The following is a 60,948-nucleotide window of genomic DNA, read 5'->3' as shown; positions in this document are numbered from 1 at the left end:
CAACTGCAAACCTACCAAGACATAGCTGTCCACAAAAGCCCAATAGAACAAGCAAAGAAAGCTTTGTTAGGAGAAGCAGCCAAGAAGCTCATGGTAACTCTGGAGGAGCTGGATCCACAGCATAGGTAGTAGAACCTGACAACTATTAGTTGTGCAGTATTCAAATCATGCCTTTATGAGTAAAGTAACAAAAAGAAAGCCATTTTTGAAAGAAAGTCACATGATGAAGCCTTGTGTCACCTCAATCGATGTTAATGTAAATGTACTTGTTTTGCATTTTGCATTTTTAACATTAGAAAATATTAAATTCAGTACTTTTAGGCTGTGAGATTTAATAGATCCCTAAAAAAAATCTGGATTGTCCAAATTGCTGCAACTCTTTTTTCCCCTTCCTGTTTAAAGGCACTTTCCTATTTCTTCAGCACAAGCGGGCGGCTACACAGCTGGTGGCAAGAGTCTGTAAAATAATCCATGAGATCCAACCTGTACTACCTGTATCGACCTTAAGTGGCAGATAAAATAAATTTTCCTTCACAGGACTCCCACTTTAAAATACTTATTGTGGAGCTCCATTCCATCTAATCACTTGGCAAAAGAGTCCAGCATCTAAATAAAGAATGATTAAATAATAAAAAAAAAACATCCCTGGACCAACGTGTTGCTCTCACCTTTGTAGATGAAATTACCCGAAAAGCTGTTACAAATCAATATAATCAATGCAATCAGCTAACTGACACAGGCAATCTCCTGCCAGTAAGTAAAAATACCCCCAGTGGAGATCTTTCAATATCTAGTGCCATAATTACCCCCAAGGGCGACGTTAAGGTGTAGCATTTTGTACACTTAATTAAATTAGCGAGCTCTGTGGACAGGGTGGATGGCTGGCCTCATGGACGACGGATAGATCTACCCTGGTGCCAGTAATTAAGGCAATACCTTTCTTGATTACGCCAATCCCCCTTAATTAACTCATTATGCATTTTAACCCAAACACTCCCGTGAATTAATGGGCGCACAGGAAGCTTCTGGACGGTAAGAACGCCCTGATCACAAGCAGAAGTCATAACTCATCCACTCAACGGGGAAAACGTAATGTCCATATTTTACTCTTTCAGCTGCAGCCAAGACCAATTTGGACTCGAGTGACAGCAGAAGTTCTGACTCTGGGCACATAAAGCCTTAAAGAAATAAGATCCCTGGCAAGTAACAACAGAAACTTACTAGATGACTTTACAAGGTTTTACCGGAATCATAAAATAATTCTTTGTATTTAGTCGGGCTTGTTTTGGCCTCATTTTATAGACACAACCTCATGGCTTCCAAACATATGAGCAAAATGATTTAGAGATTCAGACGCACTGCAGACGAGGAGCAGGTTTGCGCTGACCCATAATGCTTTGCTAATTAAATAATTCACTAATTGATTCATTGCCAAATCAATAAAGCCTGCAGATGGTTTATAGTGTGAGACCTGTTTGTGCCTGGGGACTTAGGTGAGGTTGCAAATGAAACAGATGCAGTTTTCTCTAAAAACAGAAAGGTGCAAACCTTTACCTCTGTCTTCTGAATGAATGGGAGATGTCCATAGAGGTTTGAAATAATATTGAGTTGACTTATACCCACTTTGATTCATTCAGCCCCTTAGAAAATGATGACTATCAATTTGAAAGGTGAGTCCAGAGTGGGAATGTGGGTGCTTGCCCACTCTTAAACACAACCGTGTCCTGAACCCATTCTTCTGGAAGTCTACGCTTTGTTGGTGGGTTTCTGGATAAAAAAAAATCAAATAGGATTTTTATTATTTCCAGCATAACGACTTCATATAGCGTCTGGGCACTAAAGCATTCAGAAAGTGTGGTGGCTGTGTTGTATTTATGACAAGTCACATTTGCAAACCTGACTTTGGAAAGGTAGGAATTATTAGGAAATGTAATTGAAGCAAAGGTAAAGTGTAAGATCTCATTTATCTGAGAGGAAGTAAAGGTTATAAATCCAGCTGCATGAACAGTTTAATATGTGTTTTCAAGCATGTCACCAGCACACAGATAAACAGAAAACACTGCTTTGATGAAAGCACTGTCAGATGAAAGCAGTATTGGAGAGCAGAAAGTGAAATTTAAGCGTATTGGGCAAACTTTGCTATTAAACCAGTCAAAGTTTCATTACATCTAGGGTAGTTCACTCTTTATGACACTATTTTGTTGGAAATAATTGTTTAAATTAATAAAACAAAAACAACAAACCAACTTCTACATTCCACCTAGGGCTGCACAGTTGGTAGCGCTGTTGTCTTGCAAGTAGGTCCTGGGTTTGACTACTGGCTGGGGGTCTTTCTGCATGGAGTTTGCATGTTCTCCCTGTGCATGTGTGGGTTCTCTCTGGGTACTCCAGCTTCCTCCCAATGTCCAAAAACATGACTGTAAGGTTTATTGATCTCTCTAAATTGTCCTTAGGTGTGAATGAGTGTGCATGGTTGTTTTTCCTGTGTGTGTCTGTGTTTCCCTGCGATCCACTCCTGACCTGTACATGGTGTACCCCGCCTCCCACCTATAGACTGCTGGAGAGAGGCACCAGCTTCCCCGTGACCCACTATGGAAGCAGAAGAAAATGACTGACAGACTAACATTCCACCTATGGCACCAGAAACATCGGGAGAGTGTGCAGAGCAGTAATCAAAGCAAAAGGTGGCTACTTTGAAGAACCTAGAATATAAGACATATTTTCAGTTGTTTCACACTTTTTTGTTCAGTATATAATTCCACATGTGTTAATTCATAGTTTTGAATCCTTCAGTGCGAAGCTACAATATTCATAGTCATGAAAATAAAGAAAACTCTTTGAATGAGAAGGTGTGTCCAAACTTTTGGTCTGTACTGTAGATCTTGGCATTCTTCATGTTGTTACACTCATTCACTGACCTAACCACAGTATTTGTCCGCAACACCACTTCTTGACAGCAGGGGTCTCCACTGGTTTGTGTTTATTACAGTAAAAGCAGAGGAAATAGTGGATTGCACAGAGCAAAGTACAGGAAGCCATTTTATTTCACAATTATTAAAAAGTGTACAGAATATAGAATGCTACATATTTACCATGTATACACTCAATACAGTGCAGAAAATACAAGGCAATATATTATTTTACCCATTTTCAATAGTCATAAGGAACCCTTAACAATAACTGACTCTCATTGATGCACTTTGTCCTACCAGCAGTTTTAAAGTAGGTTTAAATATCCAAAAACACTAAACTTTGCTTCAAAACAGAATGTATTTACACAGTGAGTCAAATCTACCAACAGTTACCTGTACAAATCAAATATCAAGGCCAATTTAATCTTTTCATGGTCAAAATATAACTGTGTTACAGTCACAGAAGCAATAAATTAAACATTAATGCCCAAAATGTTGGTTTTCCAGAGAACTGTACAGGTACCACAGTAGTCCTCAAATATGGACCTACTGAGACACAAGCGTACCCTGAGATAACTAAAGTGTGAAACTCACATGTCAGGAAACCAAAACTCAACTCAAGCAATGCTGGAATGCAAAATACTAAACAGATTAAAAACACTACAATAGACATAAAAACGATACAATAAAAACAAAAGTGTAATCCTGCAACAGCATAAACTGCACCACCTTTATTCAACTTACTATCTATACAGGTTTGTCTCTGGGATTTCTTGAGACAAAGCCACCTTCAACTCTTATTATAGGTGACTATAGTGATGCCTGACTTCGGTCTAGTCATCAGATTAATTGCCATTTGCGATCCAAGACGATGAATCTTGACATGTGAAAAAGGTATGCATAGATGAATAATAATCGTGAATTTGTAAAGAAGTACAGTGGTGGTAACTCCAGCTAAAACTAAGATTGTGATTATGAACAGAGAAAAAGCTAACTGGAGATAACAGCTTACATTTACCAAAGCTTTTGCATCTCAACATTTTCTTACTATAATACTATTATTATTATTATTAACTATAATTATGTCCACGCATGATAGCTTTTTTTTTTTATATCAACAGATTGTTACAAACATCAAAAAGAGTGATTTTCTCTGCTCCACAAAGTTAGAGCTCTACAGCAATCGTGCCATAGCTGTGACTAAGGAAAGGAAAAACTTTGGGCCATCAGTTAGTTCAATCAGTTGGTTGCATTTTTGTATATGGTAATCCATTCGCTGCATTACTGTGTTCAAACATTACAATAAACTGCTCACTGCCTGGTCAAGAGTGAAAGCAGCTGTGGGCCAGGAAGAAGACAAAATTAAATACAAATGCAAACAGCTGCAGCTGTAACATAAAAAAAATGAATTGATGTTCTTAAAAATAAACATATTTACTAAAATTACAGCCATTGGCTACTTGTCCCAAAGTGGCACAAGCATTGGGAAAAAGAGGATTGACAGCATGGCTGGCACTCTTCAAGGTATAAATAACTACAATCAAATCCATCAGCATTTACTCAAAGTTTTACTCTTTACTTTGTTACATTATGAAGGTTTGGATTGATTTTATTTAAAATAGAGAAAGTCAACAAGATATAACATGGGGAATGATTTGGTGATCTCTGACAAATCCAGCCAGACCATCTTCCTTTTTTCCTAGACATAGTGGGGAATGAAAATAAAAGACTGAACTCCTTTAGCAACTATTAAGAGGGAAAAAGAAGAAGTTTCCTAATACAAATGACAAGGTAATGCATTGCACTTCAGGGTGTGAAACAACTTAAGGCATAATATTTAATTTTCATTTAAAAGGATTAAGCAACTTTTGTTATTTGCAAGTTAGATTGCAAGCAAAAAAATAAAAGGTGATATTTCAAGCACCGAGCAGAAATCAGACCATGCTGGACTGAGTGTTTGGGCTGCGGTTCTGCAGGTCCTGTACCTGACCCAGAACCCAGCTGATGTTTGGGCGCTCCTCGGGATTCGAAACCATTATGGAGCTCAGCAGCATCTGGAGACCCTCTGAATGACTGAGCCAAAAAAGACAGATAAAAGATTAGTAGTTTAATTCACACCCCGAAGAGCAAACACTGAGCTATTACAGGTCCTTCTCATAATATTAGCATATTGTGATAAAGTTCGTTATTTTCCATAATGTAATGATGAAAATTTAACATTCATATATTTTAGATTCATTGCACACTAACTGAAATATTTCAGGTCTTTTATTGTCTTAATACGGATGATTTTGGCATACAGCTCATGGAAACCCAAAATTCCTATCTCACAAAATTAGCATATCATTAAAAGGGTCTCTAAACGAGTTATGAACCTAATCATCTGAATCAACGAGTTAACTCTAAACACCTGCAAAAGATTCCTGAGGCCTTTAAAACTCCCAGCCTGGTTCATCACTCAAAACCCCAATCATGGGTAAGACTGCCGACCTGACTGCTGTCCAGAAAGCCACTATTGACACCCTCAAGCAAGAGGGTAAGACACAGAAAGACGTTTCTGAACGAATAGGCTGTTCCCAGAGTGCTGTATCAAGGCACCTCAGTGGGAAGTCTGTGGGAAGGAAAAAGTGTGGCAGAAAACGCTGCACAACGAGAAGAGGTGACCGGACCCTGAGGAAGATTGTGGAGAAGGGCCGATTCCAGACCTTGGGGGACCTGCGGAAGCAGTGGACTGAGTCTGGAGTAGAAACATCCAGAGCCACCGTGCACAGACGTGTGCAGGAAATGGGCTACAGGTGCCGCATTCCCCAGGTCAAGCCACTTTTGAACCAGAAACAGCGGCAGAAGCGCCTGACCTGGGCTACAGAGAGGCAGCACTGGACTGTTGCTCAGTGGTCCAAAGTACTTTTTTCGGATGAAAGCAAATTCTGCATGTCATTCGGAAATCAAGGTGCCAGAGTCTGGAGGAAGACTGGGGAGAAGGAAATGCCAAAATGCCAGAAGTCCAGTGTCAAGTACCCACAGTCAGTGATGGTCTGGGGTGCCGTGTCAGCTGCTGGTGTTGGTCCACTGTGTTTTATCAAGGGCAGGGTCAATGCAGCTAGCTATCAGGAGATTTTGGAGCACTTCATGCTTCCATTCACTGAAAAGCTTTATGGAGATGAAGATTTCATTTTTCAGCACGACCTGGCACCTGCTCACAGTGCCAAAACCACTGGTAAATGGTTTACTGACCATGGTATCACTGTGCTCAATTGGCCTGCCAACTCTCCTGACCTGAACCCCATAGAGAATCTGTGGGATATTGTGAAAAGAACATTGAGAGACTCAAGACCCAACACTCTGGATGAGCTAAATGCCGCTATCGAAGCATCCTGGGCCTCCATAAGACCTCAGCAGTGCCACAGGCTGATTGCCTCCATGCCACGCCGCATTGAAGCAGTCATTTCTGCCAAAGGATTCCCGACCAAGTATTGAGTGCATAACTGTACATGATTATTTGAAGGTTGACGTTTTTTGTATTAAAAACACTTTTCTTTTATTGGTCGGATGAAATATGCTAATTTTGTGAGATAGGAATTTTGGGTTTTCATGAGCTGTATGCCAAAATCATCCGTATTAAGACAATAAAAGACCTGAAATATTTCAGTTAGTGTGCAATGAATCTAAAATATATGAATGTTAAATTTTCATCATTACATTATAGAAAATAATGAACTTTATCACAATATGCTAATATTTTGAGAAGGACCAGTACTTTAAATCACCATCATAAAGAACAGGATTGTTGTATAAAATGTTAGTTATTTCACAAAACTAAAAACACAGGAAATCTGAATAGAAGATGTCTTAGTAAGCAACATAACAACCTACAGGGGTTGGACAATGAAACTGAAACACCTGGTTTTAGACAATAATAATTTATTAGTATGGTGTAGGGCCTCCTTTTGCAGCCAATACAGCATCAATTCGTCTTGGGAATGACATATACAAGTCCTGCACAGTGGTCAGAGGGATTTTAAGCTATTCTTCTTGCAGGATAGTGTCCAGGTCACTACGTGATACTGGTGAAGGAAAACGTTTCCTGACTCGCTCCTCCAAAACACCCCAAAGTGGCTCAATAATATTTAGATCTGGTGACTGTGCAGGCCATGGGAGATGTTCAACTTCACTTTCATGTTCATCAAACCAATCTTTCACCAGTCTTGCTGTGTGTATTGGTGCATTGTCATCCTGATACACGGCACCGCCTTCAGGATACAATGTTTGAACCATTGGATGCACATGGTCCTCAAGAATGGTTCGGTAGTCCTTGGCAGTGACGCGCCCATCTAGCACAAGTATTGGGCCAAGGGAATGCCATGATATGGCAGCCCAAACCATCACTGATCCACCCCCATGCTTCACTCTGGGCATGCAACAGTCTTGGTGGTACGCTTCTTTGGGTCTTCTCCACACCGTAACTCTCCCAGATGTGGGGAAAATAGTAAAGGTGGACTCATCAGAGAACAATACATGTTTCACATTGTCCACAGCCCAAGATTTGCGCTCCTTGCACCATTGAAACCGACGTTTGGCATTGGCATGAGTGACCAAAGGTTTGGCTATAGCAGCCCGGCCGTGTATATTGACCCTGTGGAGCTCCCGACGGACAGTTCTGGTGGAAACAGGAGAGTTGAGGTGCACATTTAATTCTGCCGTGATTTGGGCAGCCGTGGTTTTATGTTTTTTGGATACAATCCGGGTTAGCACCCGAACATCCCTTTCAGACAGCTTCCTCTTGCGTCCACAGTTAATCCTGTTGGATGTGGTTCGTCCTTCTTGGTGGTATGCTGACATTACCCTGGATACCGTGGCTCTTGATACATCACAAAGACTTGCTGTCTTGGTCACAGATGCGCCAGCAAGACGTGCACCAACAATTTGTCCTCTTTTGAACTCTGGTATGTCACCTATAATGTTGTGTACATTTCAATATTTTGAGCAAAACTGTGCTCTTACCCTGCTAATTGAACCTTCACACTCTGCTCTTACTGGTGCAATGTGCAATAAATGAAGACTGGCTACCATGCTGGTCCAATTTAGCAATGAAACCTCCCACACTAAAATGACAAGTGTTTCAGTTTCATTGTCCAACACATGTATATGGACGTGACAAAAAACAGGCCACATTTTAAGTTCGCACTTGACTGTGGAGCAAAATAAATTGTGTTAAAAAAAACTTGGTAATTTACAGCTCATAAACTTAAAATTTGTTGTAATTGCTCAAGATTGTCCCCTCATTCTGCAAAACATTTTCTTTTTACAACCCCTGACAAATCAGGAAGAAACGGGTTGTTGCAGTTTCAGCACTGACCTGCAGGTCGGTGGGATGGTCACTGGATTCTGGACAGCCAAAGCAACGCTGTCCCCCTTCTGAAATATCAGATCATATGGGCCCTCCAACATCATCATGCAGTACAGCACGCAGCCCAGCGACTGGAGGTTTATGAAAATACAATACAAAAAAATACAAAAAACAAGGGACTTACTGGATAAAGCATTTTAACTGTTGTTTCAAGCTTCATTGAGACAAAATAGAAAATAAACTGGCCAACATGCTCAAGACAGGAGAAAGACCGCCCTGAGGTTTTACCCAAATATCAGTGCGCTCATCTATAATGCAGTGACTCTCTACATTAAAGAGCTCAGGAGCCCTGTAGGAAATGGTGCATCGTTGAGCTGCCCAGTCCTGTACAGTCATGGCTTCTCTGGATCCTCTGACCTGTTAAATAAATTAATAAAAAACCCTTAGTATAAAAGACCCGACAGGGTGAGTAATGCATAAAACTGAAACATGAACATTCAGAGCAAAACTAAAAACTAAATACAATCTTTTGCACCATTTCTGAACATCTAAGTTATGAATTTAGAGTGAAATGTTTTTACTCTCATTCAAAACGATAAAGATGCTGAATTAACAGATAAAAACAATGCTGCTGGTTCTGAAACCAAATGTATATATTAAGTAATTACTACTAAAATGAGACAAGCGCTAGGCAATAAGATAAAAGGTAAGACGAAAAAGAATTAATTCTTGTCCATAAAACAGAAGAAAAAAATATTTATATTTAACTTTGAAGCCATACGGTGTCAGTCTGCTGGTCACATGTTTATAAGAGCAACAGCTGAGTTACTGTTAGGATTTATTTATTATAAGGAATTTTTAACAGCATCAACAAGGCCAATCTGCCATCTAGTGGTGAAAAAACAGAACCATTTATTTAATAACATCAGTTTATAAGTATTCACTTGCATCTAAAAACTCGATGGCAACTACAGCACATTATTATGTTGTAATCCTTTTAGAGAGAGCGTTCTGACTAAGGCCCGATCTGTGTCACTGTCTGTAAAATGAAACTTTGGTATTTTACAGACGGCCATGACTATATTTTAGTAGAACTTCTTTTACCTCTGCACTCTTACCTCAATTCTTGCACAGTTCATTGAGCCCAAATCCATCAGAACTGGTCTATCACCCTCATCCAGGAGCACATTTGTGGGTTTCAGGTCCCTGTCAGATCACAGCACATTGCAAAACATTTTATTTAAGGATCAAATCAAATGAAACTAAATGATGAACAACAACCAGAATTCTTTTTTATACACTAGTCACTGGAAGATAAACTCAGTAGGAGGAGTAATGTTATGTTTTGACAAGAAACCTGCATTTTTGCATATGGGTGATTGTTTTTGTGACACTTGCTAGCTCAAACATTATAACAGAGCAGTCATCAAATATTCTTCAGACAATGTTTGTCAATATTCAAAAAGTATTTAAACATTTCTGTGCTGAGACTTAATTACTCCTCTGGTGCTTCTGTGGGATGGGCGGGCTGATGAGGCCAGGATTGATCGATTAACTGATCATTTTAATCTGCTTATATATCTTAACTTCTGCAGACATGATATCAGGCAGGCATGCATGTTAACATAAAATGAATAACTGCAGCAAGATCAGTCAGAAAAATAAAAACCTTCTTCACTGTGCAAACATCTCTCTTTCATATTTAACTATTTCTTAGGCCAAACAAATAAATTCTTTCCGATTTCTGACACCTTTACCAATCTGCATGTCTCTAAAGGAAACCCTTGTAATGGTACCTTTTATGGCACAAAGGCACACTTGCTCTTTGTGTTTTGGTACATAGATGCATTTAATTTCACATCAGAAGTCAATAAATATGGATTGCAAGTCTCTCAGAGTTGGGTGGCATTACCTGTGGGCATAACCTTTGTCATGAATAGCCTTCAAACCAGAGCAGATTCCACTGAAGATTTTTAAAATCTGGTTTTCAGGCATTATGCTCCCTTTGTCTCTTAGTTTCTCCAAAACAGACCACAGGGTTCCTTTCTATTCAAAAACACAAAACCATATCAGAACATGATTATATTCTGACAAGTTTCCTTCATTGTCCAAATTATAACACCAACTCACTCTAATGTAAGGCAGAATTAGCCAGGCTTCTGTCTTTCCTCTGCTGTCAACGAAGGCGTATGCAACCAGGCTCAAGATATTGTGATGATTAAACATCTGATGCATTTCCACCTCTGTCTGAGCCTCCTGCCGAGCTTGGCGATCATGACATAAGATCCTTTTCAGAGCGTAGAATCGCCCATCCTTTGCCCCTTCAACCAAATCAACATAGCTGAACCCACTGAAGAGACAGAAAGAAAGCAAGTTAGGGGTAGCATAGCACTCAAGGGTAATAAAGTGAATATTTTATGCCAGTATTTGTTTAAAACACCCTTAAAGGCTGCAATATTATAGACAAAGCCTGTATTTTCTGGGATTTTAAGTTGAATTTATTAGAAAAAAGAGTTACAACAGTCAGCAATAAAGTTGCACATCAATTGATGAAACCTTGCGAAACAAACATGTCAACTCACCCTTCATCCAATTTCTGGACAAAGTAGTATTTTTTATTATCAATGGTGATGGCGCCACGGGAGCATATACACAGGGCCTGTCCCATGCCGACTGGTACATTGTTTAGCCAAAAGCTTTAAAAGAACATACGAGAAAGCACAAATGATTAGAAACACATGCATGTCAATGTAGAACCTTAGTCATCCAGGTCATGGTAATGGGAATGGCATGAACAGAGGGCAACTGGTTCTACTTTCATTGTTGACCTCTCATCCAACATGTTTCATCAGTTCTAACTGAGTGGCAGTTCTTTATTGATCTATTGGTTGCTGGTCGGATAGTCAGACTTTGAAATGCATTTGTGACATGTAATTAATTGGCCTAATCATGATCAGTGTTTGACAGGTGATATTTAGGCCATATATCCATCGGTGGCTATGTCCAGAGGTCATCGGTCGAGTGGTGGGGCATACCCCGGACAGGTAGCCAGTTCATCGCATATGCCATCTCCTATTTTATTATGCAAGTGTATGTGTGGGGTTTTTTTGCCAGGCAAATTTGGTTATTCTTCCGTGAATTTACCAATTATGGCTGAAACAATTAATCAGATGAATGGTGATTAATCGTCAACTAAATAAGGAATCATTAACTGGAATATACAGACACTAAAACATGCCATTTGCTGAAAGAACGACCCACTCAGAGCAGTAATTAGGCCAAGATTGTACAAAAAATATATACATTTTGCATTTAAGACGAACGACCTTTTTGTCTGTACATATGCTCGATCCAGAACTCCTCAAGTAGCATAGCTTTAGCTTCAACTGGTTCAAATTCTGTAAAAAAGGATCTCCTATTAAGCACCTTTTGCTATCCGTTTAATCAAAAAAATAGTCGACAGAATATTCAATTAGCAAAATAATTGTTAGTTGCAGCCCTATTACCAATCACATCATTCTTGAATGTGTATCTTCTTATCCTTAAAAAGTCAATTGTCTTTGTGATGAGGTGGAACAGTTGAGTCTGACACGAAGAGCTGATTCTGTTAAGCAATTGTTAAGCAGGGGTTAAGTTTTTCATAGTATATGTATTCACTAGGCTGCATAAAACAGCAACCTCTGGGTCTTACAGATTCTGAAATCATGTTTACCTTTATAGATCGCCCAGCCTAGAAATATTACATATGCATGCAGTGATTCTGGTTTTTTTTTGCTTTCCTATTGAGTAACTGTGTGGCACAAAACAAATCCAACGCTGAAGCCTGTGATAAGTACTAATTACAGAATCTATGAATATTTTTGAATTGTTTCATATTCAGTTCAATAATAAATGAGCTTGAATCGGAATTAAGTCATATATTGCCTCCCTGTAATTCGGCAAACACTTATGAGACCTTTCGGATGATTGGTGACGTTTCAAGACAAAAGAAAAGAAGTTGTTAAATATTTCAACCACTCCGATGATTTAAGAGAGTATCGCAGAAATAAAAAAAGCTGCAACCTTATTTGATGTTTTTATACACAGAAAAATAAGATATTAGTCGAAAGTTACGTAAACATAGCGAAGTGCCACAGAAAACGGAGGTTTTACGTTAGCTAACACAACACACAGACAACAATGTTTTCATGCTACGTCACATGGACTGTAACGTCACGGTCTTCCTTTCTTTTATAAGCATTATTTCAATTCAACCCCTGACATAATAATTTTCTTAACGTTATAGTTGTTTTTTAAAGAATATTTCTTATCGGCTTCTTTTACCCAAGAAGTTAGCCTGCTGTCATTTCTTCTTCTTCTTCTTCTTCTTCTTCTTCTTACAGTTTTACGGCGGTTGGCGACCAACTTAATGGGGCATTACCGCCACCTACTGTTCCAGAGTATGGGTCAGCCACTACCTACACCCTCCAATAGATCCCTGTATCTTTTAAAAAGGGCACCAATACCCGAAATTGTGCTCTACTTCCCACACCCAAAATACTTTTCAAAGTGAACTCTTTTACTCATAGTTCCTTCAAAAATCCCTCAAAATCTCCCTATATACACTGAAACCTCTACACCTTAAAACCACATATTCAACTGTCTCTTCTTCCTGGCAACCTTCACATCTTCCTGTCCCATGTTTCCCTATTATTTATAGTGTAGTATTTAGTGAGCAATTTCCTGTCCTTACTCTTGTAATAACAGATTCTTCTTTTCTATACCCTCCCTGCACCCCTGCACTCTGGACTCTGCTATCCTGCTGTGAATGTTACACAGATGTCTCCCCTTTCCATTATCCCACTCTCTTTGCCACTCCTGATTTATGTGTTTCCAAATCATACTCTTTACCTCAGATTTACTCAATTTAACCCTCATTTCCACTGTACTTTTTTTAGAGCTTCTTTTGCCAGTTTGTCCACTTTTTCATTCCCATTGATCCCCACATGTCCCGGCACCCACAGAAACTGAACTAATATGACAGTGGTCATATTTTCCTGCATTATGCTTTAATATTTTAAAAAGTGTACTGTTCAGTCCTGTATGTCCTAATCTTAGTCTTGTTATTATCATTTCCTCCTTTCCGCTCCTTCTTCCAGTTCTTATTTCTCCGACTGACTTTTTTATTATGTTAAACCATCTTCCTTTATTTTCCCTATCCCACCTTTTCTGCCATTATTTCTTCAGTGTTTGTTTAATAATCCTCCTTGCCTCTAATTTATTGATATAAACTGTAAAATTTATATGATTATAAGTTGCCTTCTTAAACATCCTATCTGACCATTTCATTTCCATTAATTCCAATATGAGCAAATGCTATTGTTAAACTCATTGTTTGTATTCTGAATAATGTAAGTTGTATTTCTAATAAAATATCTGGCCTGCTATCTAAATGATTATGTTCTAGACTCATTAATACAGAGCTCGAATCTGAACAAATTATTGTTTAATGGTCTAATGTCCTCCACCCACTGTACTGCAGTTAAAACTGCTAACATTTCTCCTGTATATACAGATAAACCATTTGTGATTCGTTTTCCAATCCCCACCTGAAACTCTGGTACCATGACTGCCACTCCTATTTTTCCATTTATTTTCGATTCATCTGTATAAATCTGAAAGAACTGATAATAACTGTATAAATATTCCTTTATTGTATTTTGATCTACAAATATTTTGCCTATGGTAAAATCTAGGGTAGTATAACAGGTAGAGGTAGTGTCGGACTTATTTCTACATTTTGTATTTGAAATTCTTCCGTCATCTTTCCAATGAGCCATCCAAAACTTTTAAAATATATATATTTTTTCTGTTTCCCAGCATGACTTTAAGATGTCACGTTTTGGATGATCCGGGTTATTGCCTTGTAGATTTGGCCAGTAATTTATTGATAAATGTGTTCTTCGCAAATCTAACAGCATTTCTCTAATTTCTGTCTCCAGTACTGTTTGTTGGAGTGGGCTGTCAATTCTTGCGCTTCTTCTTCTTATTATTTTGTTTACGAAAAATGCGAAATGGGCAAACAGCGCCTAAAAACCCCTAGCGGCACTCACCGACAACTGCGAGTTTCACCAGAGAAAGATGATGGCGGATAACAAGCCCAACAGGAAAAATAGCTCCGACGACGGAGGTGATACATGTCCTTTTTTGATGTTTAAAACGTAGTTAAAACTGTTAAATGTTATGTGGATGTTCTATCTATTTGCACAAAAGAAGCTCGAACTAAAAGAAGGCGCTTGGTGAACTTCAACGAGATGACTTCATGTTAGCTTTAGCTGGCTAATGCTAGTACCAGTAATGCAGGATTACGGCTACCTGTGGCGATAATTGAAGTATATTAATGAGTTTACAAATAATTAACGGAGCGAATTACTGACCACTGACACGAGTTTGTGAAACTATAGTGTCTTGTTGATTTGTTTCCCTGCTAATTGAAACGAAAGATGCTAGCCGTGGCTAACTTAGCACATTAAGTCGCTTATCTAGTAATACTGCAGGTTCAGGTTAAATCTGACTTTCATTGTTCTGAGATGTTGCACAGGTGGACCTTTTAATGCAAGACAAGTGGTAGAGACTCAAATTACCGTTTGATTTAGTGATGGCTAGACATGCAGGTACAAGAAGCTTCACTCACTTTTGAATACTATTGTTTTTTTTTTTATATGGAGTAGTTTTTAAGTTTGTTTTAAAGGTCACAGCATAATAGATCACGTAATTAAATATTAGCCCTTCAGTCATCTATTTGGTTAGTGTCTGAGTTGACCTACTTCCAGTTATTTCTGTTTTAAGTAAAACATGCAGTGTACACTGTTTATTATGACCACCTTGATCTAAAGCACAGGGCCTGACTGATTCTGTGTAAAGGCGTTTTAATTGTTTTACCTAAATGGATCTATCTGAATAGTTTGACTAGTATGGTCACATCAGGAGCTGCAGTGACTTAATAATTATATCAGTATATGTCGTTATAGTTTGCAATATCTTTATTTTTCTGGCTATGTTGCTGGCTTCATCACTGGTGAAAACTTTACTTCGACGGCTACTCCCCTTAACTGTGACACTCATACACCAAATTTGCAATCTGATTTCTTAGTAAACAAGAACATAAGTGGTAGCTTTGAACACTCCTGCATCCCACAAAGCCGTTGTTCACCTTGGTGAGTTGTCTTGCCTCAAGCAGGGCCACAGGAGGAGGAGGACAGAGTGAAAACTAAGCCTGTCTCTTGTAGCACTGGGGGGGGAGATGGGACTGCTGTCAAACGCACATCTCACCATCTTACCCCTGAAGATGAGGACCAGTTGTCAGCAGACCAACCAGCACCTTGCAAAACCCCCAAAATTGGCTTCAGCATGGGCAGTAAGATGGCGAAGAAATCAAACCCTATTTCTATCAAACTAGCAGCAACGGTAAGTGTTATGCATTGTGCATTTACAGAATACAAAAATTTACTAGAAAGAAGTCTTTTTATTTGTTTAAAAGTAGTTGCAGAACAGCATAAAATGAACTTGCTAAAATCCAAGGCCTTTGAGTTTATAAAGATAAATTCATTGTATTCCTCAGTGTTTCTGAGTTTTGAAGCAACCCGAACTTATGTAATTTATTTTGGTTACCTATTGCTAAATATGAGGGGATCTTTAAGTCATTTAACAGAACAAGAAGGAAGGATGCTGCCTTGCTGTGCATTTTTACTTTCGTTGCTCTTTTGTGTCCCTGACATGTTCTAGAAACCCAAAGAGACGGCACCATCACTTCCTCCAAAAAAGCTGGTATCTGTTTTTAATGAAGATGACGATGTAAGTACTCACACACACAGTAATGTCATAAGGAAGGAAAAGGAGGATCTGTATCTGACTTTAGCTTCCTCTGTTGTATAGAGTGAACCAGAAGAAATGCCTCCAGAAGCAAAGATGAGGATGAAGAACATTGGGAGGTACAAACGCTGTGACAGTTTCCCGTTTTTGTTTGAATAGATCCGTTTTTTGATTTTTTTTTTTTCCCACAAATGTTTACATACACCGTTTTAAAAAGACAGCTAACTTTTTTTTTTCTTACTGTGTAAAATTAAAGGAGTACAAACCTCCTGTTTTACATCAGTTGGGATTACCCAAATACTGGTCCTTCTCAAAATATTAGCATATTGTGATAAAGTTCATTATTTTCCATAATGTCATGATGAAAATTTAACATTCATATATTTTAGATTCATTGCACACTAACTGAAATATTTCAGGTCTTTTATTGTCTTAATATGGATGATTTTGGCATACAGCTCATGAAAACCCAAAATTCCTATCTCACAAAATTAGCATATCATTAAAAGGGTCTCTAAACGAGCTATGAACCTAATCATCTGAATCAACGAGTTAACTCTAAACACCTGCAAAAGATTCCTGAGGCCTTTAAAACTCCCAGCCTGGTTCATCACTCAAAACCCCAATCATGGGTAAGACTGCCGACCTGACTGCTGTCCAGAAGGCCACTATAGACACCCTCAAGCAAGAGGGTAAGACACAGAAAGTAATTTCTGAACGAATTGGCTGTTCCCAGAGTGCTGTATCAAGGCACCTCAGTGGGAAGTCTGTGGGAAGGAAAAAGTGTGGCGGAAAACGCTGCACAACGAGAAGAGGTGACCGGACCCTGAGGAAGATTGTGGAGAAGGGCCGATTCCAGACCTTGGGGGACCTGCGGAAGCAGTGGACTGAGTCTGGAGTAGAAACATCCAGAGCCACCGTGCACAGGCGTGTGCAGGAAATGGGCTACAGGTGCCGCATTCCCCAGGTCAAGCCACTTTTGAACCAGAAACAGCGGCAGAAGCGCCTGACCTGGGCTACAGAGAAGCAGCACTGGACTGTTGCTCAGTGGTCCAAACTACTTTTTTCGGATGAAAGCAAATTCTGCAAGTCTTTCGGAAATCAAGGTGCCAGAGTCTGGAGGAAGACTGGGGAGAAGGAAATGCCAAAATGCCAGAAGTCCAGTGTCAAGTACCCACAGTCAGTGATGGTCTGGGGTGCCGTGTCAGCTGCTGGTGTTGGTCCACTGTGTTTTATCAAGGGCAGGGTCAATGCAGCTAGCTATCAGGAGATTTTGGAGCACTTCATGCTTCCATCTGCTGAAAAGCTTTATGGAGATGAAGATTTCATTTTTCAGCACGACCTGGCACCTGCTCACAGTGCCATAACCACTGGTAAATGATTTACTGACCATGATATCACTGTGCTCAATTGGCCTGCCAACTCTCCTGACCTGAACCCCATAGAGAATCTGTGGGATATTGTGAAGAGAACGTTGAGAGACTCAAGACCCAACACTCTGGATGAGCTAAAGGCCGCTATCGAAGCATCCTGGGCCTCCATAAGACCTCAGCAGTGCCACAGGCTGATTGCCTCCATGCCACGCCGCATTGAAGCAGTCATTTCTGACAAGGATTCCCGACCAAGTATTGAGTGCATAACTGTACATAATTATTTGAAGGTTGACGTTTTTTGTATTAAAAACACTTTTCTTTTATTGGTCGGATGAAATATGCTAATTTTGTGAGATAGGAATTTTCGGTTTTCATGAGCTGTATGCCAAAATCATCCGTATTAAGACAATAAAAGACCTGAAATATTTCAGTTAGTGTGCAATGAATCTAAAATATGAATGTTAAATTTTCATTGTTACATTATGGAAAATAATGAACTTTATCACAATATGCTAATATTTTGAGAAGGACCTGTAATGTCTACTACTGTCAAATCAAGAATATTGAAAGTGCTAATTTTTATTACTTTAAATCCAAAAATGTACATATGCTGAGACTGCTTTGCCTATTTACAATTTAGGATCGCCCCAATGATGATGTTCAGTGGAGGCTGATCTTGTAAAGTCATGCGTCTTAAGTTGTTCAATGCATTGCCTCCATCTTTGCTTAGATTTCATCTCTGTATTTATTTTTTCCTCTGTTTGAAGACGTGAACGGCTTTAGTTGCATGTGTCTTTTTGATTCAGATGTCTCTGTCGGCAGTAGTTTTTTGCTTCTGTGAAGCATTTTGTGGGTTTTACTTGTAAAAAATGAGGCAAGTTAAAAGCACACATGGGAATGAATTTTAAGCCAAACTGCTTCCTTCAGTGGAAATCATGGAAAAATCCAAAGAAATGATGCAAGATGGAGGGAGGAGAACCGTGGACCTCCACAAGTCTGTTTCAGCCTTGGGAAAAAGTTTTAAATTACTGGAAGTGCCATGTTTATTGCATGTGTAAGCGGCACGAAATATCCAACTATAATGCTGTTCTAGAAGGAGACACGTTCCATATCACATAGATTATCATGTTTTGATACAGAATGTGCAGATAAACCCAAGAACAAAAGTAAAAAACTTTGTGAAAATTCTTTCTGAAGCTGCTGACAGTGTTATGCACAGTGAAGGTAGTCCTGTACCAACATGGACGGAAAGACCAAATCAGCAAGCAAGAAGCTATTACTTCAAAAGCAACATAAAAAACTCAGACTGCAGTTTGCAAATTCACTCAGGGACTAAGACCCTAATGTTTGGAGACATGTCCTGTGGTTTGATGAAACTAACGTAAAAACGTTTGGCCAGGAAGACCGTAGCTGCAGTTGGAAACACAAGTGAGGGAGAAGCTTGATAGTTTCAAACAATCATCTCAGGAGTAGCATGATGTTTATGTAGGGATGTTTGAAGATGGTGTAGTAGCAACCATAAAGTAAAAACTTAGGCGGAAATTGGTCATTTTAAAAGGCAGTCTTCATATTACATTTAGCAAGTAGAAATAACTTTCAGTCTGATTTAAAAAAGAAAAAGGTTTGTCGATTTAATGTCAAAAAACGTCTTTTTATAAGGTGTATGTAAACATCTGGTTTCAACAGCATGTAGATTTGTTTTCACTTTGATTTAAAATGATAAAGACATTCTCTTTTCAGAGAGACACCAACATCTGCAGGCCCTAACTCCTTCAACAAAGGCAAGCAGGGCTTCTCTGATAATCAGAAACTTTGGGAGAGGAAGATGAAGTCCCAGTCTGACAAATAGTAAATCACTACCACAAAATAATGTCACCAATGGAGAGTTTTATACTGGTTAACATTGTCGGATATCTTCGAAGGCTCATTTTTCTCGCTGTAGCCTCGGTTTGTACAGCTCATCAACTCTGTGGGCATGCGATGAAGACTACCTTCAGCCTTCTAACGTGTTTACGCTTCTAACCACAAAAGGTCTATCCTAACTCTAAGGAGAAATCGTCAAGCACCTCTTGTTTCTAGACATGCGGACTGGTAAATGTGGTAGCCAGAAAATAATTTTAAACTTTTTCTTCGTCTTGCTCTTTGTTGGCTGTTTGGATGACTGAGATAGTTGCTATCCTCATGCTGTCATTGTGACTTTCTTGTTCCCTCCTTCAAATGGTTTGGTTTGATCCTGACAAGCACGTTGCTTGTCTGATGTTAATGTAAAAATGTACATAGTGACGACGTTTTATTTTTTGATCCACAAACTAGACCGTGAGTTTAAGTATTAAATGTAGGTGTTTTTGTTTTTCAAATGCATTTCTTTTTTGAATTTAGTTTCTCACCATTATTGCAGAGCCTTTTGCTTTCAGCAGCTCTGTCACCTACGAGTGACAGAGCTTTTTTCTTCTGCCTCTGTCAAACTGGCAAACGTGCAGTCAAAACGTGGTTTATTTGTCATGCTTTCAGTCGGTCTCTCTATTGTGAAATATTTAAAACTAAAATTGCTCCCATTCACACTTTCTTGGTTGCATTTTAGGTACTTTTTCATAAGTTCACTGACAAATTTTGTGCCTAAAACTTTTTTCCCAAAATATACATTTTAGATTTTTTTGTGGATTAACTAACAATTGTTCAGACACCCCCAAATAAAATATATCAACACCTACTATAGTCTTGTTTTTGTGTCAGTCATTTTTCTTGAATATAGACAAATGATTCACGTGTTTCTGTCAGTTATTTATTGCAGACAGCAATAGGAGAAATCCTGATTTACTACATCTTATTGGTGTACATTAGATTTTTTTTCTATAGTATTAAGCTGCAGAGTTGATGGAAATTTGATTAAACTGACAAAATGCTACAGATGGAAAATTACTTTTTTTCTGGCATTTAAAATGAACACTTGGTGAGTTTGCATCTCTGTCACCATGGAGACATTTTTTCATTCAGATCCAACTTTAGACTTACAGTTTTAGTAAAGTCTGTGATTACCAGAGGTTTTAAAATCCTAACATGAATAATGGGTGGGAGTTCTTGTGAGGGAAAATGTTTCCCATATCTCAGTTTTCTTGTGAAGCCAGTCTCGCTCCATGAGCTGGCATGGCTTTCTGCAAAGAGGTCCAGAAGCTTCTGATGGCCGTGGGAGATGTGTCTGTGCTCGTCTGCAGACTGGGGAGCACCTTCAAGGCTCTTTGCACCAGTTTGGGAAGTGGGGGTTCTGGCTGGATGAAAGATGAAGAGGTTCCACCGGTCCATATTAATAGCATCTTGGGGGCAGACATTTGCAGTAGAGCCTAAAGATGTGGAAGAAGTTTAAGTCATTGAGCTTAAAATGATTTTACAATAAATCAGCGTTCAACTGAACCATTTAGAAACTACTAAGCGTTCCCAGTGGTTTTTGTTGTGCATTGTTCTTGGTTTCAGTTTATACCAAAACAGCAATAAAATGACAACAAGCTCTTTGATGTATTTTGCATCGAATCACGGTTTCTAAAACATGATGGTTTTGTCTTTTGAAAGGGTACAAAGTTTAGAGAAACGTAGATGACACTAAAAAGAAATTGGTTTTCTGAAACCCAAAAAGTGTTTTTGTAGGCGTGGGTTTGACACCATTATTTTTTTTTAAATATGCATAAACAAATGAGAATTATCCATAAATATGTAAAAACAAATGTTAGGAGGAACTCAAACTTTTTGAATAATTGTGCAAAAGCATAATTTGTTGCTCATTTGACCTATAGAGCTGATTTAGTCATTTTGCACAAATTTACCAGTTTTAGTATAACTTTTAATAATGTATTTCATTTATTAATAAATCCTTTGTTACATATTTGGATTCTTGTAAACATATACCTGTACACTAAGAGTCAGAAAAATGTCATATTTCATTTACTTTCCCATCTGCACTAAGCTGCATCAGTGCACCAAATGATATCAGGTCATTTTATGTTGTTTCCCCCAAGCAGGTTTTTCAGACGGTTTTCAAAAGACAAAATACTGACAGCTGATAACACTTAAAAACACTTAAAAATATCCAGACTACCCCATGAAAGACTTCATTTTTTGTTATTTGAGAGAGTTTCTATTTTAGTTGTTTTTTCCAGTTTTCTCTAGAGTATACATTGAAGAAACAGACTATACCTCTGCGTTCTGAAAAGCGCTGGCCTACCTTGACTCCTGATTCCAGTACAAACACAGCATTACTGTTGGCGAAATATTCAGCCGACAGGACACAGATGAGCATTCGACTGCTGTTTATTGTGAGAACCACATCGTTTGTGTAAGCTGGAAGGCAAAATCAAATAATTAAAACACACCAGTAACCTTTGTGGAAATAGGATCAGATTTGTGTTTATCTATCACCTCCTCCTGGAAGTATGTCCCTTTCCAGCAGACACACACGATACCCCCACTGGTTCTCTAACACCTGTGGTAGCAGCTTTTCTATTGGTCCCTCACTGCTCTGCATCTTCATGTTAGATTTACATCCTGTCAGCGAAGAAGACAAGAAATGACTTGCTTTATTAACTTTAAATACTGAGCCAGAACCATGATATAATGCATACTGGCCTATACCTCCTGTTTCAGTGTAAGGTTTGGAAGAAGGGGACAAACCATTTGCCTCCTCAACTGATGGAACCGTCCACACGTATGACACAAAAATGTCAAATTGTTTCTCTTCTGCAAGGTAAGAAAGGATATAAAGACTAAAATAAAAGTTAAAACAAACCATCTTTATGATAAGCACCATGGTGTTATCAGAAAACTGCTTTAAGTTGCATGGCTCACTAGAGTGAGATTGTACAATGTCAGACAAAAACGCCATAGCATGCAGTGTGTGTGTATGTGTTTTCTGACCTCCATCGAGTTTTCCAAACTGGAAGTGGGACCTGAAGATTAGTTGTAATTCCAGCCACTTGACATGCACGATGATTCCCAGTCCGGCTACCAGCAGAAAACAGGCAAAGGGATAGCCAACCAGTGATGGCCATTTTACTGAAAGAAAATGACACACACATTCACAAATTGTATTACTGTCTAGCTTTATTACAACATGCAATCAGACAAACTAAGGGACTTTTTTTTTGGAAACTAATCTATATATTAATAAATGATATATAGATTAGAAATAATTGACAGGATATATTATCAATTTTTGCTAATAAAAGTATATATAAAAAACAAATGATCAAAAATGTAAAGATTTTTGATTAATTACTTTTCTGTTATGATTCCCCTCACATTAATTTTCTATCTTTGGAGAGAAAAATAACTGCAACCCTGCATTAATAGTTTTGATAATAACAGTTTCAGTTTTGTGCAGCTATCTTAACACTAAATAATATTAATATTATATTAATACTTAATAAAAATGTCTGCTTGTAGGCACTGTTTGGCTCAGTCCAATATTACATTTTCTAGATCAATCAGTATATAAATGTGTATGCAATTTCTTTTATTAAAATATAAACTAAACAAACTCTCTTTCCACAATCAGAGCAATCAGGAGCTCTGTAAACATACCTTTCTTTCTCCTTTAACAAAAAGTCACAGAACTGTGAAAAATTATTTACCTCTTACAGATTTCTATAGTTTTTGCTTTCTTGTCCCACTTAAATGTTTCAGATCATCAAGCAAATGTTAATATCTGACTAAGGTAACCCGAGTAAATACAAAAAACGTTTCAAATGATGCTTTGATTTATTCAAGGGTCAAAGTCCTTCTGGCTCTAGTGGAAAAGTAAATACCCCTAAACCTGTTAACTGGTTGTTCCACCCATGGTAGCAACACCTGTCAAGTGTTTTTAATAACTGTCAATAGGTTTTTGAAAGAAATTTAGCCAGTTCTGCTTTACGGGATGTTTTATATCAGCTACATTGGAGGGTTTTCCAGCATGAACCATCTGTTTAAGGTCATATCACAGCATCTCAATAAGATTTTAGTCTATATTTTGACTAGATCTCTTCAAAACATTAATTTGTTTTTGAGACATTCAGAGGTGGACTTGCTGATGTGCTTTGGATCATTGTTCTTATGCATAATCTAAGGGCTTAAGTTTAATGTCACAAACTGCTGGCCGGGCATTCCACTTCAGGATTTTCTGCTACAGAGCAGAACTCATGGTTCCATCTATAACAGCAGGTTGTCCAGCTCCTTGAGCAGCGAAGCAGACCCAGACCATCACACTACCACCTATTTTGACTGTAGATATGATGTTCTTTCTTTGAAATACTGTGTTAGTTTAGCACCATATGGAGCAGGACAGCACTTTTCAAAAAGTTCCTCTTTTGTTTCGACAGTACAAAATATTTTCCTAAACGTCTGGGAGATCATCAAGATGATTCTTGATAAATGTGTTTTTGTGTTCCCACTATGTGGGAATTACTTTCTGCTTAGTGCCAGGTTAGTTTGTATAGATTTTCTATTTCCTCCAAAATTACATAATCACTTAGAAACATTCTTGTATTAGGTTAAAATAGTTTGGTCTGATATTAACATTTCTTTGATGATGTGAAACATTTCACTGAGACAAGTAAAGGAGGACATCTGTATGGGGTTAAATACTTTTTCGTAGCACTGTAAACATTTTGCAGCTGAGTCAAGTTTTGTTGTGTGTTTCATATAGAGCTACTGTATTTCAGCAATAATGTAATTCTGATAATTCTAACATGGCTGCTCAAAATCAATAACATATGCAGAACATTAAGGCTACCTTGCATTTTCTTTTGAAGTTTAATTGTGACGCTGTTGTTTCCGACAGCATTGCTAGCGAAGCAGGTGTATGTGTGCTTCAGGTGCTGTGGCATCACTTCTTTTATGATGGATTTCTGTGTTACCTCGACCTTAGGAAACATTGGCTTTACTCTGAAAATTAGCAGAAGGTTAATCTACTTTCAATGCAAAACTGTGAGTACAGTTCAAATCGCTCTTATTTACTCACTGAGCTTGCTCCATGTGTAGCAGGGTCATGTTCTGTATATCGCCACCGAAATTCATGAACCACTGCACTTTTTGAGAAATCTTTTCCTCAACATCAAAGATTACCTCACACTCTAACGTGTGAGGCTGACCTGGAACAGAAAAAAAGTTTTGAAAAAAAGTGTAAAATGCTTTAAAAACAGCAACAATAGGACCAATAATGTAAGGTAGTATTTTATTTTCATATTATTCCATATAGTTGCATCCTAGGGGTTAAATGCACTTACCAAGCTCAACCTTCTCTGTCATGTTAACGGAAGGATACTTAAATTCAGGAGACGAGCTTGAATGTGCTGAGTGGAAACAGGAAATAAAGTTATATTTTCATTCTGCATGTTAAAGGATTGATCAGAAAAAGATGTAATATTAACCAGATATGAAATTTGCTATGACAGACAGAAACTCTCCAATATAAAAACAAACAAACAAAAAGAAAGAAATCAGGATACTGTTAATTTCATCAGTCTTTGGGACTCCTGTGCAGGAAATCTGAGAAGCCAGTTCAGATTTCACAGATGTTCTGTAACTGTCATTAAATCATATACGAAAACTCAGTACACTTTATGCGTTATTAGCCAGGACCAGATTGAGTAGCAATAACCTGAAGTACCCATTTTCTTTGGGATTTTCTTGCCAGTCTCTTATATTGTTGTAGAGGGTCTAGACTTCACCTGAACTATTACAACACAGAGATTCTTCCTCCAAACACGCCCATATAATCATCCCTCCACCACCATGCTGGGCAGAAGGCAGGAGTTTTTATGTTATCATTCAATCAGATGAAAGTTTGCAAACCTAATTTATGCTGCCATTTTATTTTTACAGAAGGGAGGCTTTCTTCTGGCAGACCCTCTAAAAATGCCATACTTGTTTAGTTGTTTTCTATATGTCCTGTCATCAACTTTCTCATTTAACATGCTAATTAAAGCTTCTAGAGTCTGAGGTAGAACTCTTGGTTTTTTTGTAGTTTCTCTAAGTATTGCATGGTCTAAACTTGGGTGAATTTGCTGGGATGTCAATTTTTGGGAGAATTGTTTTTTTTCATAAGTCAATAAACTCAAAGGCTTTTGGTTTTGTTTTTGTTGTGTGTTTTATTGTCTTTTGTGATACTTATACTGTGTTTTTATTCAATTAATTAATGATTTTGGTTAGGGGATGCTTCTTAGAGGTAAATGTATGGACTGGTAGACTAAAAATGTATCACTCATTGGGATTAATAAAGTTGTCTGAACTGAACTGAACTAAATAATCTTTCTCTCTGTAGAATGATTCATTTATAATTATATAGAAATAACCCTTTACAGTCTGGTGAGCAGCAACTACTTGTTCTGTAAGATCTTCCTTACCACTAATTGTATGCTCTAGAGCACTGAACTACTAAACAGTCTGCTTTTAAAGAGGTGGTCACACGTACTTATTGTTCAGCTAATATAATGTATTCAATTGGCTTTACCTGGCACCCATTTTCCCTCTTAGATTCCAAAGAATCAGCAAGGATGTACTTAGTTTTTCACATGACTGTACTGACTGTTATTAAAACCTTGTTTTTTTTTTTACATGAATGTAAATCACATTTGTATGGGTTTTAGTATAGCCACAAAAATAAACAGAAGTTTTGTATTTTTAACTTGCTTTTTTTATTACTATTATGGTGTTAATTAATTAAATATATCTGCCCTTGTTGCTTATCTGCCGCACCGCTCACTGCTACAGCTTACACAACATAACTGTTGATTTCACATGAGAAGCAACACATAGTCAAAGATAAACTGATAGAAGAGGATGACACCCTTTAGGAGGGTTAAGAACAGGCATAGACAAAAGCAGGACTCACGCTCCATTCTTTGCTCCTCTTGGTTCATCCCTAAGATGGGCTGAGGGGGGCCCGGTACCAAAGGTGAATGTCACTCTTTATCTGTTCAATTGTATACTCTGTACACTGATCATTTTGGCATTAAATCTTGATTTTATAATTAACCATTTCTCATTATTTCACAAGGTAAACACTTTACTGGTTTTACTGGTTGGGTCTCGGAACTGGAGAGAAACGGACCCGGTGGTGCACAGGGAGGAAAGAGAGTAAAAACTCCCATTATACAACAAACTTGTATAAAAATGTTTCCAAACTCTGTGAGCATGTTATAGGATTACATTGATCTAATGTTACTAAGTTATTAAGCTGTTTTAAAAAGAGAAGTTATAAAGAGTGTAAAATGCTCTTGTGGATTCCTCACAGCAGTGACAAGTAAACGCAGAAATGAAATAGGTATTATTTACAGTTAACACTGTGAGGGAACATGCTAGTAATGGCTATGTGTCATTGGTACCCAGTGGCTTTTGATGCAAACACCCACCACTCACTTTTACCAGGACCCAGTTTTGCTTTTAGAACTGAGCTTAGTCTTAGAGGCAGAGATTTTACAAGGTTTCAGAAACATTGCTCAGAAACTCTGGTCCATAATGAAGTGATAGAATAAACAATGTTGCTGCAGATTGTGTGACTACACATCCAAGATGCAAAGCTGTTTTATCATTTCCCAAAGGTGCTCTGTTCAAAAGAGATCTGGTGACCATGGAGGTCATTGCAATAGAGTGGTGCATTTATCTATTGGAAGTAGCCATCAGAAGATAGGGGTTATCATAAAGGGATGGACATAGTCAGCAACAATACTTAAGTAGGCTGTGGCATTTAAACCATGCTTAGTTGGTAGTAAGGTGCCCAAAGTGTGCCAAACATTATCCCCCACACTATTACATCATCACCACCAGCCAAGATTGTGCAATCTAAGGAAGGATAGAGTCACGCTTTCATGTTGTTTACAACAAATTTTAACCTTATTATATGAATGCCACAGCTTAGATCGAGACTTATCGGACCAGGTGACAGTCGCCAAACTTTGCAAATTGTAGTCTCAGTTTTCTGTTCATACCTAGTGGCGCTCAATGTGGTCTGCTGCCGCCCATCTGCCTCTATGTTCAATGTGATGTAGTTGACCTTGGTTGTAATGAGTGATTATTTAAACTGTGTAACCTTTCTATCAATCTTAACCGGTCTTCCCATTCTGACCTTTCACATCAATCGGGCATTTGTGTCCACACAATTGGAGCTCATTGGATATTTTCTCTCCTTTTGACTTTTCTCTGTAAATCTGACAAGTGATTGTTCATTAAAATCCCATTAGATCAGCAGTTTCTTAAATATTCAGACCAGTCCGACTGGCTCCTCCAACCATGGTATGCTCAAAGTTACTTATATACGGTTTCAGGGCAACGAGAGGTAGTGCTAGAACATGCGCCCCACATACAGAGGCTATAGTTCGATTCTCAGCCTTGGAACCTTTGCTACATGTCTTCCCCCTTCTCTCTGCCCATTTTCCATCTGAGTACTGCAAATAAACTAGTGCCACAAGAACATAAACAAAATGCATTTAGATGTCAAAAAACAAAGAGTTGCTGACATGAGATTAGTTGATTTGCTGTTATATTTAACAAGCACTTGAACCCTTGTACCTAAGAAATTGGCCAGTGAGTGATTTAAATAATATGAAGTAACTCTATTGTATCTCTTGGTTTATTATTTTTCTAAGCGGTAAAGTTATAAAATAAATTCTGTTTCTGTTCTGTGAATAACAGTTTGTTACATAACGTTGGAAAATCAAAAACATTGGTGCAAAGAAATGGGTGAATGTTTCATATTTAAAATGAACTTGGAATTAGAGTTTAACTGCAGAAAATGCTTCTATACTCTGGTGGGAAAAGGAAAACCACATGTATCAGCGTGAGCGCTCACATTACCACAATGGAAAAACTGAATCTTGCATTTGTGAAACCTCTCCTCTGCCTCAGACTTAAGGACTGACTTTGTATTGCTATTTATTTAGTGATAAACCTGAGTTTAGAAATTTACAAAGGTATAGTATATTAGACGGTCAATCTGTATATTAACCACAACATTGTGTATTTTTGGTCACTACACGTCTACAACAGCAGAGCAAAGATTCCAGGAACCATGTAAACAGTCAATCACTTTTCGCAGAAGAAGCCTCATGGTTTTGGGGATTTCAGTGAACTTATTCAGGGGGTGGGGAAATAAAGACAAACACTTGTGAGGAAAAGATCTCTCAAGTAGTGTCAGTATATAAAATGTTTGGGTGATGCCACATGCTTCCCTATGACCCTTCATTTCATTAACTGTAACGTTTTTAGATTAGAAATAATCATTCTCATTCACAATTCTATGCAAATGATTCTGCACCTGATCACAAGTTGATGCACACATTGATTTAGAATGAAACCCTTTAAACGAAGCGTTGTCTGAAAGGGTAGGAGGAGGTGATGTATGCATACATGTGGAAAAGTGATGAAAATTATGTTTCAAAGAGGGAAAAAGCATTTCTGATCAAGCAAAGTAGAATTAGTCATTATTTCATTGCTTTTGTTAATTAAGCTGAATATCATGAAAAAAAACTTTACTATTTTTGTCACGGGTACAGATTTCATACAGGCTGTATTTGTAGAAGTGTAATTGTAACTAATTTGGTAAAAACCGACTTGATGTATTATTAAAACAGATGCAAGCAGTATGTCTGGTCTGGACTACATAAGAGGTGCTAAGTGACATATCAAAACTTCTGTTTAGATTTGTTTTTTTCTTTAATGTTGACATAAGTGTGATTCACTGTGGTAGTTATGGCATAACACATGCATACTACAGTGGTTCCCTGCAATAGGTAAATGACCTACAAAGCAAATTAGTTTAAAGGGGGGATTGGAAGTAATATATCTTAAACTTAAACAAGTCAACACCATGAAGTTCTATAAGATTAGGTTTTTAGATAATAAACACAGAAATAAGCAACACTCTTACGTATCACTGTGACGTTTACGGCTCTCCTGAAGGTCCACATGACTCCTTGTTCAGTTATTTGTCTGTCACAATAATACACGCCCGTGTCCGATTCATAGACTGTGCAGAGGTGTAGCAGCCCTTTGTTTTCACAGGAAATTCTAGACTGCTCAGATACAGTTTTGTTTTTCTGAAAGAATCCACACATGAGTCAGTTTCTGCTGAGATCTGCCAACATGTTACGTTTTCCATATGACACTGAAGGAGTACCTCATTCACGGAAAACCAATGTAAATAGTTTCTGCAAGGAATTGGTCTTAGATGTTGTAAAATGTTTTTATCTTGCACTTGTATGTACCTCACCTTGTACCAAACCACAGCTGTGTTGTTATAACAGTCACGCCCAGGACAGCGGATTTCCCCACCAGCGTCCACCAGCAACGTCACACTGCTCTCATTTGGCTGAAAACATCTCAAACTAGTTTTATTGATGACCTGCAGAGTCAAGTATGATCTGCAACAACAGGGAGTTGAAACGTTAACCAAAGATCACCCAGTAAAAAAATAATACCATTGACATTCAGGAAGTTGTGATACAAAATTGCAATAAGATCTAACAGTCAACTTATTAGCCTCGATTGGTTGCACTAGAAAATGGATAGATTTGATCAACAACACTCCAGTCAGACCAGTTGTAGTATGCAGATAAATAGAACATTTGCTTTAAGGAACACCTTAAAAATATTAACCTAAAAGTCATAACTCATCAAGCAATATCGTGAATGGAGTTAAAATATGAAGCTGTTGGGCTGAAGGTTCATATCTGTAGTGATGGAGGATATGCAAATGGTTGGCAGAGCAGGAAGGTAAGGAGTGGGAATGAGATGGAGGCAGATTATCTGCTGTCGTCAAGCGAACATCCACAGTAGAGGTTTATGCTGTTAACATCTGATTATAAAGTTTTGTGCTCCACTGTGATAAACTAAATGAACGTCTTTCACAGGTCTGATTAAGACATAGCTTTCAGTTAAAATGAATGCTTTAATCAGGGTCGTACACATACATTCATGACCACATTATTTACCCTGTGAGGCTGCTGTATGTTCCAGAATCTTCCATTTCAGCCACAAACTCTTTCCCACATTCTTTGCCTTTAGTAGCCTTGAACCACTTTATAGGTGACGCCACATGCAATGAATTGCATGGCATCACAAAGACTTCCCCCTCCACAACTTTGTAGTGATAATGCTGATCGGCAGACATGGGTTTTGCAGCTGCATTTTTGTCTAAAATATACAGACAAGCTATTTATAAATTTCTGCATTCAACACATGAATAGTTATGCCTTTTATTATCAGTTTAGCAGATGAAAGCTTGAATGAATACCTCCTTTTGTCCTCCGTTGTGTTTTCCCACAGCATTGATCTGAGATAGTTGGAAAGAGAAAATAAAATAGAACAAATCCGGTTTGCATGCTCTTTCTCCAAAACCACAGGCTTGTTGATACCGTTGATCACAGATCTTTACACCTCACTAATCTTTTTCATGACTAACCAGAAGTGGCTTTAGGGATTTTCTCCTTTTCTCCTTTTCATCGTTAAAGTTCTAGTACTCTCGCTAGAGGGATAAATCTTGTGGTAATACTTTCAAAGGACACCTTGCGCTCTTAGTGGGTTGACACACTGTTTCCTGTTTGCTTGTTTTTGAGTCTGATTTCTATGAAACTTATCATGGTGGCCACTTCCTATATAAATACTATCTCCATGTGGTGTGGAGATGTCATTTTTGGTGTTGAGAGATCCTTTTAAAGATAGGCACAGAATCTTAAAAGAAAAAGCATTGCGAAGACCATGCAAATATTAAAAATGTCCCTCATTGTGAAGTCAAGTTAGAGGATGCAATACTCTTGTCATTCTTGTTATTTTTGCATCCCTGACATATTCTCTATACTTTATAAATAGGAGGATGTTCCCTGAAAATGTAAGGATACATCAGGGAAGATTATGGCATGTGAGCACAACACTAACACCATGCAGCAAATATGCACTATCTTGTTTCTTAATGACTTAATGACAATCTGCTTAATTTATCTATAAGAACAGAGTTTTCTGCACCTCCACTGTCAGTTTGAAGTTCTTGTGAAGGAGGGCAGACTATTAACATAGTCATACCTGATGAAGTCATCACTATAATTTGAACAAGACAGTCAGAGACTACATAACTCCGCCACCCAACGCAGGGTCACTGATGCCATAAAAAAATAAAATCCTGGATCTGGATCATTATCTGAATAACTACCAACATTTTATGGATTCTTCCTTGGACTAAGACACTTCTGGAAAAATATTCGTCTGTAACTTTTAACATAAAGTTACCAACACACAGACAGACAGACAAAATCAACTGAAAACGGGGGTAAATATTGTTCTGTGAGTTTTTAGTGTAAATCAGGCAAGCTACCTTTATTCACATAGACGCAACTTGGGTAAACCAAAGTCCTTCACAGCAATTAAAAACAAACAAATAAAACTAATAGGCAAAATCAGTAAAAGCCGTAATGAAATGCAAAGTGAACAACAGTTATTGTAGGGGAGGGACTGAAGAACCGAGGAAACAGAACTGGGATGAGGAAACACCAGAAACAGGACTTTTAAAAAGAATTTGATTCTAAAACCTTGATGAGTGTCAACATTTAAAAAACACAAATGAAAATTAATTTCAGATTTAAATATACAAGAGGATTAATTGAAGGTGACAGTGTGTTAGGCAATACATAAAAACATATAAGAGATCGGGCTTTTGTCGTTGCAGCTGCCATATTATGGAACGTTTTGCTGCTGCTTCACTGTCCATTTTTGAATTCAGAGACACACAGAACAAACAACCATGAACACTCACTCATACCCAAGGGTAATAGAGGAGACCAATTAACCTAACATTCATGTTTTTGGACTCTGGGAGGAAGCCAGATGTGTTGCTCCTTTAGTGCATGTCACATTCACAGAATGCATACACAATATGTATGCAAAATAATTACCAAACTAAATAATATGCAATTAAAAATAAATAAATACATGAATAAAATTAGATACTCTAGACTTATTCCAAGTACATTTTATGTGTGTTTACTGCTACAATGGCACTAGGAAAAAATATGCTCTTGAATTAGGAGATGTGGGCTCTCACTGACCTATATGTTCTGCCTGATGGGTAGAGCTGAAACTGGCAGCGTGTGAACAGTCCTTTCAAATACTTTTAACTCTGCCGTGGTCGCAGGACGATGTAGTCTTTTTTCTGCAGTGTGAATCACATGCTAAAAGGACTATTTGTCTGCTGCTGTGCATCTCTCATACCACACAGACAAGCAGTATATCAGGATGTGCTAAAATTGCAGGACACAAGGAGCATCTTCTTCAGGTTGTTTCTTTTTGCAGTCTTAAAAAATACAAATGCAACTGGGCCTTCTAAATGACTGCAGTGGAGAGGCACAGAATCCAAGTTGCTTTAGGTGTTAGTAGTCCAGGACAGATTGTCAGAAATGTTGACCCCAAGGTACTTGAAGGTCTGGACCCTCATCAGGCTGACTCCATTTATCAGAGGGGGCAGGTCCATCTGCCTTCTTCCTCCTGAAGTCCAGGTTCAGCTCCTTTGCCTTTGTGGTGTCCCATTGTAATTTTCTCTTCCTGCACCATGCTGACTGTTTCTCGATCTCGTCCCCATAATGAGTCTTATCTCCCTGAGATCAACCCAACAACAATAGTGTCATCTGCAAATTTGATTATGGGATTGGATGGGTGGGCTGCAATACAACTATAGATGTACAGGGAGTACAAAAGGCCACTTGGTACACAGCCCTGCAGAGCTCCAGTGCTGATTGTAATGGAGGGGGTTAGGTGAGGCCTGACAATCTGGGAGTGGTTAGTAAGAAAGTCCTGTATCATGTAACAGAGTGAGTAGGAGAGGCCTAGTTGGTACAGATCAGAAATAAGCGTATCCCGGACTATGGTGTTAAAAGCTGAGCTATAGTTTATGAACAGCATTTTCATATAAATGTACTACCATGGTGTAGGCATCATTAGTAGATCTGTTGGCACAGTGTTTCTCCTGAAGTTGGTAATTTGCTGGATCCCTTGCCACATCCTACGCTCGTTCTTGTTGATCAGGTGGTCTTTAATTTTCCTTCTGTAAGCTTCCTTTGCCTGTTTGATCCCCCTTCTTAAATTAGTTAGGGCAGAATTGTACATTTCCTAGTCCCCTGTCCTGAAGGCAATGTTGCGTTCGTTTCAGAAGCTTTTTCACTCTGCTCGTCATTCAGGGGTTTGGTTGGGAAATGTTTCAATAATAAGGTGTGATAAAAAAAGGAACACCAGTCACAGGGATTGCCACAATTTTTGAGAGGACTGTCTAGCAAAGCTCATTTAGGAGTTTGGGTTCAAAAAGCTCTAAGAGCCACCACACACTGACATATACAGGACAGAGACTACAGTTGTTGCATTCTTTTTGTTAAGCCAATCTTTAACCAGAGACAACATTAGAAGTATCTCAGCAGTAAATATGACAGTAAATTTATCATTTTATTTGGAAATCAAGGTCCCAGAGCTGGAGGAAGTGTGGAGAGCCACAAAATCCAAGTTACTTTAAGTCAAGCTTTATGAAGACACTTATTTTATTTTCCAGTGGGTTGGGGCACCTGCCCTCAATGCCAAAAATACCAGTAACTGGTTTAATGACCATGGTATGACTGTGCTTGATTAGCCAGCAAACCCCCACCCCCTGGCCTAAACATCATAGAGAATCAATGCAGTATTGTCAAGAGGAAGAGGGTCACCAGACTCAACAGTGAAGATGAGCTGAAGGCCACTGTTAAAGCAATCTGCATAGTTTTTCATGGTCACATATTTTTTTATTTATCTTGGTTGAATGAACCTTTTTTGGTTATTTTAGTACATATGTCCTTTGAATTTATACCATTATTGCCCTGTTAAATTGTGCTATTATGCATTAAATGTTCATGATGACACATTTTAATACACAAAGCTTATTTAAAATGTAAAACTTAACAAAGCAAAGAGTGACATAAATCTTATGAAAGATCATCTATAAAGTTTAGAAAACTGAGTGCATTAATGAGTATAAATCAAGAAGCAAAAAATGATTTTTCTGGTTTCAGTTTGGTGTATTTTCTTGAAACAGCAAAGCTTAACACAACTAAAAAAGGATGCAGATCAAAATCAAAATACATTTTTATGAACATAATGATGCTTAAATAATGTAATGATAGATAGGGAAAAACAAACAATTAAAAAAAAGTGTTAAATAAATACAACAGGTGACTGAGAACAACCAATTTACATAATAAGGTGAAGATTTCCAGAGCCGTCAAACATGTGTTTTTCATAGATGTATGATCGCTTTTGTAAAGTACCTCACAGAGGTTGAATAAAAAAGGTGTCAGAAATGCAAAGGAAAATCAGCATATGATGAACACAAATCTTAGCAGCTGCTCAACAGCTTGTCAATTATTGAGATAACATTTTTTGGCATCACTTTGCCAATTTTCATTCTCAGTTTTTGGTAATATTCCTAGGATGGCAAGGATGCATTTTTAAGTTTGATGGAAAGAAAATATTGCAAACTTGGCTATCTTATAAACTGCACAGCTGCAGACTGAATAAATCCAATTGTTTGTTGATTTGACCTCACAAACTATATTTCTCTCTATGTTGACAGCTTACAAAACAAGGTTAGTCAACTTGGTTGTAGCAGGTTACATCTGTTGATTCAATTCAATTCAATTTTATTTATATAGCGGCACTTCACAACAGTCAGGTTCATACATTCCAATTAATACTAACAATTGAACAGTGCAGTCAGAGTTAGCTTTTTATTCAAATTGGATAAAAAGTTTTTCTATCTAAGAAAACCCAGCAGATTGCATCCAGTCAGTGACTTGCAGCATTCACTCCTCCTGGATGAGCATGTAGAGACAGTGGACAGTCACTGGCGTTGACTTTGCAGCAATCCCTCATACTGAGCATGCATGTAGCGACAGCGGAGAGGAAAAACTCCCTTTTAACAGGAAGAAACCTCCAGCAGAACCAGGCTCAGTGTGAGCGGCCATCTGCCACGACCGACTGGGGGTTTGAGAGAACAGAGCAGAGACACAAAAAGAACACAGAAGCACTGATAAGATTTTAATAAATTTACAGTCAGGACATCTTGAGCTGAGTTTAAATTTGACCAAGATATACTCTCTGCTTGTCTGTCTCAGGTAGAAGATGAATGCATCAGTTGTCTCTTGGTCAACATATTTTCTGATGATGTAACAGACGGGGAAGCCCAGGACATTGGGTGATAACTTTGTGAAGACAATTTGAACAGATAGAGACCAGAGCTAAGCCGATTGAGGTCAGGAGGAAGATGACAGCTTCAACTGAGAAGAGAATGTAGGATCATGAAGGACAACTATACTACGGGTGTTACTACTAACAACCATCAACCACCGACTTCAGTGGAAACCCCCCCACATCAAAGCTGTATACAAGAAAGGGATGAGTGAAATCTACTTCCTGAGGAAGCTCAGATCTTTCAATGTGTTCAACAAAAATTATAAATGTTTTTAGTAGTCTGTTGTGGCCAATGTACCATTCTTTGTTGAGGTTTTCTTGGAGAATACCCAAAGAGAAGGCAACAGTATATGGCTCAATGACCTAATAACTAAGCAGGCTCCACGGTGTGCTGTAGACTGGACCAATCTGAGGTGGTGAAGGAGAGAAAGATGAACATCCTCTGGTCATACACTGGTCAGACATCAGCACACCATCTTTAACAAATTACTACCGCTTCACTGCCATAGCAAGTGTTGCAAAAAATATCACACCTTACAACATATTGTGTCAGCGCTATATACCTCTTCGTGGCACTGATTAAATGTTAATTTTTTTAATACACATTCTCCTTGCAGTCTAAACCAAGCAATACTTTGTGTTTCTGTCTGCTGCTACAGCAAATAAATTCATCAGGCTGGGATTGCAAACATCTATCCAACCATCCATCATTATTTATCAATTTTCTAACGTGTTGATCTGATCAATCTTTTGTTTATATGTATAAGAAAAGTTAGGATATTTCTGTGCATTTCTCAAGATTGAAATTGCATTTAGAATCAGATTAATCATCATGTTAACTAATTAGAATGTTGAGAACTCATTGCAATCAAGAATCAAATGGGTTATTCCCTAATAATTAATAAAGCCAAAGAAATCTAAAAAGCTAAGAGATTACTAGAATTCTTCTCTGCAGGTTCAAGAGAGTACCTATGATTAAATGTTAACAATATTATCTAAACTGATGAAAGATCTAACTTTTATCAAGAATTTATGAGTCTGTAAGGAATCTAAGCACTGCAGTTTTAGCACTTAGGTTTGTGTTTAATCTTCACTTGAATCTGAGATGGGAAAGTAAAAGCAGGATTCAACTCAAAACCTTCAAACCATCTGGATTTGTCTGCTTACAACACCAGAAGTGCACTGATAGAGCAGAGAAAGACTACCTCACTGGGTCAGAACCAAACTGCGTTTCTGCTTGGGTGGGGTTCCCCCACCTCTAATGAGGGAGATAGAGGTGAATAGAGGGATAGTCAGGCAGATAAGGTGCCTTCTGGCACTGGGCTGTTGGATGTCCAGATGTCCTCAGTTTGGATTCAGAACCTAGCAATATTACTAAAGGAAGATCCTGAGAGACACATACATCCAAAGTGGGCGGAGGACAAATTGATCTACCAATCAGGGGCAACCACGTCACAGTAAAGAAAAATGTATTCTGTTATTTGTTTCTTAAACACTTTATTTTAGAAAGTTTTGACAAATCAGTATTAATGGTAAAGCAAATTGTGAGTTATTATATATTATTATAAAGTAGCAATAATAGATGATTTATACATTTTAGCAGAATATTTGATTTGTCTCATCTTAGAAGGAACTAGACAAAAATAGCAAAACAAATTAAGTTAATTTTTTCAAATCAGGTGTTCCCAGCTGATAATGGTACTTTGGTACGCTGTAGTCTATAAGTACAATAGGGAATATAAGCAATGCATTTTATCCGTTCATGATTTTCTAACTGTACTCAAATTTTAGGGCAGTTTCATTTTGATATGGAGTGAAGAAATAACAGTTAAATCTGAAAAAATGCATTACATAAACATAAAAAGCTGTTTGAATATAACTGAATGGAATACCTTTTTGATCCCTTAACTTGACCTTGGTGGAGAAACCTTGATTGGCAAGCAGAAGACTAAGACATTTTCTGTAGCAAGTCACCAGGTTTTCACACAACTCTTTTGACCATCTCCTCTATACAGTAACAGTAAGTTCAGTACTCCTAGAAGAAAAGCAGCCCCAAATCATAATCTTTCACCTCCATGCTTAACAGTAGAGAAAGTGTTCTTCAAGCCATACTCAGCATGTCTCTACCTCCAAACATCGCTGTTTGGGTTGATGAAAAAGAGCCTGATTTTGGTCATAAACAAAGTGTTACTGTTAAATGTGGGTTGATCCCTCGCTTCTGATGTTCTTGGAATCATTTCCAGTTTGTAGATTTTAGTGTGGATGTCCTTTGGTCTGTGGTGGTGGAGAAGTTGGTATTGATAAAATAAATTTTGTGGACTGGTGTGCTTTATAAACATAAGTTATGGTCTCTATAAATGATAAACTGATATATTTTTGTGCAACATGCACTACACAAGGTCGGGTTGTTTAGTAGGAATTCAAACACTTATTTCAGTCAGTTATATGCCAATCAATTTGTAACTTTTATACAAGTTACAATGTACAGTACAAGTTGAATTTAGAATATGAACTGATTAGACATAGGATCAGGTATCATCTTAGCATTCTTGTGGTAAAAGTTGCATTTTTGGTGCTTGCTGTGGGGCCGGTAGGTGATAGCGTAGCTGCTTCCAGAAGCAGGAGGAGGGTGGCCCTCCCTTCCAGGTGACACTTTTTCCGGCCTTACTGAGAAGCTGCAAGGCCTCTGGAAATGAGCCTGATCTCGATGCCTCCGTCTGCTCCGTGTTTATGAAAATCAGGCGAGTCTTCTGCTCCACAAGAGAAGCATGGATGGCACTTAGTACTCCGCTTCCTGTTTTGGGATCTGGAAAGCTGGGAACCAAAACCACAGCCCGGCTCTGCTCTATGCAGTCTAACACGACCTCAGCTATAGCTGCAAAGGGCACGAGCGTAGTATAAATATTACATTATTACTTTTATTATTTATTATTACTAGGATGGGTTAGTTTAAACTTACCTTGACCAGGTAATACATCTCGATCATAAAGACAGAGGCTGTAACCAAACCGATCTTCCAAAGTAGTTGCCAGACCTCTTATGTCGTCTTCACTCAGTCCTCCATCAGTGTAGCTTTTGTAACACATTAAAAATGCGTCGTAGCTTCTTTCATCTAAACACAAAAAATTGTAAACGCTCCCAATCCAGCTGGAGCTCATCAAAGATCCTTACTAATTTAGAGACTCGTTCTCATATAAAATAAGCTGAATAAAATATCTTCTTTCACTTGTCACAGTGAGCAGCTAGCTGTTGGTTCGATTGTGCCCTTATTTATTTGTAACTTTCACAAGTTTCTTCCTGTGTTTTAAAAGCTGTGTTGAAAGTGGAACATTTGCACAAACTCACCTGAGGTGTTGCCTGGGCAACATTTGAAACCAACATTGTCTCTCAGGAAAAGGGTGACATCAATTTTAAACTTCACGTATGTAACGACGGCCAAAGCCAACATCATCATGAAGCAGACTGCGCATGTAGTTAGGATCAAATATGAGGGGCCGGCTGCAGGGAAACAATTAACAGACGGGAACTAGTATAGCAACTTAAAACCTAATTTTCTACAGTAAAATAGATGATCTGTGGCGCATAACAGTTAAAATTTGGTCAATTTTCAAATTCCCACACCTGTTTTATTGAGGGTGATGGTGACAAAGAGTGCTTGTTCGTCACTTTCAAGTTTACAGCTAAAATTTGTAGACAGATCCTCCTCCAATACTTCTCTGAAGACTAAAGATGCATTCATCAAGTGGGACGTCTCTTCACTAATATTGATTAAAAAGTAATGGAGATAGTGGACAAGCTATTATTGTGTGCATTATTTTTTATCTATAATATCAATTTTGACTACATACAAAACTTTCCAGTTTAGCTCTTACCATGAGTATGTATAATTGTAGAAATACCGAAGCGTGTCGTTATTTTCTACAAATTCATTTTTTCTCAACCAAAACAACGAACTTCCGCAAGAATCTATGACTGCTGTACAAGTAATCACCACCACTGTGCCTTGAAAAAAAGTTCACACAAGAATTAAACATAACAATGCAGAGAAATACAGAATGTCTATTTGTCTCAAAGCAGTAGATAAAAATCTCACCAAGTTCTACTTTGAAAACTTGACCATTCTTTGGTGAATAGATTCCTACGTTTGGCAGAGGCTCTCCTGCACATAAAACACAAATAGTTTTTTAGCCGTTAACCCACCTTAAAACTAACGCATAAACTGACAAAAAATAGAGCCCGTTGTACCTGCTTGGATATCAAGTACCACTGTGAAGGAAGCATTGTATGTTTGACCAGAATACAAGAAAGACCGGGTGCAGTGGTAGACTCCACTTTGCTCTAATTCCACATTTGGGAAGTAATGTTTTGATAACTCACCATTCTCCTGGAAAAGAAGGAATAGTTTTAAAAACAATACTGAAATGTAAACAAGATTGTCTGAAAAGCTAATTTAAACATTTATGTTTCTTATATAATCAAATCACATCCACAGTGATAAATCTGCTGGTTATAATACCTTGTGCCATATGGTTTTAGTGATTCTAATATTAGGGATTCTTGTAGCGTTTATGTTTCCTGCAGGACAATACAATGTGCAGGTCTGGTTTGTGTAACATGTCTGATTGTACTTGTTGCTGATTTTATACTCTTTGGATGGCTCCCTGCATACTGTAAGCCTGAACCACATCTGGCAGCTGGTATTCCTGTAAATCATCAAACAAAGATAGACAGACGATGACGATCACTTTGCAGATATTTCAGATCATCAAACACATTTAAAAACTAAAAAATATCAGAGTAAATAAAAATACAGTTTCTCAATTGGATTTAATTCAGGATTTTAACTAGGCCACTTCAAAACTTTTTTCCCCAAGCCATTCAGTGTTCGGCTTGCTGGTGTGCTTTGTATCATAGCCCTGCTGCATAACCCAAGTCTACTTAAGCATAAGGTAACAAACTAATCGTCGCATACCTGAGAGGACCACATGAGTAATTCCCCAGATGGTTTACAGATGCACTGAGAATCACAAGGCTGTTCTGATAAACAACCAAACCCAGTTGCTGTTGCTCAAACCCTGACATGTTGCTGTACAGGTGCATCTTTTGGTCAGTCTCCTTTTTCCAGAGCATTACTGTACCATCAAATTTACACCCGCAATGGATTGTCACTAGGTCTCCAACTTTGACGCAGATCTCCTTGGGTGTCATGGGGTAAGCATCTACAAAAAGAGTGCAACAGAGTGGATGTTTTAGTCAGTTCACACCATCCAGTTTTTTTTATTATGCTTCCTGCCTTTAGTTTTGCAAGAGTAGTTTTAATTAGCTTATTCTTTTCCCAGTAAGCTCCGCAAATAATTATCTTTCTTTTTTTGTTAGATTATTTGCTTCCTGTCTGATTGATTTTGTACTGAGATGTCACATTACCAGATTTTCAAGAAATTACTCTTTTCATCAACTGTAAAATATGTTCCATGTAAGAAGTGACTGTGGGGGACATTTTAAAATTTGAACTGCATATTTGAGATTTGATTGGCTTGTTAACTCTAAATAAAATGGCTGTTAGAAAGAAATAAAATTAAATATTTATTAAAAGTATTCCTACCATATGTCTCATCACAACAATTAACAAGTAGCCAGTAATTAGTTTTTGCCATGTCATATATTTTAGATAGGCATAACAAAACAAAAATGTATTTTTCTTGTCTGATCCTCCCCCATACAAAGCCATATACTATCTTAAAACGTCTTGCAAAATATCATAAACTGTTTCTAATAAGGAATAAATTAGGAAGCCCCAACATTTGTTCCTACTTAAAATAGGTAAAATTGCTCTCGTCTGTTACTTCAGCTACACATGATTACAACATCATTACTCAGCACTTTGAAGGTTTGTTCGTTTAAACCTCAGAAATGTATTCCAAAAAACTCCCAGAATGCACAGTATTAACAGTATTAAGAGGCAAAACAAAAAAACAGAGTTCATGTGGGTGAACGGGAGGTTATCCCGAGGAGGCACAGAGTTTTAGAGGCCAGCAGCGGTAAAACAGAAACCTTGGAGGCCAACGACTAAAGATATCTTGAGGTTGATGTCGACTGAGTTCTAGAGGTCGGCAGCGGCAGAGATGAAGCCCTGGATATATGTAGCCTTGGTGGTTCGCCGTACTGGAAGTTCGGAGACCGTCCAGGGGACCAGGAAATCCGGGGACCTAGTGTTTGACCGGGAGGCACACAGGACCCTCTGAGAACCTTGTCTGGAGGATGACCTGGAGGCAAGGAGGACTCTCTGAGAACCTTATCAGAAGGACCCATGGCCTGTTACCTGGGATAACTCAAGGAGACACTCTGAAGACTTGGCCGGAATGCTATGAAACCTACAAAGGAGCCCTGGAGACTGGCCCACTGGACACAATAACAAGCATTGGAGAACTGCGGTGAAACTGCTGGAACCCTTGGGGTAACCAGGTAGAGCACCACTGGAACCCTCGACGGAACCCTGGACAACTACAAGGTGGCCAGCTAATGGCAACCTCTGCAGCAAGCAGAGGGGGAAGAAACAGGAGGTGGTGGAGAAGGCTGGAGCTGAAATGCCCGAGGCATGTTTGCAAGGGCTGGTGACCACTGGGATCTAGGAGCGGCGATCTCTGACAAAGCTCTCTGGTGGTCAGCCTCAATAAGGTCCAGCTGCTGTTTTAGACTAAGCTGAGGGAGAAGACTCTCCCATTCTTCCATCCAGGCCTTCAGATGGTTTGCTACCTCCACCATTGTGAGCTTGGGGGGGTCCAGGAGTGGCCGCTCGGAATGCTTTTTCGTTTTCGAGTTCTGGGCACTACTTTGCGGGCAGACCACAAAAACGAAAAAGCAATGTCTGCTTTGTTTTCTTTTTGATTATGGCATGAAATATGCAATCATGAAGAAGAAAATTAAAATGCAAATAGGATGATTGATTACTAATTTTATTTATGGGTCAAATAATGCAGCCACATTCTTAAAATGAAAAAGCATTTCAGGAAATGCTTTTTCATTTTCAAATTTTACATTTCAAATTGAATTTTAGCTGGGGCATATTTTGAAAAATAAATCTCAAATGTCTTTTTCTTTTTCATTTTAATTAAGTGAAAGAATGAACAGTCTTGAAGAAGAAAATCAAAATGCAAATATGATTATTGATTACTAATTTCATTTATGAGTCAAACAATGCAGCCACATTCTAAAATGAAAAAGCATTTCTGAAAATGCTTTTTCATTTGAAATATGGTAACAATTCGCTTCCATACCTGTAAGGTGCTTGTTCAAATTTTCAGGCTAAGTCCATGTTTTCTATGAACTCCCTACTGCAACTTTAACCACACAGCCACACAGCCATAAAAATTATTTAATAAACTTGTATAATTTCAATAAATACCTTGTAAGAGACTCTTCCAGCAGTTTATGGCTGGCCAAGATTCTCCTGCTCAGGGTGTAGCATCTTGATCAGCTTAACAAAGGTAGGGGAGTCCACTCCATGCAGTGGTTTGCTATTAGCTGTTAGCGGATTAGCAGAACTGTGCCCACCACCGCTGGCTGAATAAAAGACTGCGTCTTTAGAGAAACATTAGACCCAAAGTAAAGTACTGTCTGCTTTGTGTATCCGGTGACCATACCTCCGTCGAAAATAAGGCTAGCCACCTGAAACTGGCTTTCTGAGCTTCTGCAGAAAAATATCTGAACCAAAAACTCTGGAAGAAGAAATTGGTTTCTCCCCTGTAACCAAATAGATTTCCTTCCACTGCCCTGAAGAAGACAACATTTTAAACTGCCTGAGGCATGTGCCAGTCTGAACAGACGCTCGCTCCAGCTGTTAGCGCGAGAGTGACCACCACATCTTCACACTCTTTAGGCCCGGTGAACTCAACGTACTCAAACTACGTTGGGCCAGGCTAAAGCTATTGGTGAAAGTCTAGTAACTTGACCTTGCTTTTCTCACTAACCCGCCTAAAAATATGTACCCATAGTCCGTATAAACTTGCTAAATTTTCACCTTTATCCCAACAGTTAAAACTAAAGATTTGCTAATGCAAAGACGATTAGCCGCCATAGGTTCTGCTGTGCTTACTACACAGCATACTCTATTCGAGCTGTGATCAGCCATAGCACGCTACCACACACATTATTTGTTTTATTGTTTGTATTATTGTTGTGACTCAGAGGGTTGCTAAATTGAGCCTCAGCTGCTATTTTTTATTTGTTGATAGTTGAGTGACAACTTGACTGTTTTGTCAGGTTTCACCGAATTTTTTATACAAAAAACAAAAAGTCAAGTGACCCTCAAGAAAATGTCAGAAATAAATAATTGATTATTGTGTTATCTGACTGTTACTGGAGAGTATTAGAACACATCTATTGAATAAATTCATTGTATTTATTGATTTTTTAAAAATAATTTTAACTACAGTTACATTTATAGTGTTGGGATCAGAATTGACCCCTATGTCAAATCAGGATCAGTCGTATGAAGGACTATACGTTTTTCTTAGATTTTATGAAGAATGCCACTCACAGATTTGCCTATGTATATCTGTAGATTCCATGCATAGCTTGTTTTTGCATCACAGGTGACCCAGATTTTTATCCCATATTTGCCCGGCTTTCTTGAAATGTTTGAAATGAAGGGGCATTTTCCGTGAAAAGGGAGAAAACGTTCATCAACTGTCACCTCTGACCCTGGGTTGACTGGCACTGGAAGAAGTTTCACCTATTTCTCCCAAACATCCCAGATGGAAGCAAGCTTGTCAGATTTCATTTGAGTGTCTGTTGTCAAATATGATGGTTCATGAGATCATTCGAAAGGTCTGAGGTGACATTGTTGCTCTGGAAATATTTCTGTCAGATGATGCGTCCCAGAGGCTTCCATTTACCTCATTTGCACCTGTCGGCCACCATAGTTTATCCTGTATATGTGTGTAGGGCTTCCTTTTTAAACACCACGCCTCACCAGGCAGGTATATATAAAGAAATAACTGAGAGCTGTTTGGCTGGTATTTCCTGATAATCATGTGGTGTCCATTTTAACTTCTACGAGATGTGTGTAAGCAGGAAACCTATACTCTAAGAAAAACACAAAGAATAGACACATTTTACAGAGAACATGGACAAAGACAGGGATTTCTGGAATAATGTTTTTTTGGCTTTGCAAAAAATCAAACTAAGTATTTCAAGAAAAGGTGTCATAGTAACTGTGAAACTTGGAACTGGAGATGTCATGTTTTGGAGATGCTTTGCTGCAGCAGGACCTGACCAGCTCATCATTATAGGACTCACCATGAATTCCACCGTCTATCAGACAGTGGCTGAGGAAAATGTTAGACAAAATTAAAATAGAATCAGGACTGTATGCTGAAACATGACAATGCCCCAAAAATTCCAGTAAATCCACCAAGTACTGGCTAAAAACTAAGAAATGGACTTATCAATTCATATAAAATAGAAGTACTGCTCCAGGGTGTAGATAGTTTTTGTTTAGCTGCTTGTAGACATAACTAAACCAGCGTAAAACATCCTGTTCTTTTAAATAGACAATCTACAGTTTAGTCACCGTTTATTTAATTAAAATGAAGACATTCTGTTATACGGACCACAATGAACAACAGCTTCAGCTCACTTTTTAAGGAGTAATCTGTTCCATTTTGTTACATGACATATGATTTTACCTAAAAGCAACATTTAAACAGTCTTAATGTAAACATCAGTGGGAGAATTCCACATCTCTAACTCACCTGAAATTAATGTAAGGAATAAAAGCAGCAGGACCATTTTCAGCGGCATCGTGAGAAAAGTTTGCCTTCTGCTTACATTCCTGCTGAAGTGCAGATAGCCATTTCCTCAATCTGACCGTAGGGTGTGATGTCGCCTATTCCTCTCTTAGTCACTGACCAAATTTCCTCTCCTCCCTTCCTGCTTCTGCAATTTTTATTAGAAACTTATTAAACTTCTTAGAAACCGTTTCACTTAATTCCATCTTAATTGGTAAGATATAGCAAAACTGGACTTCTTTATGATCCTTTGTTACAGTAACAAGTTTGAGCAACTCTGAAGTAAAAGAAAAATGTAAAGTGATGTGTCCTCTTTACCTTCATTCAGAAAGAAGCTAAATATAAAATGCATTTGTTTTTTTTTGCACAGTTATTCTATCTGCTGCTAGAAAAAAGAAATTTCCCAGGCTGTATAGTGTCAGAATAAACCTTAATTGTTTAGGCCTTAGGTTAGGTTTGGAGCACATTTGAAAGTCAAAGCTATTTGCTGAGAGTAATCAAAAAAGGCATTGTAGGGATTGCTTAATGTTCTTAGAGACAGTCAGAAGCTAAAGGTTAAGAGATTCCAATAAAATGTGTGTGACTACAGAGAGACTGGGACATATTCCAAAGTTAGAGCTATGTTAGAGATGCTTAATATGGGAAACTGTATGTGCTGTCTGAGCTGCTCATACAGCACAGTCAGACTTCATCTTCTTTTTGATTTTTTTTGTTTTATTTTACTCAATCTGTTGGCATGATGTTTCTGCTATTCTGGTTAATGATGGTCAAGCTCTCCTACGTATTGGACCTTGTCATAAGTCGAAATTGGAAAACCCTCAAGACCTCCACCACCTTTCTTTTCAGACATACTGACTTTCCTGCTTCGCACACCTGTCATCTCTAAGAAGAAAAGTGTCCCAGGAGACTGGGGAAAAGAGGTGATGTGCTAGTGAGATCGAAACCCATTTTGAAGTCCACTGAAATGAATATCTGTTCCAGCTGAAGTCATCCCTCCTCTCTGTCCTGGGTTTTAACTAGTGCCCCTGGATTGGCTGTATGCCAAGCTCACCTGCCAGTGACTGCTCCTCTTGTTCCCCGGACCCAGCGCTTCCAACATGGCATTCTACAACCTTTCACAGCTGTGTTGGGCTGTTTCAATGGCTAAGGAGGAGGTGAGGGTTTGCTCCACTCTCAATAACGCTAGGTTTCCCTAGTGTTATTGAGACACTAACTAGACACTAGACACTTCTTAAACTTAGTCTGCTCTTTTAACTTGATTCAGTTAATGAGTGGTCCCACTCATGAAAAGGGGTACATTCTGGACTTGGTTTTAACTTTCAGCTTTGATGGACATATAAGTTATATATGTGATTCTGATATTTCTGATTATCTGCCTGGTTAATTTGAGTTTGTCTGATAATAGTGGCAAACCTCACTGAAGTCTCTCTTGAATCCGTGTGATTTATCTTCCCTGAATCCTCCTGCTTCACTTTTTGACTCAATTTAATTTTAGTGATAAAGTATTTGCAGGTCTTCACCCTCCAATTCCACCCCTGATCCTGCTATGTGCCCTTTATCTATAGGATAAACTGTGTCTAAGTAGCTTTCAAACATGCTGTGGTCCAATCTCTTCTTAAGTTTTGTTTTAAGTTTCGTTTTAATCTAGCCTGATTGGACTAAGGCTTTTGAAATCGCGGACTACGTTGTTTTTTCTATCATGTCTGGACCAGCCTATCGGTTTTAAGGGCACAGTTCTTAATTGGTTTTGCTCCTACCTGTCAGGCAGAGGTTTTTCTGTCCAGTTGGGTCAGTTTTCCTTCTCTGATGCCTCTTTGGGCTGTGGGGTTCCTCAAGGCTCCATCTAGGACCTATTCTTTTCTCACTTCATATGCTTCCTTCGGGATTGATTCTTAGGAAATACGGCATGTCTTTTCACTGTTTTGCAGACGATCTGCAAATTTATCTCCCATTTAGAGCAAGAGGAAGCAGGTCTGTACAGATTCTGGTTAACTGTTTAAATGACATTAAAACTTGGATGAAGATAAACTTCGTATATTATAATGAAAATAAGACAGAGGTGATTTTTTTGGAAAAACGGATCTGCTTTCAGGATGCAGTAGTGCTGTTGGTCCCTTAAGTTATTTCAAGTATGCTGCTGTGAGGTCTCTTGGTGTGGTTTTTGACAACTGTTTTAAATTTGATAAACAGGTCAGTGCAGTCTACACTTTGTCATTTTAGGTTATTCAGCAAAATCAAACCCTATTCATCTTCAGGCCATGAGAAAACTTTAAAAGTCTAACTTCTAACTCCTGGCTGATTTGGGATCAGCCCGACAAAAAAACACACGCACCTTGCTGATTGCATCCGTGCTGCACGATTCAGCACACTTGAACAGCAAATCAAAACAGCTCAGCATAAAACACTTCAGTTAGTATTGCATGCAACAAGTTAATTGGATTAACTACTGGTGATTCTAAATCACCTTAACTATGCCTCATCCTGCCAAGACCTCTAAATACACCTATCCAATTTAATATAAAAAAAAAAGAACATAATTTCTTTGACATTGATTTCCTCTCCGGTTGAGGATGGGTAGGACTGAAGAAGAAAAACGGGGGAGGAACCAGAGTGACACGCGTCCATGATCAACAAAACGGTAAACTTCTCATTCGTCCAAAATGGGGAAAATATGAGGAAGCATTGCAATCAACTGAAACAACAAGGGTCTCCTTGGAAATAAAACCTCTGTAGGTTTTCCCCTGCACCAACCGAATTGTGGGTGGGGTCTTCGATCAGTATATGAATCTTCTGACCTTCTTGTATCAGACAGATTTCCAGCTTTCAAGCTCTTCCGGGAATGGTCATGTAGAGGAAAAGTTCGCCTGCGAGCTTTTGTCTCTTCATATATGCGCCTCCGATGCGTCGTCCCGTGAGACATGCTGGAAATGGCAACGAAAGTTTGGTTTCTGCAGGTTTTATAATCCCAGGTGACTTCAGAGCTGCAACGTCTAGCTGTGACGTCTGTTGAACTGCGCATGTCGAACTGCGCAGCCCGGCCGGTCTATTCATAGACATCAATATGTAGACACCCTATCGAACGCTGAACGGCGTTCCGACGTTGCCGCCATTTTTGTGGAGTCAAGTCGAAGAGCCAAAATGCCTCTTACGTGTGCAGCATGAAACTGTTCAAACCGTTTAGGTGTCAAAACCAAATCATGGAGAGCTGCGCTTTTTTGTAAGAGTTTGATAAGAGTTTTGTAAAAATTATGACTTTATTCCTGTAATTAAAAAAAAATAAAATTCTCTTAGCCTGGCCCTGATTCTCCATCATACCTATGAACATAAGAGTGTGTGTGAATAAATAAGGTGAGGCATTAACAAAAATCCCTGTTAAGATGTATTTGATTAAATAAAGTCTCTTTGTATTAGTTCACATCACATCCTTGCCTCCAGCAATATGGCGGACACAGTTACATCTCAGCATCGGACCAACCCAGTCAAAGAGTCGTCTACGTATTAATTTCTATGGGTCTATCCCCCCAAAATGGATGACCCCAACAGTGTGTAAAACAATCTATATATAAAGCTTGACTGATTCATTCACATAGAAAGGAGATGTGAGAATAGTTCTTTGCGAGTGCCCTTACAATCGGCTTTGGTAGTATATATTTATGTAATTTTGATATGGGCCTGGTTGAAATAAAATCCTCCGTTTGTTCAACTCAAGCCTGTGTCAGAGTTCCCCCTGAGACATTCAACATCGGCAGGTGATTATAAACCCCTCAACATACAGCATAAATAGATGCAAGATAATATAACTATAACTGGTTATTTTCTTTATTAAACTATAAGTTCTAATAAATATTAAAATGCTTCATATTGTCAAAGTAGCTGAAAACAGCCCAAGGAGGTATTTAATGATGCAGCAAAGGCAGCAACAGAAACAGTGGCTGATGACAATACAAACAGACTGCAGCAAAATGCAGTTTATAAATGGAAACAAAAATGTAAAGATACAATAAAAAAAACTTAGATTATTTCACATTTGGCTGTTCATTTTACACATTATTTCGACAACTTCAAGTAATCAAATAGTACTGATACAAAAACATGATAAATTATTGTAACATTTTTACATACCAGGTATTCACAGCTAATAGGAGCTTATTGCATTGAGGTGCTCTGTAGAGTCCAAGTCAAGTTTATTTATATAGCGCTTTTCAGCAACAAGGCACTCAAAGCGCTGCACAAGAGGAAAAACATTACAATGATACAGAAAATCAAACACAGAAAAACAAATCAAATGACATTAATAATCTTTGGGAGTTTACTGGTAAGAGCTGGTTCTAATCCAATCTTTCTAATAGAGGTAATTACCTCATTAAGCCCTCATAATGGTAAGGAATTCATCCTGTGCTAGAAGAAAAATGATAATATTAATCCTTGAGGTCGCTGGTATAAGGCAGCTGTGGTCCCATCATTCAAATAGTAACAGTCATGGGCCCTCACTGAAGTAGAGAAGCTGGGTCACTGGTAGGTCCAAACTTTTTAAATACTAATTATGTTTGGCTTTCACTGGTATGAAATCCGGGGTCATATATGAACATGGGAATTTAAATATAAAAATAACATGTATAAAATTGATTTCTGCATTATTTTGTTAATGTATAAATAAAATACCAGGTGTTCGTCTTTCATATGTTTGAACTAATTAGACATCAGGTATCACCCTAACATCCTTGTGGTAAAAGTTGCATTTTTGGTGCTTGCTGTGGGGCCGGTAGGTGATAGCGTAGCTGCTTCCAGAAGCAGGAGGAGGGTGGCCCTCCCTTCCAGGTGACACTTTTTCCGGAATAACTGAGAAGCTGCAAGGCCTCTGGAAATGAGCCTGATCTCGACGCCTCCGTCTGCTCCGTGTTTATGAAAATCAGGCGAGTCTTCTGCTCCACAAGAGAAGCATGGATGGCACTTAGTACTCCGCTTCCTGTTTTGGGATCTGGAAAGCTGGGAACCAAAACCACAGCCCGGCTCTGCTCTATGCAGTCTAACACGACCTCAGCTATAGCTGCAAAGGGCACGAGCGTAGTATAAATATTACATTATTACTTTTATTATTTATTATTACTAGGATGGGTTAGTTTAAACTTACCTTGACCAGGTAATACATCTCGATCATAAAGACAGAGGCTGTAACCAAACTGATCTTCCAAAGTAGTCGCCAGACATTTTCTGTCTGCTTCACTCAGTCCTCCATCAGTGTAGCTTTTGTAACACATCAAAAATGCATCAAAGCTTTTTCCATCTAAACACATAGAAAGAACATTAGTCACTTCTTTCATGCCAGTTTTCAAAAACACATACTCATGTAAAATAAATATAATAACCTCTAAGAAATATTTTCTTTTGCTGCTCATAGCTGACATAGCTGACTTTTGTTGGCTGTCTTTGAGGCTTTCCGAGACATTGTTCTGTGTCGTTGGCATTGTGTCAAACTGAACTGAACTACATGGTTTTGGTCTCGTGTTGGATTTTGCTGTTTTAGCCTTATTTGTTTTTTTTAATGTGAAATACTTTTTTCATATCTTAAAAGTGTTATTCACTGTGCTGATAGAAAAGCCTACGGTTAGTTTGTAACATTGACTGTATGCTGTCCCTGACGAAAAAACCTAAATGAATGAACTGTACAATGGCTTTAATTTGATTTGAGACACAGCAGAGCTGAAACATTAGCCTTCTCACACAATCAAAAACCGTGTATCAAATGACTGCATTTACAGCCCTGTCTTTTTCTTTTGGACTTTGGGCCTCTGTTTTTTTTTTTAACCTTAGATTACTATCAAAAGTAAATTAGCTTTTGCTGGTCAAACAAACTCACCCGAGGTGTTGCTTTGGCAAAGTTTAAAACCAACTTTGTCTCGTAGGAAAAGGGTGACATCGATTTTAAACTTCACATAAATAACAACAGTCACCACCATCAACACCACAATGCAGACAGTGCAAATAGTTACCATCCTGTATGAAGGTTGAGCTGCAGGGAAACAATTGAGTGGGAGAAATTATCAGCTAACAATTCAACAACTCAGTTTGTGATTTTTCTGCAACAAAAAAAAAAAGTTTGATGCATTTGCAAATTCCTGCACCTTTTTTAAAGAGGATGATGTTGACAATAGATGGATTTTTTTTGTTACTTTCAAGTTTACAGGTAAAATTTGTGGACAGATTTGCCTGTGATATTTCTTTGAAAATTAAAGTTGTTGTCCTCCATTGTGGCATCACTGCACTCTCATTGCTGAAAAGGATAGGACATAAAGAACATCAATAAACTATTATTTAGTGTATTATGTCTCCAATTTTTCTGTTTTACAACAGTTCCAGAATACATAACATGCAAGTTTAGTTCTTGCCATGAATCTGTCTCATAGTCTCCGCTATCCACAAAATCCGTGCCATGTATCCAAAACAGGCCATTTTGGCAGGAATCTATGTTTGCTTTGCAATCAATCGTCACTCTTGTGCCTGAAAAATAATTCACAGAAGAATTACACATAATAAGAAGGCAGAGAAACATGAAATTTACTTTGGTGCGTTAACGCTACAAATAAAAAACTCACCAAGTTCTACTTCAAAAATTTGACCATTCTTAGGTGAATAGATTCTTACGTTTGACTGAAGCTCTCCTGCACACAACAAATGTTTCTTTTAAGGCCTTAACTAGAATTTAATTAGCAATCACATAAACTGATAAAGACAATGGGTTTTTGTTATACCTGTTTGGACATCAAGTACCCTTGTTAAGGAAATATTATATATTCCACCAGAATACAAGTAAGACCGGGTGCAGATGTAGACTCCACTTGCCTCTAATTCAACACTTGGGAAATAAGGTTCTGATGGCTCACCATTCTCCTGGGAAAGGAACCAGGGTTTTAAATAAATGTGTCTCTGAATTTAAAAATTCAAAAGCTAGAAAAACCAAACTCAAACTTTTTAAATTCAAGTTATATAATCAGATCACATCCACTGCATATTTTAATACCTTGTGCCATTTGGTTTCATTGCTCGTTATGCCGGGGACTCCAGCAGGAAGGAATTGTTCGTCAGGACAAGACAGTATGCAGGCTTCGTTTGTGTAACATGTCTGATCGTACCTCTTCCTGATGTTACACTCTTTGGACTCTTTTGAGCACACTATAAGTCTGTAAAACATCTGGCTGCTGGTATTGCTGTAAATCATCAAAGAAAGATAGACAGAGCATGAAAATCCTTATTCAATCTGGATTTGGTGTTGTTTAAAAAATGCAAAACTTCAAAAGTAAAGATTACATTCACTTTTTAAAACTTTTTTTTGGATACATTTCTATTAAAAACCACTCCTACAGTGTGTAGTGTGAGTACAGCAGCATTCAGCAGGATTGACTGTATCAATTTAGAAGTACTTTGTTCGTACCTGAGAGGACCACATGAGTAATTCCCCTGATGGTTTACTGACGCACTGAGAATGACAAGGCTGTTCTGATAAACAACCAAACCCAGCTTCTGCTGCTCAGATGCCGACATGTTGCTGTACAGGTGCATCTTCTGGTCAGTCTCCTTTTTCCAGAGCATCAAAGTACCATCCTGCTCACTCTCTCTGCAACGCAATGTCACCAGCTCCCCAACTTTGACATAGATCATCTTGGGTGTCACGGTGCAAGTGCCTGCAAAAAGAGCTAGTTTATTTCTAAGATAGATGTTTTTTATTTACACCAACCTTTTTTCTCATTGTGCTTCCTGCCTTTAGGTTTACAAGATTAGTTCAGTCAGTTAACTTCTTTACCCTTGAGTCATAGGGGTTCGGGTATGGCAGAGGTCATTTGTCAAAATCTAACTGCACTCATAGTATGAATTGATTGCTTTTTAATTGTGAAAATATTGCTGTTCAAAAGAACATTTTCTCCTATGGGATGTCTATGGGAAGTTTCTTCCCATACATGTCGATATTTGTGGAAAATTATGTAAAAAATAAGCAGTTTTTGAACTAATACCAAGAAAAATATATATATATTACTGGTTCTTTTAATGTTGTTCTGTTGGAAATTCAAAGCAATTAGTCTACGAAAAAAATGAAAAACTGCCAAAACCTGCAGTTGTTATTATATCTATGTATAAAAACAATATTTGGTTCTCTCTCATTTTCAGCCAAAGTTTTTAAGAGCCATTGTGGTAGTTCCAAAGGCTGCAGACCCCTTCTTTAGATGATGGGAGTCAAAGAACTCTTGGGAGGGAAGCTCCTCCTGTCAAATCTCTTGTCTGTGTAATCTATAGCTGGCGACACACTACACAGCTTTGAGTTCCTACCAATGGACTAGTTTCAGAAGAAACCTGCTAAGGAATGACAGACTACACAATTTGTCAAACCGCCTAAAGCCAACTGAACACATCAACCTCTCTTCGAAATGTCTTTTTTATATTTTTAGAACTGGGGCAGCCTGCATTTCTTTTCCACTGTTAAAATTTAAGAGATACTATTTACTTAACAGAATGTATCCTACAAGTGAATCTATCAAATGAAAATATGATTTGGACTGTTGACTGTGTTTATTTTGTTATACTTATTTTGAGAGTTAGGAGCATTCATTTTTTTTTCATGTGTTGTTAATAGTGGGTTTTGGAATGACCTTCAGCATTGACTTTATTCAAAGAATATTGTTTCTACCTTAACAGCCATCACTAAAATGTTTTGACTGGATTGCATTAGATTTGCAAAAATATAGAATTCTTATTAAACAACTTAAGAGGTTCAGTGGAAAATGCTTTTACACATACTGTAATTCTATAAAAAATAATCATCCTTTAAAACTAAACCCAAACTAAACCTGCATTTATTTTTTATTTTGCTAAAACTTTTGAATATAAGAATTGTTAACATCTATGCAAGAATATACTGTATATCTGTGTGGCTTCAATCTGATCTGTTGTGTTTTTTTATTGCTTCTTGTTTTTCACTATATGGTCTGCTTAGACTGAGATTCTAAAGTAAATAGAGCCACTGTTGTTCTTAGTGTTTATGGTGATGATGTTGTATCATTGCAAATAAAGTAAAGGAAAAAAAAAAGCCCGCAGCTGATGTTACATCCTACTATATTCTATACATTGCTGAAGGTCCTAACCTCCACTGAAAACTGCAAAACAACACAAACAAATCTTGAGAGCCATTTTGCTAACAGACATTCATATTTAATTATCCTATTCTGTGGCTCATGTAAGTTTTAAATTTCAACTTTTCTAGCTTCCTGTGGCATCTTGCTGTGCTGCAGTGCTAACACTAGACTGTATACTGCCTTAAATAGGTATCTTTTGCTTTTTGTCACACTTTTTGTTTTAGTTTATCAAATACATTTTAATTTAATACAAAGTTAAGCAGAATAAATACAATTTTGTTGCTTTTGAGCCATTCAGAGATGGATTGGTTGGTGTGCTTTGGATCATGTCCTCTTCCATAAACCAGGTACGCTCAATATCACTGATTGATCGTTGAAAATTCTTCGTGTTTTTCTGGTATGATACCAGCATTAGAGCATCAATTTTGGCAAATTGTCCAGGTCCTGAAGCAGCAAAACAGCCCCAGCCCACCACACCTCCACCACCATGTTTGACTGTTGGTATGATGTTCTTTTTGAAATGTTTAGTTACACACCAGATGTAACCAGACGTGCATCTTTCAACAAATTCCCCTTTTGTCTCCTCAGTCTACAGAATATTTTCTTGGGGATCATCGAGATGTTTAATGGCAAAAGTGAGACTTATTTTTTTGTTCTTTTTAGCCTGCATTTGGCCTTGGAACTCCCCTTGCAGTAATCAGCCCTGTGCGTAATTAAAGTAGTGAAATTCCACTCCGCTTTTCATTGTCTAAACTTGGCTACAATCTCAAACGTTTCAGCGAGACAAAAAAGCAAAAACAAGAAATATGTAAGGAAGCAAATGCTTTTTCACAGCACTGTATGAAAACAGTAAAGAGCAACTGAAGATCTGGTTTAATTTGTGCTTACTTGTTTTTGTCCTTCACTATCAGCCTTTTCAATTGTGTACAATCACTGTCTCATGAAGTTGCTGTATCTACAGCCACCACAAGATGGGTGTGTGTGAGAGGGGGCTGCACCTGAACACCCCTTTTATCCAGCACTATTGATAAAATGTCTTTTGCAAATCATTCTAACATTTAACCACAAAGAGTGAAAGGTGAGAATAAATACACATAAAATATGTCTTTTAAAGGTCTAATGTGGGTAATATGGGTAATATGGGGTATTCAAGCCTGCCTTTGAACATCTCGATTCAGGCTTAAAAACATTAAATAAAACATTAAATAAAAAAATCAGTCACATCTTCAGCAACTTTTTGGTGTAAAACCTTAAATAATCGTTAAAATGATGTCCATGGATCTTGAGTGCACCAATGATAAAGGGTAAAATGGTGACGCAGAAATAATGTAGAGGTTACCTGACTACATACAGGTCCTTCTCAAAATATTAGCATATTGTGATAAAGTTCATTATTTTCCATAATGTCATGATGAAAATTTAACATTCATATATTTTAGATTCATTGCACACTAACTGAAATATTTCAGGTCTTTTATTGTCTTAATACGGATGATTTTGGCATACAGCTCATGAAAAAAAGATTTTGGAGCACTTCATGCTTCCATCTGCTGAAAAGCTTTATGGAGATGAAGATTTCATTTTTCAGCACGACCTGGCACCTCCTCACAGTGCCAAAACCACTGGTAAATGGTTTACTGACCATGGTAAAACACTTTTCGTTTATTAGCTGGATGAAATATGCTAATTTTGTGAGATAGGAATTTTGGGTTTTCATGAGCTGTATGCCACAATCATCCGTATTAAGACAATAAAAGACCTGAAATATGTCAGTTAGTGTGCAATGAATCTAAAATATATTAATGTTAAATTTTCATCATGACATTATGGAAAATAATTAACTTTATCACAATATGCTAATATTTTGAGAAGGACCTGTATGTTAGTTTCCACAAAGTTTTATTAGCCTGATGCAAACCCTGACTGAGTTGACAGAGTTGTCAGCTATACTGTCTCTACTTGCAAGTACCCAACAGTTAACGCACTTCATGGTTAAGGCTTAACCACATCCTAATTTCCAGGAGGGTTCACATTTGTGAAAATAGACAGATTTCTTCAGAACCTTTAGCGGGGTTTTCTGTTCTGCTCTAAAGAGCTCCATATTTAACCCAGCAGCATGTAAATTATTTCCATTTATCTCCACCGTTGCAGTCATTACCACTTTAATCAATCAGTCATATTTGTTTAATTCAAAGTTGTCACTCTCTCCCTCATAGTAAAGAAAATCTATTATTGTGCGGCTTATGCATCACATGAGCTGATTTTATTTCTCCACGTCTTTTTTTGTGGAGTACCCTCTACTATCTCATGGCGTAACGTCACAAAATCATCACTTTAAAGAGCCCTGTCAGATGTAAACGTGAGAGTGTAGAAATCGGCACCACTAACTTACCCGTAATAAGAAAGAAAAGAAGCAGGATCATCCTGGTAGTCTCCAGCAGCGCCGTGTTTGTGAACAGTTTGCCATGTGCCTTCATTGCTCCCGAAATGCAGACAGCAGTTTGCTCAGTGAAACTACAGTGTGATGAGAAGTGATAGAGTGAAACCTAGGAAGAACATCGCGCTGTCGCTTATTCCCCGGAACCGCCCACTAAAATCTTCCTCCTTTTCAAAATTTGTCAGAAGCTTCTTAATTGTCTAAAAAAAAAAAAACTGGTTTAATTGAACTCCTGTAAGTCCATTCTCCCCCAGCTTATTCCACCATCATTAGAACATATACAAATATAATAGATCCTGTTCTGTAGTTGAAAGTTTGAGCGGTGCCATTGTGCCGTGGAAATACCCACCCATATCACAGCTGCGTGCAAGGGCGTACCTTCAGGTCTAGCATTGGGGGGTTAAACTCTTTGCCTGGTTGTACAGGTCCTTCTCAAAATATTAGCATATTGTGATAAAGTTCATTATTTTCCATAATGTAATGATGAAAATGTAACATTCATATATTTTAGATTCATTGCACACTAACTGAAATATTTCAGGTCTTTTATTGTCTTAATACGGATGATTGTGGCATACAGCTCATGAAAACCCCAAATTCCTGTCTCACAAAATTAGCATATCATTAAAAGGGTCTCTAAACGAGCTATGAACCTAATCATCTGAATCAACGAGTTAACTCTAAACACCTACAAAAGATTCCTGAGGCCTTTAAAACTCCCAGCCTGGTTCATCACTCAAAACCCCAATCATGGGTAAGACTGCCGACCTGACTGCTGTCCAGAAGGCCACTATTGACACCCTCAAGCAAGAGGGTAAGACACAGAAAGAAATTTCTGAACGAATAGGCTGTTCCCAGAGTGCTGTATCAAGGCACCTCAGTGGGAAGTCTGTGGGAAGGAAAAAGTGTGGCAGAAAACGCTGCACAACGAGAAGAGGTGACCGGACCCTGAGGAAGATTGTGGAGAAGGGCCGATTCCAGACCTTGGGGGACCTGCGGAAGCAGTGGACTGAGTCTGGAGTAGAAACATCCAGAGCCACCGTGCACAGGCGTGTGCAGGAAATGGGCTACAGGTGCCGCATTCCCCAGGTCAAGCCACTTTTGAACCAGAAACAGCGGCAGAAGCGCCTGACCTGGGCTACAGAGAAGCAGCACTGGACTGTTGCTCAGTGGTCCAAAGTACTTTTTTCGGATGAAAGCAAATTCTGCATGTCATTCGGAAATCAAGGTGCCAGAGTCTGGAGGAAGACTGGGGAGAAGGAAATGCCAAAATGCCAGAAGTCCAGTGTCAAGTACCCACAGTCAGTGATGGTCTGGGGTGCCGTGTCAGCTGCTGGTGTTGGTCCACTGTGTTTTATCAAGGGTAGGGTCAATGCAGCTAGCTATCAGGAGATTTTGGAGCACTTCATGCTTCCATCTGCTGAAAAGCTTTATGGAGATGAATATTTCCTTTTTCAGCACGACCTGGCACCTGCTCACAGTGCCAAAACCACTGGTAAATGGTTTACTGACCATGGTATCACTGTGCTCAATTGGCCTGCCAACTCTCCTGACCTGAACCCCATAGAGAATCTGTGGGATATTGTGAAGAGAACGTTGAGAGACTCAAGACCCAACACTCTGGATGAGCTAAAGGCCGCTATCGAAGCATCCTGGGCCTCCATAAGACCTCAGCAGTGCCACAGGCTGATTGCCTCCATGCCACGCCGCATTGAAGCAGTCATTTCTGCCAAAGGATTCCCGACCAAGTATTGAGTGCATAACTGTACATGATTATTTGAAGGTTGACGTTTTTTGTATTAAAAACACTTTTCTTTTATTGGTCGGATGAAATATGCTAATTTTGTGAGATAGGAATTTTGGGTTTACATGAGCTGTATGCCAAAATCATCCGTATTAAGACAATAAAAGACCTGAAATATTTCAGTTAGTGTGCAATGAATCTAAAATATATGAATGTTAAATTTTCATCATGACATTATGGAAAATAATGAACTTTATCACAATATGCTAATATTTTGAGAAGGACCTGTATTGAATCATTTACTTTTGTGAAAGGAGTCAGGCTAATTTTGCATTCCTGTTTTAGAAATTAATTTTAATGTTTTACTGTGATTTACTTAACTTTCCTGTTTTCTTTGTTTTTACTCTGCAGTTTTTCTGTCCCACATCAGTTTAGCAGTCAATAAAAAGCTTACTTTTACTTCATCTTTTTTCTAACACAGAACCAAATATTTAACATTTTTAGAGCACCTTCATGTTCATGATTGCTGAATCGTGGTGTTTCAAAAGCTTCACAATATGTTGACTTGGTTTTAATTGTTTGTTAGTAGTTTAAGTGAAGGATGAAGATTAACAAATTATAACTGATGAAAAAAAAAAACATTAGGCTGAAGCAGATAATGACACATTTCTGTCCATTCGACTAAAGTTGTTCTTAAACTCAGAGAAACTATGTTTAACGTGGCTCAAATAAATGTGTTTCTTTTATAATCTATGTAAATGACTTTTTAAAATGTTCCTCTCTCACTATCTCTCCCACATCTGAGGTTCCATTGTCATAATGTTTTACATTTCTAAAATGAAAACTGCTATAAAATTGATTTTCTTAGATATTAATGCAATGGTAAAAACACATTTACTTAGTTTAATTATGCTGTGAGCTATCCCAATACTTCATTAAAATATGTTTCTCCTTTTGACTAAAGATCAGATGTTTTTCACATCATGATGCAGATCCAGCTAGAAGCTCACAGAGAGGGTTTCTACTGTTTTCTATCACTGCCAGGCCATTTAACCTCACCTGTAGCTCAGGTGAAAGTCCCTCATCATGACCCTAATGATGCTCATTAGTGAACCTCCACCTCATGTCTTGCTGGGTGAATCAGTGGTTATCGCTAGCTTACAATTAGCCCATTCAGAGCCAGCTCTCAGGTGTAACGCTAACTTCAGTCTGGGTTAAGCTGCTGTGATTCCACCTGTTTCTGGGCAAATACACCTACCAGGCTCTTACTCTCTGGTTGGTTCTGCGGCTGCTCTGAAATGAGCCATCTTCCCTATTGTAGTCCTGCTTGATGCGCTCAGTGTAACTGTTCGGGTGATTAATGAGGGAGGCCGACACTCCTGGACCTAACCGCCATTCTGGACTTCTCCAGAATGGACAAATTGCTAGTCCACCTGAGCCTGTGCAAGTACAGGTCCTTCTCAAAATATTAGCATATTGTGATTAAGTTCATTATTTTCCATAATGTAATGATGAAAATTTAACATTCATATATTTTAGATTCATTGCACACTAACTGAAATATTTCAGGTCTTTTATTGTCTTAATACGGATGATTTTGGCATACAGCTCATGAAAACCCAAAATTCCTATCTCACAAAATTAGCATATTATTAAAAGGGTCTCTAAACGAGCTATGAACCTAATCATCTGAATCAACGAGTTAACTCTAAACACCTGCAAAAGATTCCTGAGGCCTTTAAAACTCCCAGCCTGGTTCATCACTCATAACCCCAATCATGGGTAAGACTGCCGACCTGACTGCTGTCCAGAAGGCCACTATTGACACCCTCAAGCAAGAGGGTAAGACACAGAAAGAAATTTCTGAACGAATAGGCTGTTCCCAGAGTGCTGTATCAAGGCACCTCAGTGGGAAGTCTGTGGGAAGGAAAAAGTGTGGCAGAAAACGCTGCACAACGAGAAGAGGTGACCGGACCCTGAGGAAGATTGTGGAGAAGGGCCAACTCCAGACCTTGGGGGACCTGCGGAAGCAGTGGACTGAGTCTGGAGTAGAAACATCCAGAGCCACCGTGCACAGGCGTGTGCAGGAAATGGGCTACAGGTGCCGCATTCCCCAGGTCAAGCCACTTTTGAACCAGAAACAGCAGCAGAAGCGCCT

The 60,948-nt window shown here is 38.4% G+C and overlaps 5 protein-coding genes across 7 annotated transcripts; 1 reads left to right on the top strand and 4 right to left on the bottom strand.

The window, feature by feature from the left end:
• Positions 1–3,026: 3,026 nt before the first annotated feature.
• On the bottom strand, positions 3,027–12,692 carry stk16 (serine/threonine kinase 16). Its single transcript, XM_047362341.1, has 8 exons — positions 12,583–12,692; positions 10,842–10,955; positions 10,390–10,609; positions 10,172–10,305; positions 9,378–9,465; positions 8,548–8,676; positions 8,269–8,390; positions 3,027–4,985 (listed from the first exon to the last, which is right to left on the bottom strand). Exons 2-8 carry the CDS (start codon positions 10,925–10,927, stop codon positions 4,847–4,849), a joined length of 918 nt encoding a protein of 305 aa, XP_047218297.1. The 5' UTR covers positions 10,928–10,955; positions 12,583–12,692; the 3' UTR covers positions 3,027–4,846.
• A 1,586-nt stretch (positions 12,693–14,278) lies between these two features.
• Positions 14,279–20,194, top strand: LOC124867378 (PEST proteolytic signal-containing nuclear protein-like). Of its 2 annotated transcripts, none has more exons than XM_047363795.1 (5): positions 14,279–14,428; positions 15,479–15,705; positions 16,024–16,092; positions 16,174–16,229; positions 19,224–20,194. In XM_047363795.1, the coding sequence occupies exons 1-5, from the start codon at positions 14,380–14,382 to the stop codon at positions 19,330–19,332; spliced, it is 510 nt and encodes a 169-aa protein (XP_047219751.1). In that variant the 5' UTR covers positions 14,279–14,379; the 3' UTR covers positions 19,333–20,194. The 2 variants fall into 2 exon arrangements, with proteins under 2 accessions (XP_047219751.1, XP_047219750.1); XM_047363794.1 differs by having other exon boundaries at positions 14,313–14,428; positions 15,476–15,705.
• Positions 20,195–20,245: 51 nt separating this feature from the next.
• On the bottom strand, positions 20,246–31,008 carry LOC124867377 (interleukin-18 receptor accessory protein-like). 2 transcript variants are annotated; one of them, XM_047363792.1, is made up of 12 exons: positions 30,739–31,008; positions 30,437–30,638; positions 29,716–29,866; positions 29,374–29,542; positions 24,734–24,799; positions 24,469–24,598; positions 24,241–24,392; positions 22,386–22,523; positions 22,104–22,208; positions 21,891–22,016; positions 21,697–21,812; positions 20,246–20,821 (listed from the first exon to the last, which is right to left on the bottom strand). In XM_047363792.1, the coding sequence occupies exons 1-12, from the start codon at positions 30,824–30,826 to the stop codon at positions 20,588–20,590; spliced, it is 1,677 nt and encodes a 558-aa protein (XP_047219748.1). In that variant the 5' UTR covers positions 30,827–31,008; the 3' UTR covers positions 20,246–20,587. The 2 variants fall into 2 exon arrangements, with proteins under 2 accessions (XP_047219748.1, XP_047219749.1); XM_047363793.1 differs by lacking the exon at positions 30,437–30,638.
• Positions 31,009–37,179: 6,171 nt separating this feature from the next.
• LOC124867487 (interleukin-18 receptor 1-like) lies at positions 37,180–45,586 on the bottom strand. Its single transcript, XM_047363953.1, has 10 exons — positions 45,452–45,586; positions 40,672–40,918; positions 40,216–40,402; positions 39,945–40,083; positions 39,793–39,858; positions 39,572–39,701; positions 39,321–39,457; positions 39,045–39,197; positions 38,659–38,811; positions 37,180–38,574 (listed from the first exon to the last, which is right to left on the bottom strand). The coding sequence occupies exons 1-10, from the start codon at positions 45,498–45,500 to the stop codon at positions 38,240–38,242; spliced, it is 1,596 nt and encodes a 531-aa protein (XP_047219909.1). The 5' UTR covers positions 45,501–45,586; the 3' UTR covers positions 37,180–38,239.
• A 3,771-nt stretch (positions 45,587–49,357) lies between these two features.
• On the bottom strand, positions 49,358–57,264 carry LOC124867486 (interleukin-1 receptor type 1-like). The gene is made up of 10 exons (XM_047363952.1): positions 57,002–57,264; positions 52,917–53,166; positions 52,506–52,692; positions 52,237–52,375; positions 52,081–52,146; positions 51,874–51,985; positions 51,610–51,758; positions 51,345–51,497; positions 50,619–50,771; positions 49,358–50,534 (listed from the first exon to the last, which is right to left on the bottom strand). The coding sequence occupies exons 1-10, from the start codon at positions 57,084–57,086 to the stop codon at positions 50,200–50,202; spliced, it is 1,629 nt and encodes a 542-aa protein (XP_047219908.1). The 5' UTR covers positions 57,087–57,264; the 3' UTR covers positions 49,358–50,199.
• Positions 57,265–60,948: the final 3,684 nt, after the last annotated feature.

Source organism: Girardinichthys multiradiatus, chromosome 4 (assembly GCF_021462225.1).
Source record: "Girardinichthys multiradiatus isolate DD_20200921_A chromosome 4, DD_fGirMul_XY1, whole genome shotgun sequence".
Lineage (NCBI taxonomy): Eukaryota > Metazoa > Chordata > Actinopteri > Cyprinodontiformes > Goodeidae > Girardinichthys > Girardinichthys multiradiatus.
This window is presented reverse-complemented; position numbering and strand designations above follow the sequence as displayed.

Bases quoted from the DNA above. Each gene is read 5' to 3' on its own strand.
- LOC124867487 (XM_047363953.1), bottom strand. From the start codon at position 45,500: ATGCCGCTGAAAATGGTCCTGCTGCTTTTATTCCTTACATTAATTTCA. The intron at 40,084-40,215 runs GTATTATAACCA...CTTCTTTTCCAG, and splicing joins CTAAAACCATATGGCACAAG to GAGAATGGTGAGTTATCAAA. The intron at 39,702-39,792 runs GTGAGATTTTTA...CTTTTTTTCAAG, and splicing joins AGTTTTCAAAGTAGAACTTG to GCACAGTGGTGGTGATTACT.
- LOC124867377 (XM_047363792.1), bottom strand. From the start codon at position 30,826: ATGCAAACCGGATTTGTTCTATTTTATTTTCTCTTTCCAACTATCTCA. The intron at 22,017-22,103 runs GTATAGGCCAGT...CTTCGCTGACAG, and splicing joins ACCTTACACTGAAACAGGAG to GATGTAAATCTAACATGAAG. The intron at 20,822-21,696 runs GTAGGCCAGCGC...CCACATCTTTAG, and splicing joins TACTGGAATCAGGAGTCAAG to GCTCTACTGCAAATGTCTGC.
- LOC124867378 (XM_047363794.1), top strand. From the start codon at position 14,380: ATGATGGCGGATAACAAGCCCAACAGGAAAAATAGCTCCGACGACGGA. The intron at 14,429-15,475 runs GTGATACATGTC...TCTTGCCTCAAG, and splicing joins AAATAGCTCCGACGACGGAG to CAGGGCCACAGGAGGAGGAG. The intron at 16,093-16,173 runs GTAAGTACTCAC...TCTGTTGTATAG, and splicing joins TTTTTAATGAAGATGACGAT to AGTGAACCAGAAGAAATGCC.
- LOC124867486 (XM_047363952.1), bottom strand. From the start codon at position 57,086: ATGAAGGCACATGGCAAACTGTTCACAAACACGGCGCTGCTGGAGACT. The intron at 52,147-52,236 runs GTATAACAAAAA...TGTTGTGTGCAG, and splicing joins GGTACTTGATGTCCAAACAG to GAGAGCTTCAGTCAAACGTA. The intron at 51,759-51,873 runs GCAAGAACTAAA...TATCCTTTTCAG, and splicing joins GACTATGAGACAGATTCATG to CAATGAGAGTGCAGTGATGC.
- stk16 (XM_047362341.1), bottom strand. From the start codon at position 10,927: ATGGGACAGGCCCTGTGTATATGCTCCCGTGGCGCCATCACCATTGAT. The intron at 10,610-10,841 runs GTGAGTTGACAT...CTGTCTCTTCAG, and splicing joins GTCCAGAAATTGGATGAAGG to TGGGTTCAGCTATGTTGATT. The intron at 10,306-10,389 runs GTGAGTTGGTGT...GTTTTTGAATAG, and splicing joins TAATTCTGCCTTACATTAGA to AAAGGAACCCTGTGGTCTGT.